Here is a 72,089-nt window from a genome sequence, read left to right on the forward strand (position 1 = left end):
TTTTTAGTGTTCAGTTAAAGTAACCCACATTATCATGTTTGCAGGGGTTCGATAAATCACTGATTTTTTTTTTTTCGGCTGTCATGTTTTTCTCAGAAGGACGTGAACTTTGAGACATTATTTTGTCGTGATTCATCATTTTCTTTTTTCAGCTACCGTCCGTCCGTCTCGCGAGCTCGCAAACCTGCTTCGCAAACCTTCTCGCTATTGTGTGTGTGTGTGTGTATGAAGCTAGCTGACCATGCACAGCCTTCGCTTCGTACAAACGACTTCATTCAATCATTGTGTTGTGTTGAAGCCATTGGATCATTATAGTTAGAAGATGATACTGTGAACCGACACGTACATGTAAGTTGTCAAACCCGCCGTCATAAATCTGCAATTCTTCTGAGATTTTTGGCAAGTTTACATTATAGGACTTAATTAATTGAAGTAATGAGAAGTCTTTGGTTAATGTCGTACGGTCGGTAAGTGTAACTTGGCTGGAATATAGGGTGTATTTTGCATTCATCTTCGAACCAACATGGCGATTTCGGGGTATTAGTCTTGGGCGGCTGCACCGTTTCCGTGCTGGCCATAGCCCATCATAGGGGAGAGGCGCGGGGCCGGGGCAAGGCACACGTACGTACCGCATACGGCTTTTAGGCGAAAGACCCGGGTGTCTCATCACCATCAGGAAAGTTTGAGGAACCAGCAGACCCTTTCTTATGCTCTATCTCTCTATCTGCGTCAACAAGGAGTAAACTAAAAGTCTGTCACATGCCTGTAGAAAGATTCACACGTTGCACAATGTTGTTTTGTCTTTCTACTTTAGTTTTAGATTCAGCAGGAGCTACCGGTATGTGTATTTATCATGTTTTATTGTGGCTCATCAGTCACCTCACTCAGTTTAAAAGTCATGTAGATAACTAGGGTTCTAGATGTCTAACACAATGTTAAGCTAGTTTACATGTACAAATGGTAAAAAAAAAAGAAAAAATGTTTGTTATTTGTGTTTGAAATTATTTGTCTATGAGTAGTAATTTATAGCAAAGTTAAATAGTATCGTAAATTATAATCTTCTTTTCTGTCTTGTTGAAACAAGTTATGAAATGTATTATGAGCTGTCCAGTGCAGTGTGTACCTGAGTCAGAAGATGTTAATATCTTTGCAAGTATTTCCACTGTAGCAAATGTTTAGAGGAAACTCAAAGCAGCGCATTGAGTTACAGAATGTACAGAATTGTGATTATATTTAGGTGGGTTTAGGGTTAGTGTTAGAGTTTAGGTTTAGGGTTGGGGTTAGAGTTTGGGTAGCATTGATCTCGGTGTCCTAGGGTCATGTGGACCTGGGAGTCCTGTAGCACTGTACAGTGTACACTGTAGGTTAGTGTGGGGTACATACTCATCGCAATATGAATCGGTAACTTGCCATCCACTTGGAAAACCTCTTTTATATGTGCTGATGATACAACACAATCTGAATTTAAATTTAACATGCTTGACCTGTACTGTAGTGTGTATTTCTACAGTCTTTGTTGTTTACCTTTCAGGTCAACCTGACTTTAAAAATGGCCAGGGAACAGTGATTTAAACATTTTGCAGCCTGCTTATGGTGGATGACTCTTTACGATGCAGCGGACAGTTTTGTTTCCGGAAAAATCGCAGTTTATGAGAACACAACCCTCGAATGGGGAGACTCTCCAGTGCTGATACATGCACGATGATGTTGGACTGCTGAACCTTGTCCAGGAAAGATGGACGAGCAGTCCATATTCGACATCTTGGAGTGCTCTGTGTGCCTGGAGCGGCTTGATGCCAGCAGTCGTGTGCTCCCCTGCCAGCACACCTTCTGCATGAGATGTCTCCAGCAGATCCTCCACACGCGCGGCGAGCTCCGGTGCCCGGAGTGCCGGGAGCTGGTGCCACGCCAGAAGGTCACCGACCTGCCCACCAACATCCTGCTCGTTCGGCTGCTGGATGGGATGAAGAGGCCCCTGGGTATGTCTTCTTCATCCTCGTCCTCCCCGTCATCAGGCAAGGGGAGCGGGTCATCGCCGGGCGGGTCCGGAGGTGGCAGCAAGACCAACGGTGTGGGAGACTCCATGGGAGGAGGCAGGATCGGTGTCTCTAAGGTAATCTTTTAGAAAAAAAAAGAAAAAAGATGAGTTATGATGCTACTCTCACAAACATGGCAACTTTAAGATATACAGTTCGACCTCGATTATCCGGCCATGTCGGGACCGGTGCTCATCCGGATAAGCGAATTGGCCAGATATGGGAGACACAATGTTAATGTATATAGCTGCCGTCCAAGCTGCCGTCCCAGTGTACTGGCAGCTAGGCAGGTAGCGTACCCCGCAACGGTGGTGTAATCTATGCTAGCCTGCGGAAAATTGTAGTCCCTTACTTTTATGACGATAATGTGGTGTGAATTTATGTTAGTTCTGTCGGGAATATTGGAGGTAAATCGTGTGAGTTTTGTAGAAATTTTAATTGAGTTTAAAGTCACTGTTTTTCTCAATTTTCGGATAAAAAAAAAGTCCTTCACTGCGTGAACGCGTCCGGATAATAGAGATTTCCGGATAAAAGGAGGCCGGATAATCGAGGTCGAACTGTAACGATATAATGCCATAAAGATGGCTAAAAGCTTCTTTCGAGATTTTGCCTGGAGAATTTGTAATAATCCATGTATTTCAAATCATATTTCCTCAAATTGATATCACTCTCCAGGCCAAATGCATGCATGTTCTGTGAAGACAGTCTGAAATGTCAATATTATTCACTTGGCCATACAATTGGAATGTGTGTAAGATGTAGGGGGGTGACACATGGGCCAGGGCTAGTTTTTTGCATTTTCTTATTGAGAACTTCTGGGGCAAAGAAAAACAATAGAAAATCAGGATTGCTAAATTTTGCATCTAATGCGAGAGAGAGTGCACAAAACTATTGGAAACTCAAAATTTACTCTGTGAAAAAATGCTTTGATTAAATTAAACTTCCAATATGTGTGCGGTGCTTGTACACTGTACATTTTCATGCATATTCATGTATGACTTTGTGTGGGTATATACGTGTAGTCTTGCTATAAAATGTCCACGATTGACGATCTGTTTGCTAGCGGAATCGCATATTGTGAAACTGTAAGAGTGGATTTTTAACACGCTCTACATCAGTATGCTTTAATGGAAGGAAACCAAAGAATGAATATAAATGTGGATTGAGTGAAAGCAGCAGTATTTCTGTAGTAGAACACATTAATTAGTGAAAGTACTATGTATGAGGGAACGGCGAACAATCTATTCAAAAGTTATGATATTTTCAAAGTTTTGGTGCCGTCATTGCTAGAAGAGGAGACTACTAGACTTCATGATGTCAATATGGATAAAAGAAACTTCAGCATATTTTTATTTTTCTAGCATAATGAAAGAGTACCTGACTTACATGATGTAACCTCTTTCAGAAAGCAGAGGGAATGATATTGGCCTTCACATAAAACTGTATGTCAGTTACAAGTCCATGGAATGTGTACTTTTCATGAAAAATTTAACTTTGTAGAATTCTGCTTATCTTATTTTTTTTGTCCAAAATGATGGCATGTGTGTCTGAACTGTAGTAATTATATAGCAATAACAGCACTGAAATTTAAGAAATTCATAACTTTTGAATCGATTATTTCTACATTTTCCTCAAACTTTCACTGATGTGTTCTACTAACAATGCTGCTTTCCTCGATTCCACATTTTTACACTGTATTTAGGCTTTGGTTTCCTTTAACAGTTTGTGGTCAGCTCTTCTAACAAGAATTACAGAAGAGTTGCAGATATTGTGAATATGGTACAGACTGTACTTTTCCTTCGTACATTGTATGCGAGCCACATAAAATTTGTACATGGACTTAGTATTGGTACCTTCTGTACTCCAGCTACAGCTGTACAATGTATGTTTGGATGGAGTGACATGTTGACTGGTGAAATCACTCAAGAGCAGGTCTGTTCTGACCAAGCTCCTTGGTTCAGACCATATTCAAAGAAGCTATTGCCCTCTGTGAACGTTTGACATGCAAAGTAGTGTCTGTAGCCAAGAGGTGCGTTAAGGCAAAACCACTGATGTTTCTTTCTTTGTGCGTGTGTGTGCGAGTTAACAATCTGTGAAGGTGACTTGCGAAATGCATTGTGCTTTCTTAGACCCCGTGTCGGGGCTTCCAGGTAAATTGCGAAGGGATTAGGGTGAAACCCGAGTTGGGCAGAGTCAATATAATAATACATGGGGGAGAAACAAAGACTTCTTTCGTTTTCAATATTATGATGGATCAACAACCGCAGGGCACAGATTTGTCTTTGTTGGTGTTAATACTTTCTTTTTATGTTAATACTTTCTCTTTCATTGTTGATACTTTCTTTTTCTTGAGTTGGGGGGGGGGGGGATGGGGATCAAGATGTTGAATGCATTAACAGGCCTTTGCAGAATTACTGTTTCAGTTGAACCAAGGGTTATGCCCAGGACACGGGACTACTGTAAGAGGCTGCAAGTGTCAAACTATTCAGTCAATCTTGGATTCATCAGTCTTCAGAATTTAGATAAGAGAACATAACAAGAACAACAAGAACAACAAGAAAAAAACCCAAGCAAAACAACAAGACAAACTTTTGTGCTGCAGTTGCATTGTTCATCTTGAAAGGAGTTTTTATTTTTATCATTACATTGTACCTCGTAGTTAGCAGTTAAAGGATGTAAGACACTTCAGAATCATTACACCGGTCTTAAGAGGTCATAGAGATTGTAATGCTAAACTGTTGGCAGTTGAATGGTTACTACTATTTGATGGTCAAGCTTGTTCTTATTGGGCACCTGACAGGAATATGCTGTATACATGTATGCGTGTGTTCATCAATAGTGTCATTTGTGATCTTCTCTACTGTACGTACACAGTATAGGTGTTTCTCATGTATGAAACAAACATTCTTTACACTTGTCAGTGCCATGCTGTGGGTGTTGATTAATACTTTAAGTACATCTTGTATGTATGTAACATTAACCGTGGATAGTTTGTGATGTACATTTGTAGGCACTGGTGCTGCTAGAGCCAGTCTGACCTTTCTGGGACTTTATGTGAAGAGAGGTGAATTGCAGTAGGCAAGAGCAATCAACATTTTTTGAATGTCCGTGGCGTTGACTGACAAGTTGACCCACTCCAAGAATTAAGAATTGAGTATCGTGGGCTGTGTGTGAGACAAGAATGTAAGGATGACTGGAAGGAGGTACAGTCTTAAAGGGGAAATCCATTCCAAAAATAAGTTAGTCTGATAAAAAACGAGTATAATCTTACAAGTTCAACGGTGAAGAATTGACTGAAATCGGATGAAAAATAAGGAAGTTATGAAATTTTGAAGTTTTGTGATTTTCTGCAAAACAGTTCTTGTACAGTGGATATGACAGGGAATAATTTTCCTGGTATCGCATAGCAATTTGCTGTGCATTTTGGTATGACTGCTATACAAAATGTAATTTGCATAGCAGTTTCATTACATAGACTTGTATACCATTTTGTTGAAAATGTATGTCCATCGACAAAAATTGCTATTCAATTACGAGAAGGAAAATTATTCCCTGTATGAATATGAAAATGAGTGAGTTGACCATGTCATAACTTCACAATTTTCCATTGATCGTGTACAAGAAATGATGAAAATTCAATGTTTCTGTCACTGAAATCTGAAACATGTTATACCTGGTTGACTAATTTCAGAATACTGTAGTGATCAGTTAGATATACAGTTGTACACTGTATATGAGGATTTGAGTCTCGGGCATAGTTCTATTTGAATGAAAAACTGGAAATTTCAAAATTTTACATATATATATGTACACTGTACAAACTATGATGGCAAGTTGTGAGGGGATGACGTGCTCACTTTGCTGTTTATTGACTGTTCAAGAACTATTTCCCCAAAAATTAGCAAAACTTCAAAATGTCATAACTGCCTTATTTTTCATCTAATTTCTATCAAAATTATACCATTGAACTGGTAATACAACTGTATTTTACTCTATCTTATCAGAATAACTTATATTTGGACTGGATTTCCCCTTTAAAAGCATGAATGTAATTACAAACTTGAGAAAGTCCATCCTCCCAATGCAATACATACACTGTGTATGTAACCTACATTTGTACATGTATAAAAACTGAAAAATCAGTAAAATGTAAAAATCAGTGAGAAATTTGCCCCCCCCCCAAAAAAAAAAGAATTTCAATTTGCTGTTCTTTTTAAGCCTTCTGTTAAAATTCCTGACAACATTTAACGTTTTTATGTGAAGATTTTTTTTTGTGTATGTGACTAACCACTGTATTCCTTACAGAAACTGATGAATAGTACAAATGTACATGTATAAATACAGAAAGTTTGCCTTATGATATCTCAGATGTGCAAAGTTCATAGAGAGGTACTGAAAATATTAAAGCGGATAGTCATCTGAGATTTAGCCTAAATAGTCCATGGCCACAGACTGATAAACAAGTGATTTGTATTACTTTTTTTCTTTAATGTTTGCAAAGGAGGAATACAAGTGATTTGTATTACTTTTTTTTTAATGTTTGCAAAGGAGGAATTTGCTTGTACACGTGTAAACCACAGTTTTGCGTGTGAAAACTCCAGTATATTGTTGTGAGTGGAAATTCCTGTTCTTACCGCAGAAAAACAAGTAATTATCAGTCAACAATGTGCGCGACACATGAAGTGAAACACGTTCTTTGTGTTCTTCAGACATCGGGGAGACCTTGTAATGGGTGCATTTTGAGGGATTTTGGTCACACTTCAGAAAGCAGCTTCCAACTGCTCTGTGCGTGTGTGTGTGTGTGTGTGTGTGTGTGTGCTTGTGTTGCATGCACTTACTGTAGGCTTCCCTCTTTGTCCTCCGTCCAAACAGATAGACACACACTAAGGCCACTCCCTTCCCCCTGCGCCTCCTCCTCCCGTTCCGCTAATTGAGCTGACCCTAGCCTTCCTTCCTCGAAGTCCAATTAGGGAGGTGCGCAGAGTTCTTATCACTCGCCCGATGTCCATGTGCATCTTCACCCAGTCACCCATAATAAACATTCCTGCAGATAACATCCATGTAATTATTTATGTGGAGATGGATGTGCGGTGGTGTGAGAGTGAGCATGACCTATTTGTTTGGTGTCACCTAGTCTTTCTTTTCAGACCTTCTTTTGAAGGCTTCCAAGTATCTGAGTACGGACTGTTGTGAATTTGATGAATTGTGCAACAAACTCTTTTTTCCTTGTGGCAACTTATAGTATTGCAAATTATCATTACACTGAGTCTCTTAAATCCATTTCATCATAGAAAATTCACAAAAGTTACATGACCTACAGCGTAGTGTAGTCAGTGAAAATGGTACAAGCTGTTTAGTGTATAAAATTAAGTTTATGCAGGGGTTGTTACACTTGTACGCTGTAGTTAAAGTTTGCTGTTCAATAGGTCTTATGAGGTTGCCACCTACGCTGTTGGGTTGTACGTGTGAATACATTCAACCTGCTCCCAGTGGCTACAAATCCTAGTCTAATGTCAGGTACAATGTCTATTACATTTAGAAAGATAAGTCATATTTAAAACACATTTCAATTTAATACCATGTAGGTCTATAGCCACATTCTATATGAAAGCATCTTGCAGATGTTGCAGATGTTTTTGTTTGTCCATTCACTTACTGGTACATACACACAAGTAATAACAATTATGTTGACAAGGCATGAATGGGTTTACACAATCAAAGATTTATGAATGCAATAGAATAGTCTTATATAGTCTTACATTGTAATAGCTGTTATGTCAATGATTTAGTCATACATAGAGTGGGGCAACAAAAATAAGCCAGTTTCACGCAGAGGATTTGGGTGATGTATGGCACGCAAGGTTTCACAATGTACATTATGTATGTTTATGTAGCTTTTATTGTAAGAGTGCCACAGAATATTTTCCATGATTGACATCTGTCTAGAGAGTGTAACCTCGAGTACCATGTGAACCCCAAACTATGATTTTTGTACAATTTCACACCCTGTTCAAGCTAGCTTAAACAAATCGAATAAAGTCAGATGAATGAAATGATAGTAGTTTCATTCAAATTAAACCTAAAGTACACATTAAAGAAAGTTTGAGAATTTTAAAGTTTCACAGCCACCGACAGCCCTGTATGCATTATGTATGCACATTAGATGAGATGTCATTGCTTATTTTTAAACATGTCCATATCATTGACCTTTTTGTAAAGCATGTATTCAAGTAACTAAATTCTATTTTTGATTAGAAATCCAAAAGAAAGAGTTGTATTCTTGCTGTTTTGCTGTTCTTCCGTGGCCACAGTAAACATGACCAGAAGTGTACATTCTACCTTTATTATGATATACTAGCAATGAATACTAAAAAAGTATTGTGTGAACGTGTATACAGTGTACGTAATATACAATGTAATTATGGCATCGAACGACGTGTGTGTGTGTGTGTGTGTGTGTGGGGGTGGGTGGGTGTGTGTGTTTAACCTGATAAAGAGGCAGAAGTACGGTGGATATAAACAGATTGCAGAAACCCCCAGTCAGCACTGACTCATCAAAACAGATTGATATTAAACTGCTGCCATCAAATAGTAAAATATGTTATCTATAAAGGACTTGACTCAGGGGTTATTCTTTGATCCGAAGTTCAACATTGCCAAGAAGTGGTATGCACAACTGCACGTATCCGTAAAGTGCTGATTTGCCCCGTAATGTTAGAAAGCATGGCATCAACTGGTGCCAAACGGCAAAATGATCTGAGTGTTTTATGACTAATATTACACACATTTGACATGTATTTTATCATGAGAATGATCGTGCTGGGCTGTGTGTCCTCTTGTTGAAAACAGGTTTTGATATAAAATGCATAAACGATTATGACATCATTGTTGCTATGGTAACCCTCAAGCATCAACTAGAAAAGTTTGCGGAATGAGACATGTTGACCCCTTTGAGCAATTTACTGTACAATGTATGACGTATGCAAGACTGAAGTGGATCACCGTAATAGAATGTGTTCTGTAGACCATTATTCCCTATGTCTTGAATAATGTGACTTGCACAAAAGTGTTTACTTTCTCGCATTTTACACACGTACATTTGTACAGGGCAAATAGTACAGATATGGTACAACTGTATAAGAATGATATGATTTACAAGTGAAAACTAACCCAACCCTAACCAAACTACAATGTATTTTAAAACCACCCCTCCCCCCCCCCCCAAAAAAAAGTAATTCAAGTGATCAAATACTTGCTACATTGAGTATTTTCAATGACTCTGCATTTGTTTGTCAATGAATAGTATCATCAGCCACAAAGTATTTGTGACATTTTATCTTCCTTGCTGAGTTTAAACTTTATGTTTATTTTTGACATTTTATCCACTTTGCTAGGTTTAAACTGTATAAAACATTGTAAAGAATAAAATCTGACAGTTTTGACAGTAATCATCTTTAGGGAGGTACATGTACTGTACATGTACACAATTGTACATAATGGATATTGGATGTGATGTGTTAAACACTTCGACCTCCAGTGACAAGTGATTTTTTTCTCCCTTGTATAACACATGTCTTCAAGGTTGAGAATTAAAATTGTGTGGAAAATACTGTATCTCAAATTGATTGACATGTTTTATGACCCGATAGTCGTATTGTTAGTATAGCTGTAGGATTCGATTTTGTTTTGTTTTCATTTTAACTGAATGAGGTCATAGAAATGACCTCTCTGTGAATTCAGTTGTATGAATTTCTCTGAAAAAGTCAGATGTTCACAATTTCTACTGCTTGGGGAGGGGGAGGGGTTCTATTTAGTACAGTCTGTGGTAAGACGGTACATTGCTAAGTACATACATTGTACAGTGTACATTGCAATTCTTCTAAGTAAAACTAGTACCCGATGACAAATATACATTTGTACAGAAATGTACATGTAGTTATTGTAAGACATTGCACTTTTTGTCAGGGTGTGTTTGTGTGTACAATATACACATGTACATTTGTATGTGTATGTGTGTGTTTCAGTGTGTGTGTATGTGTATGTGTGTGTATGGGGGGGGGGGGGTGGTGCTTGCATGCATTTGCGTGGGAGAAGCATGAATGCAACATACAGGAAACTCCTACCAAAAGCCAAACATGTCGTGATGTACATAATGCACTCTCTTCCCAGTCAGTGCCACGTGGGTAGGAGTGTCAATATTGCAGCCTGGTAACAATGGCATTGAAAAGTTACGTCAAAGCAGCCAGGCTTTGCATTCTTTTAGAACCTTTTATTGTTGAGTTCCTGTTCTTGGTGGCTGTTTGCTCAGCAAAATGCACACACTGCACCTGCTTGTCAGTATGAGCCTGACTAGCAGCAAACTCAAGATTGTCGAACTCACAGAAGTCAAAACACTATATCTGTATGTGCCATACTTGGCAACAAGATGAGAGGATGAGAAGTGGTTTGAAGTCACAGAATGTGTATAACTTCCTCTTTAGTTGAGAATACAAAACAGCCCATACCCCACCCCGTACTTCCTCTTACAGTAATTATATGTATGGGATTGTAAATAGCAATTTACAAGTTAGGAATTTATCAGATACATACAAAAACACAGAACAACAAATTTACACTTCTAAAAATAAAGTCACCTGTACACTGTAAACATTGTGTCTGGTACATTGTACATGTACCATTTGAAAATTAAAGGGACTACAGTTCTGGTTGAGGTGAGGATTAGCTTTTAACGTTTTGCGAGATATTCAGAAACCATTCTATAAGATGTCAAAAAGCATGCAATTCTAAGGGGTATCAAAAGTTTATTTGATGAAAATCGGTTTTGAAATAGCTGAGATATCAAACACAAGGTGAAACAAAGAGATCCTAATGAAAGGCATGGCCTGTCGCCTTTTATACTTGTATGTTATAAACCTGAATCTCTACCTCAACCAGTACTGTACAGTCCCTTTAACATCTTTGTGGGTTTTGAACTCTTTCTGTCTTTAGATGAAAACCTGTGCATTGTCTGATCCAAGTGTTACAAATCATTAACTTGGTTCTTACATACAGCCTGTAATCTTGTTCATTTGGCCCATAATTCTGAAAATCAGGAGAGTGTATGTTTGTATTTGTCACATAAACTTGAGAGTAATGGATTATATTACAATGAAATCATGTTATGTTTGGAGCTGTAAAATTATGATATTACTTCAGTAACAGAAACCACAAAAATTTAACAAAAAGTTGTGTTTTTTATGCCTCCGCCAACGAAGTGGCCGGAGGCATTATGTTTTCGGGTCGTCCGTCCGTCCGTACGTCCGTACTTCCGTATGTCCGTACTTCCGTACGTCCGTACTTCCGTACGTCCGTACGTCCGTACGTCCGTCCGTCCCGTTTTGTTTTTGTCGATATCTCAAGAACCGTGTGGTGGTTTTGCATCAAACTTGGTATGAGGGTATATCCTTGGGGGATGATACTTTGTGTGGATTTTAGGGTCACAGGGTCAAAGGTCAAAGGTCACAGGTTATTTTGTGAAAAAAAATTGAAATTTCATGTTTTTCTCCATATCTCGCAAATGGTTCAAGGTATCTTCATGGAACTTAGTATATATGCTTGTACCGATGGGCAGTGATTATCTAGGGAAGTTGGGGGTCATGGGTCAAAGGTCAGGGGTCAAAGGTCAAGGTCAACTCCTCAAAATATAACTACTTTCCTTATATTTATGCAGTGCCTGAAGGATTTTTTTAAAACTTGATGTATGCATGTATAACCCAATATATATTCTGTGGGAAGTTTCTTGCCAAAAGGTCAAAGGTCAAAAGGTCAAAGGTCAAGTGAAAGTGCTAAATTGCACTTTTTCCTCCATATCTCAAAAATAACTCAAGGTATTGTCATGAAACTTACATATTTATGTATGTTCTACCTAACAGTGATTCTCTTTGGAACTGTGGGGTCAAAGGTCAAAGGCCAGGTTTCGATAATACTATTTTACCATTTGATACTGAAATTATACTTTTTCTCAATACCTTGAAAATTACTCAATGCATAAACTTGTAAAAGGGTCAAAAGTCAAGTGAAAATCATCAGTTCCCCCAAATACCTGCACTCTTGATGTTTTAATCATTCATCCAATTGAACCTAGTTCTAGGAAAGTGAACATTCAGCACATTTGTGGCAAACCTGTCATTTTAATATTTTGCCAATTGTGTGAAACTGTCATCACACATTGTCAAGACATTGTACTATAGACCTATTAGGAGAACCATGTATTATGGCGGAGGCATACACCAGTCGCCGTAGCGACATTTCTAGTTTTTTTTTATTTCAAAAATTCATATTGTATCATAAGGGTAGTGCTTCTCATCCAGTATGTCAAATCTATGCTGAAAGTATCACAAGCATAATACGCAAGTCATAGATAGTAGAAATAATTACATGTACAATTGGCGACTTCTATGGAGCTTGCCATGGATTTTTTTTTTTTCATTTTTCAGCCCAATTCTCAACCTTACAGCCTCAGAAATGTCACAGCCTGAATGAGAATAACAGGAAGATTTTTGATTTCTTCTCTTGATTTTAAAATGCAGATTTCTGGCCAGAGCCAGGCTTGTGCAAGAGCTCTGTACAACTATGATGCACAGGAACCAAGGTGAGTGTCAGCCTGCCACTTTATGCATGCATTCTGCGTCATATGTAATGTGTCAACCATTAAGGAATTACGTGTGAGTCATGCAAAGTCATGTCCATGTATAGACCCCCTTTCACATTTGTGAAACGAGAGTGCGTAAGAATAATCCTGAAGACACTTTTAAAAAGCGTGCTGTGCACCTCAGTGACATCAAGTAGTTCATCATTTTTGTGTGTTGTTTTTATCAGTAATGTTACAGTGTAGTTCACATCAATGTCCCCCTGTTCAGACACAAACCAGTTTGTACCAAAACTTGATTTCTAAAGAAATTACATAAATAATTATCTGCATAGCTGACAGACTGTTCAGATGCATAATCTTAACCATTCTGGAAAACACGGTATAGATGCACAGTTTCCCACTGCACATGTCTTGGGGGCCCTCTGTTGTGCAATCTTGCTATTAAAAGATTGCTTTATATGAATCTGAATTGGGCCAAATGTACGTCATGCATAATGTGTAAAAGCACATCGCTGCCGGCTCAAATCTCCCCTTCCTTCTTTTCCATGTCTGTCTTAGACCGCTGCTGTAAATTTTAGACACTTTCCCCATCAAGTTTGCCTGTATTTGTTAGCAGTTCCCGTCCTTGGTGTCATGCAGTAAAACTTGAATTACTGCAAAACTGGAGACACGGTGGCAAGCCAAGGGCAGACACGGGAGATCTTTCAGGTCTACTAGATATATGAATTGCCATTGAGTCTGGACAAACATACATGGTGTAAATGTCCCGTTTTTCCCACCCATAAGAGGGCTTTACGACTCTAGCCTGATGGACATGCGTGACCTTTCAGACAGAAGACTTCACTCGCCATTGGGTGGGTGTGTTAGTCTTGTGTGGTGCTCTTGGGCTGTGGGTTACAGTATGATTCACAGAGTGCATGCATTGTTAAGTATGCACAATGTGACTCAAGGTGTTTTCACTTTTCAGCTGTCAAAAGCTTATGTGTTATCTCAATTTTGAGCGTAGGACGTGTGATTTCATTTTTTTTTTTAAGCTATCCATTGAGTGAAAAAAGTTCAAAAAAAAAGAAAAGAAAAAAAAGATTTGGCTAGTCTGAGTTCAATGTTGAAAATAAAACATGCTTGCACACTATCAGATGTCAAATGAAAAGTGACTTTTCCTCACCATGGTAACAGTAGTGAACTCAGTCCCCATAGAGAATTGTACTAGAATAGAAAGGGGTTTGTCAACTCGCAGCACACTCCCATACAAATACTTTGTGTGGAACATGGTCCACCATTATTTAAAAACAAGACTCCTGTGCTGTTCCTTTTTGAGTCCATATAATTTGTGCAATATAGACATAAGTGTTTTATCAAATACATGTATATAATGGTAGTATAACCATATAAAAAATTATTTTGTTTGAAGGAAGCTTTTTGCCTAAACGTGTCATGAATGTGCATTCCTTTATCACATTTTGGGTACAAAATCTTCTTAATGAGGTTTTGCTGTTGTCTCTCTGACATTGTTGAAATGATATCTGGCATGAATTGATGCTACATGTACAATGATTTCACAAAATCTGCCCTCTATAGATGATGAGGATAACACATCTCTGTGGTCAATCCATGACCAGACAGGTGTGTATCAAGGCTCATATGATGTGTCCATGAGGGAACATCATCCAATCTCCATAGATCATCTAATTAACACATGGAAGGTCAGCCTATCAAGAACGTTGAAGCCTTTCTGGGTGCCCTCAAATGGATAATGCAATTGAAAAACAGCTCTTCTTGATTGTATTAAATATGAATTCATACAAATTCAGCCACGTCATGCAACTTTTGGTTGGGATGGGATACTACAAGCATACCAGAAGAAGATATACACTGTGTACAGAGAAGACAGTGTAATCATAGAGCTCTATTACTCCAAATAAACCTTGCCATGGAGCTGCCTCCATGATCATACACGTGTACACAGCTGCTATGTCTATTGAAGGCCTACACAACAATCACGGATTGTATATAAAGTGTGTGTGAAAACATTAATGATTGGCATGTGTCATATGTTATCTAGGATATGACATGGGTGTTTCAAGTGTATATCATCTGCTGCTCACCTTCATTATTTATCCACTTTCACTCTACTCTTACTGCATTATACCTCCCTTTCCCTCCAGTCTTCACTCACGTGTAGTGATTTCCTCTACCTGTCAATCAAGATGCTATCACATCCCTGCTCACAAGATTGTTTTAAGCTCGTCTGGGAGTTGCCCTTCATGTATACCATATTGACAGTGGCTTGTGAAAACAGCCATTTCCGTACCTCTGCGTGTTTTTCCATGCAAGACACGATTCGTATTCGTTGGATTTACAAATCTTTACGGTTACGTCACGCATTTCACAAGGGATTTAATGTTCTCTTTCCCTCCCCTTTTTCTCCTCCTCCTCCTCCTCCTCCTCCTCTCCCGGCATCTAGTGATTTGTCTTTCAGTAAAGGTGCTATCGTGACGCTGCTCAAGAGGATCGACGACAACTGGTACCACGGCGAGCTGGACGGCGGCCGGGGGTTCTTTCCCGCCAGCTACGTGGAGGTCCTGACGCCCCTCCCACCGGACCCGCCCCAGTGTAAAGCCCTCTACGACTTTGACGTCAACGAGCAGGAGGAGAAGGACTGCCTCACGTTTTTGAAGGTGGGCACGTTTCGCCAGTTGGCAGCGATGTTGTTATTGGTTATGCAATCAAGTAATCATCACATGTTCTCATGATTGTTAAGAGTATGGAAAGTATTTCTTTTCGTGGTAGGAATTATCTATGTTTTGCTGTGATCCTATTGAGCAGAGACTTGTCAAAATTTGCTTTTCAGATATCTTAAAGGGACTGTACATTACTGGTTGAGGTGGGGATTCATGTTTTGAACATTTCTAAGTGAGATAATGAGAAACCTCTTACGAAATATGAAAGAGCATGTGATTTTAAGAAGGATTCAACGTTTATTTGATGAAAATTGGTTTTCAAATGGCTGAGATATCAAAAAAAGTGATAATAATAAAAGGCGACAGGCCACACCTTTTATTAGGATCTCTTTGTTTCACCCTGTTTTTGGATATCTCAGCCATTTAAAAAATGGATTTTCATCAAATAAACTTTTGATACCCTTTGAATTGCATGCTCTTTGACATCTCATAGAGTGGTTTCTGAATATCTCGCAAAACGTTAAAAGCTAAATCCTCACCCTGACCAGAACTGTACACACTCTTTAAGAACACAAAATGTTTGTTAAAAGGGTTAAAGTGTTGGCTCTGTGTTACTAGGGTAAACATTGTTTTTGATATTGGTATGTCCTACAAATAAGGAAAATTTGATTCCAGGTAGAATCATACAATGTATATTCTCGTCACTTGGCTGTTGCAGCTTCATTCCATTTATGTTCACCTTAAAAAGGTGGAGACATACTTCACAAGATTTAATTCATCATTTGATTGGATGTTCTGTTCTGTCAGGAATCTCCTGTGTGATACAAGAAATGTTACCGAGGCATCATTGTTGATATATTTAAAATGTCATTGATCACGCAAATCATATGCATGCCATTCAATGTGTCTATTCCCTCCCACTGTCTCCCTGACCTGACACAGGATGAGGTGCTGAACGTGATACGAAGAGTGGATGAGAACTGGATCGAAGGGCAGAAGGGCGACAAGATTGGGATCTTCCCTCTCTCATTTGTTGAGGTACGGTTGTGCCGCAATGGGTGCTCAGCTGTGAAAATGACTTCCATGAGATGATGTGTATGATGTGTACCACACCAAAAGTGTAGGAAGGAGTTTTTAACAATTATGATCGCATTTGTTCTTTTTTTTTTTCTTACATATGAATGCTAGTGAATCATTAAATATGCTGTAATGTGCACATCTAGCATGGAATGAATACTGCCATGTTAAGAAATTATGGTGTGCCTTAGTCCTTCATAGAATTCTGATCTGAATATTTATTTGGTGAAATGCACCAGTGCCAATCCTGTTACGTTACGTGTAGTTATGTTCAGACGGTGATCCTTAACATAAAGTTAAGGTAACTTCAAGGATTTGCTCTTGCCCCCTTTACTGCATTGTAAGACTCGAGTCCACACGATGAGGCTTATCCTTGAAAAAAGCATATCATGAATGATAAACTTCTTGCCCTTATAACTACGGGCAAGTCCCACTTGATGATAAAACTACAGAACCGGAAGTTTGTTGATGACCCCAGTACAAGACGAACTGTATTTATATTTGGGAGGTTGACCTTGAAGCTAAAGGGAATGGGGGGTTCACATAGAGGTCACGCCAAGCCTTCGAGTTGTGTTCACAAGATGCTTAACTACAAGTGAAGACCCCCACAGCTCCTGGATAGAGCGTTCACCCTGAGGAAATCTCGTGGTGCTTATCATCAAGTTAACTAAATAAGTTAGCTTAACTTTGAGTACATCTACATGATACTTAACTATGAGCTTATTCTGGAAGTTAGCTTATCTTCAAACTTGGGGATCACCATCTGAATGTAACTTCTGAAATGCCAAATTCCACCCAAGTTTTACAAAGTTTCACTTATGTTGTTGATGACTAATGGTTTCTAGTGAAATGGTATCAATCCAGCATATCTTGTCATCCGAAGGAATTAATGAATTTATTATCACCATTGTGATAGCAGGATTACGGCAGCTATTGCTTGTTCTGCTCCTCCTGCTGCAATAATTGTTCAACTTTCATCATTCTTTGCAGCTGAATGAGACGGCAAAGAGCCTAGTGGAGGCCCATGCGGGTGCCTCGGGGGACAGCTCCAGGTCAGCAGGGGGCGAGGGAGCCAGCGGCAGCGGGGGAGATGCCTCCCAGGGGACCAGCTCTGGGCATGAATCCAGCAGCAGGTGAGAGAGAATCAGGGGAATGTGGGGGGGGGGGGGGGATGAGAGAGAACAAACAATGAGCATAGGTGGCCAAACTGGGGCTTATTTTCATGTGAACCCTTGATTACATAATTACATTTCTGACATGAAGTCAAATTAGATGTTAGATGTCAGATTCCTATCAGATACCATACTCGAGAACTGAATCGCATCGCCATTCATTCTTTCCAAGAACAGTACGGAGCTGGATTTCCCTGTCGTCAGAAATTGTTGCAGTGCCATCTGTGGGAGCATTCCGTAACTGATTAATAGTTGATCACAGTGGATAGTCGTGTTCTTCAAATTTGTTATGTGCTTGTAAATATCTGTAAATAAACTGTATTATAATGCAAATAACACAGTCTGCAAGAATCTTCAGATTATTGAAGGAGACAGAAGAAGATATTACTCAAGCAGTCCTGTGACAGTGATTTTGGAGGTCCAGGCACCTCTTGCTTTGGTGTGCACCTCTCCCCTTTTCTCTCTCTCTCTTTTTTTTTTTTTTTTTTTTTTTTGTGTGTGTGTGTAGTATTGGCAACAGTCTTGGTTGGGTTCAAGTGGTTAGTGATGTATGTCGGCCTTTCTATCTGCCTGAAATTCATGACATTTAACTTAAGATAATATGTGTAAAGTTTGCATGGACTTTGGATATAGACATTCTGATTTTTGGCAAACGTGGTTAAGAGTATAGTAATTCATAGAAAAATTATTTAAAAAAAGTTGTGCCAGAGTTATATGAACAGAAATGTGATTTTACCTTCTGTCTTTTCAATCAAAATATATTTACACAATCTCACTTTTGTGAGATTCTGACGTGCCAGTGTCTTTGATAGGCAAACAGAGTCTGGGCCGCAAGAGAATATTGACAATAATTTACCTTCCTTTAAAGTGTCTCTTTGTTTGCCTTTGTGACAAAGCAGTGCGACATCTTTATACCCTATATATTACCAGCAGTTTCTTGTAATCCATTTTAGCAGCAGTTTGCTGCTGTATCTTCTTGGCACAAGCATTCATAATTCATATGATTGATTGTTTTAATAGTGAAGTCTTGCCCTTTCTGTTTGCTTTCACTACAGCAGAAACAAGTCCTCCACAAAGAGACACTCGTTTACATCGATGCTTGGAGTGCAGCTGCGATCCAAGGACTCCCAGGAGAAAGGGAATTCTGGGAGCGGCGGAGGAGGCGGGAGTAGCCCCGGCAACCGCCACTCCATGGAGATCTCTTCCCCGATCCTCGTCCGGTCCAGCAACCCCGCAGCCGCCACCCTGATCGACGCCATGGCGTCGGCCGCGAGCGCCATGGCGACGGCCGGGCAGTCTCCGGCCTCCTCCCCATCTCCATCTGCATCTCCGTCTCCCGTTGCCGGGGCAGGCCTGAATCCTCAGGCTGGGTCAGCTGGTGGTGGTGGCAGGAAGAAGCCGGCTCCTCTCACGCTACTCAACCAGGTGCGCTCATCTCTCAGAAGTATGGCCTTGCCATGACCTGACTGTGGTCTTATCTCTTTCCAAAAGGCATTTGACCAAGCAGAAGTCGATACACTTTAACAGAACATTTCCACACCAGCTGGTAGTAAAACTTTTCACAAGATGTAACCAAGGCCTGTGAATATCTCTGGATTGATATCTCTAGTTGAAGTATATCCTGTATTGTCTGTTGTACCATTTGCGTAATCATTCAACTTCTAAAGGTGCTAAATGAAAGAAAATATTTGAATTGAATTATAAGTTTAATGGGGTCAGAAGAAATTTTTCCGCACAATATCATGAGCTGCTATTAGATTTATGCCTTTTACTTGCTAATGCAAGTAACTCGCTTCACCGATGGCAAAGTAAGGTATCTACATATTCATTTTGCAAGATTTATCATTGTTTCAGAGACAGAAAGGTGCTGATACTAAAAATGAAATTTGCAGCAGTGCCCTTCTGTTTCTGACCTAGTGCTTGAGATATACATAAGATAACAATCCAAGTTAGATGTGTCGATAAAAAAAGAATGAAAATACTGGTGTTTGAATGCTTAATGGTATGATGTTCAATGACTCTTCTCCCTGGCAGACTGGTCCTGGAGTCTTACCACCCCACTCTCCCACAGTGGTGGGCTCAGGGGGCCCCGCCACGCCCAATATGATCCTTACGCAGGACCCACCCTCATCTCCCAAGCCCAAGGTGGAAGTGTAAGTTGCAGTTGTGTGGCAAGCTAAACTAATTCACATCCCTACCTTCAATGAATATGTGAAAAGTAATGCCGTGTTTGTTCATTTCTGTTTTCTGATTGTTATTAGATAATATAACAGCATGATTATTTGATTATTGTTGATAATCAAACCATCAGTTTTTGCTGCCTTATTGAAGCGGAAATGAATAAGTAGTGACAACAAGTTAAAGGGATGGTACAGTATTGGTGGAGATGAGAATTGGGCTTTAAACTTTTTGCAAGATACCAAGAAAACACTTATGATATAGTACAGAGCATACCATTTGAAGAGGAATTCAAAGTTTATTTGATGAAAATCGGGTTTGGAATGACTGAAACAGCCAAAAACAAAGTGAAACAAAGCGATCGTAATAAAGGGTGGGTCCCACACTTTATTAGAATCTCTCTTTTTTGGATATCTCAGCTATTTCAAAACCAATTTTCATCAAATAAACGTTGAATTCCTCATAGAATTACATGCTCTTTCATATTTCATAAGAGGTTTCTCATTATCTCACCAAAAAATGTCGAAACCTGAAATTAGGTCTGAACCAAAACTGTACGATCCCTTTAAGAAGAAAAATTAGGAGATGAGCCCTGTGAAAGTTTCTGAAATGGAGCATATCTTTTACTTCATGTCAGATGGTAACTTGTTTGATGAGGAAACAACATCAATGTTACGAGTGTACCAGTGATGGTTTTGTGAGGAGGGACATATCTAGTTCTTCTTCCAGTTCAATCTCAAAAAGAATTGGACCACTGCACGGTGAATACCTGTGAGTTTTGTATGATAGCATGTAGTTGATGTGTAGAAACTATTGTTCATGCCAACTCTGTTGGGATATATTTGATAACCTGTCTGACTGCCATTCTCTTTCCTCAGACATCAGTGGTGGTCTAGTGGCCCAATGGCCCAGGGCTGCTAAAAACTGATGTCTGTTATCACAGCCCAGTCGAGCAGCTAAAATTCAAAATGTATTTTTGCATTTTCTCTTATTTCGGGCCACTGCATTTCTTTTTTAGGGCCACCAAAATTTGATGGCCGGTATGGGCCACCAGATAAAGAATCAAGCGTCCAGCCCTGATATACCTATGCCATTTCCTCATGTGTTGAATCTCTGTGACAATACTCATGTACCTGTCCCTCCTTACCTATCACACTGCAGCTTCATGGCCATGTACAACTTCAGCCCCGCCCACCCTGACGAGGTGGAGCTGCGCAAGGGTGAGTTCTACACGGTGACGGAGAAGTGCAAGGACGGCTGGTTCAAGGGCATGTCCATCCTCACTGGTCAGATCGGTGTCTTCCCTGGGAACTACATGCAGCCATACAGGTGGGTTTTACGTCACAAATTAGCAAAGTCCAATTCAGAAAAGAACTGCAGTTATTTATCACTGGGGGATTTTTTTTTTTTTAATTCAGGGGGTAATTTGTCTAGTTTGCACAGACTAAAGTTTTGCTCATGTGATGTGAGTCTGTGAATAATGAATCAGTGGTTGTCCTTTGGGCCAAACTTAGGCCCAAATGTCTGTTCACACAATACAATAACAATATCTTTCCTTGTAGCAAACCTGTGTAGCAATGTTTTAGATAATATGTCATTGAGTTTCATTCAGATAACTATGGTACAGTGTATCTGTACTGGACTTCCATCCTTAATGCATACATGTAGATTTACAGGCATAAACCTTTTTTTTTCCATTGTTGAAAGCAATCTTCTGAAAGTCTTAGAAATGAGCTATGATTTCATTTTCTTTTACTCTCTATGATTGTAAATGTCTTGTTCTGCAGGTCAGAAAAACAGAAGAAGACATCGGCATCATCAACAACTTCAACATCATCTGCATCATCGTCGAGGCAGACGACAACAACATCAAATTTAGTTGCAGCTTCTACGGCAGCAGCCGGACAAGGCAATGAAAGGAAACCCACCATTGGTATGCCCGATGGACAAAAGACCGTTGCACAGCTGCAGAGTGAGCGGGCCCAGCAGCAGATGCAATACCGGGCACTCCAGACCGCCGGTCAGGTTGCAGCGAGCAGGCCCATCCAGACGCCCGCAGCGAGACTCAGTGAGAGACACCCGAGGGGAAGCCCGCCCAGCGCTGTGCTTCAGGGAGGGAGTGCATCAGGCAGCAGCTGGCCAGGAAACGCTGCCCCCATCCAGATGGCGAATCCCAACAGGGCGGGCCAGGTGCACACCGCCGTCCAAACATCAAATGCCGGTCAAGTAGGGCAGACAGTGCGTCCACGGACTTCAAATGTCCCTGCTTCTTTCCATCCTGTCGGAGCCCAGCTGGTGCCAGGCTCACCCCCGATGGTGGGCAATGTCAGGACTCAAGGGGTCATCACAGCGGCGGACGGAACCATCCAACCCGGGGTGCCCGTCAGGCAAGCCTGCAGCCAGATGGTTCCCCATCAGGTAGTCTGGCACCTCAGCCATCCAGCTGATCCGTTGCACAGTGTCAATGCTGCACCTTCTAAAAGCAAACGTCAGCCCAACTCGGGCCTGTCGGGCGGGGCCATGCTGGCCACCCGGCAGCCCGTCGACAAGCCCCGCCGGTTCAGCGAGAGCGACCAGCCCGCGGCCGGCAGGGCGGGCCCGAGTGGCAGACAAGTCACTAACCATGCCGCACCGCAGAACGCACACGTCTCAAAGTCTGGTTTGCATGCACAGTCACCGCTCTCACCGCTCCTGCACAGCACCTTCTCTTTCTCCAAGCATGCCACCCTCATGTCCAGTGACAGTGTGCATGCTCAGGTAGGGGCCGACACTGGCTGTCGGACGCCACCACCCACCCTCCACCACAGCCCTCCCCAGGTCAGGGGTCATCGTAGGCGCAGTGGCAGTATGCCGTCACAATTCACTCTAGCACACAAGGCAGATAAGGTAGAGTGCTAACCAAGTGCATGAACACAAATGTTAAAATACTTTGACCTAGAATTGTAACAATATGACACAAAGTCATTTTACTCTCAACTTCCAAAAACCAGTATGACTTTGAAATAGGAATGTCCCACAGTGATCTATCAAAACTCTGTGAATACATGCCCATTTTCTTTTAAATCTCCTAAATCTTTGCCAAGGGTGTTCCAAGTTTCTGAAATTATAGAACCTGTTTCAGGCAATGTTGCATGTAAACCAGAAGCATTCCAACTTGACCAGGAGGTAAAAGGGAACAAATTGAAGGACAAACAAAAACTTAATGCTTGCTCCAGCTGCATAGAATAGTAACACCTCTTAATAACTTCTAACTGTTGTAGATGAAATCTAGGTAGCAAAAAAAAATAAAAAATAAAAACAAAATAACAATGCAACAACAACAACAAAAAAGCTAATCTTCATATTTCCTGAGCAACAAGCAATAAACATAATAATGAAAAAAAAACTACAATTGGCGTAGCATCAGTTTTTATTTTCCTTTGTTCATATTCTTTAGTTTAGTGCCTTGATATTCTAACCCTATCAAGGTTGCCAAGTTCTAGCAGGTCCTACCTCTTTGGTAGTTAGACAAAAAAAAAAAAATAAATAAATAAATAAATAAAGTTAACTGCATGCATAGGGGATTGCAATTACAGCATAACTGTTGACAGTCTGCAGAAACAGACTCTAAAATCTGAAATCTCACAACTTTTTTGTACACTGCCCTCTGCCTTCTCATATGCACAATTTCATGTTCTGTTTTGTTTTCTCAACACTTTACCCTCTATCATTTGGAATGATCTTTGTGATAAACTTTCACTGCACCCATTTATTTTAAAGTGTGTATTTCATTTTGGAAAATGCTTCTTCAAAAGTCAGATAGTGGTATTTGTTCATTTCAAAGTCCCTCAAAAGTCATGAAATCATCTTGTATGAAATTCATATATTTATGCGTTATGTTTGTCTTTTTGTCTTTTTTTTTTGTTTTTTTTTTCTGGTCATTTTGACCTGTGAAGAAATTGATTTGCAGTGCTGTGTTATGTGTTGTTTGTAGTGTCTTGCACTTGTAGTGTTACCACAATTTTGCATGTTCTAGCTTAATGTTAACAGTCTCCATGTGGTTGCATTCATTGCTTATAATTAGCCAATAAAACAACACAGATTCATGTTTTGATTGTGGTAAGTATGAATACATGACTAAAGTATCAATACAGCGTGTTTATAATGTCTTCATAAAGAAACCAAAAATTTTTTTCTGAATCATTACAAACTAGTTCCAAATTTTGTGCTGATAATATCGATATATTCTATATCTTATGAATGCCTTTCAAGGATCTGACAATGTTTTGAAGGTCAGATAATGTTCAAAGTGAACGAGTAAGGATATTTTTGTTTGCATGTTTTCGAATGAATGATTCTGCAGATTCATGTGTGATAATCAGCACTGATTCTTGAGATCAGGAGACATCATGCTCCCCAGCATATAATTGAGACGAATTACCCAATAAGATTCGTTTTACAGATTGATATCCAATTGAATCATTTTTAGGTGGTTTTAATCACTTTTCCATTAGTCTTAATTGGCATTACATGTTTCATTTTCTGACTTGTGTAGAAAGAGAAGAAGGAGAGGAAATCCAAGAAACCCTCCACGAAGCACATATCCAACGAAGCACCCGAGCTCAGCACACGCTCTAGCCAGTTTCAGGCGTCGAACGTGCGGACGTCGGTCTCCGCGTCACAGTCGCCGAGCTCTTCCAAGTCATCGTCGCCAGAAACCCAGCAGCAGGGGCCTCTCGGGGAGGCGTCTCTTACCAACGTGACGGGAGGGGAAGCCAGGGCAGCCGGGGGCAGCGAAAGGCCCGATGCAAGTAGTGCCGAACAGCTCCCACCGCAAACAACTCCATTATTGCGTGAAAGGTAGGTCTGTCAGTTTAGCCAATGACTAGTAAAGTCGTGATGTTGTCTGACATCAAATTTGTTGTATTTTAGTGTATTAAACCAATGCACGTATGCCCATGTTGAATGCGCTCTATGTAGAGCAGTGTGTTTTTGTTGTAATCATTTATCAAGTTACGAAGGATTGTTAAAGCATCCCAGTCAACCAATAATGATCTCTGAACTGAACAAGCTTTCCAGTATGCTAGATTAACTTTCGAATTCTCAAAACTTCTTGTTGTTAGCAATTCACGTGTGTCCGAAACATCCCATCCTTTGCAGATATCGCGTGATAGTCCCTTACCCACCGACGACTGACGCCGAACTTGAGCTCAAAGTTGGAGACACGGTGTTTGTCCACAAGAAGAGGGAAGACGGCTGGTTCAAGGGCACGCTACAGAGGACGGGAAAGACGGGACTGTTCCCAGGCAGCTTTGCTGAGAAATACTGAGTGGGCCTCGCAGGCTCTCGACAGTGCTGAGTGCAAAGAATCTAGCGTGCCAAGTGCAAAAAGAGAATTGCTAGTGCTGTGTGCAAAGCACTGCCAGAGGAGAGGATAGACAGGATGAACCCCTCTTGCTTCTTTGCTATTAAAGAGGAGTATTTAATGCTCACTGCAGAAACGGAAGCTGTGCCGAGTGCAAAGGAACTCAAGTGCCGAGTGCAAAATTGTTGTTAAGGTCTTGTGTGCTGTCTGCAAATGCTTGGCTGCCACATGCATGCAGACTGTCTGCTTGCCGATTCTGGAGCATCAGCTCCTGTCTGTGACCATGGCAACAGCGCTACCTGAGAGTTTTTTTTTTTTTTTCTTGTCCAAAGAAATATTGGTACATCATGTGATGTGCTCCGTGAACTTTTCCGAAGTCTCTTATATTAGAGACAAGCCATTATTTATAATACTCATTGTTGATATGTCACATTCAAGTCTTCATATGTGTATTTTTTGTCTTCGTACTCTGACCGATTCAACTGCAACCTTGGAAAAAGAGTGTAATTCAGTGGTATATGCTCTGTATGTATTTCTGTGGCATCGACAATTTATGGATGCTCGTTTCATTTTTTGAATGAAGCGTTTAGGTCAATTTTATTTGTAAAGTGACAATTCTTGAGCATGGCAGTGAGTGGTATGAATGAAAGTGAAAATGCGCAGGGGAAAAGTTCTCCACAGTTTTTGTTGTTGTTTTTTTTTCCAACAAAATCATGAGAAATTATGTAATTTTTTATTTCATGGAAAACATCAAGGTGATAATGGTTATGTATCATGTAAGTTTTCATACATCTCAAAAGAAAGAAGGAAATTGAGAAATATGCTGTGGCAGGAAAAATGCAGCACATTTTTGCATGCTAGCCGATATAAACTGGTTGATGGTTTCTATTGCCATTGTGTGTAGGGGATAGTGAGGATTAAAAAGCCTTGCCATCTCAGAACAATGTCACAGGATCACAACGTAGCATGTGAGAATAAGTGTGCATTTTAGATGAGAGGCAAGGGAGAAATGTTCAACACACACGCACACACAAAACAAATGCCTCCAAAAAGGAATAACCAAAATTGAACAATTTCTAGGTTCCTGTTTATTGTCATCACGATCAATGCCTTAGCAAATAGAGAAACGCTGATTTGATGCTATTTTACCAGGAAGAATCAAAAGATTATATCAAAGATTGATGTTTGGTAGTAGAGCGAGCGTAGTTGCTGATTTAGAGATGGAGGCTACCTCCGTCAAGGCAGTGCAGAGTTATTTTTTTGGAAAGCAACTGCGACGCGATTTTGATATGCAATGGTAAGACCTGTGCCTGAAAGATGTTAGACCAAAGAACAGGATATCCTGATACTGCTTCTCAAGTCTTTGTGCTGCAAGAGGCTCGCTAGAATGTGCGGTGTTTGTGGAAAAGGGGCAATTTATTTGAGAGTTGAAATTCGTCCCCCTGTAGCCAAAGTGCGATGATGCAAAACAACACAGTGAAAAGAGAAAAAAGCTGTGGAAATACACGAGGCATCATGATTGAAGTATCTTGACGAGACAATGAGGGAATATTGGCCAATTTGCCAATCATGGGAATTGCGACTAGTGACATTATTGCATTGATGTGACAGGTATGACGTTCTGCATTGCAGATTAACAACTTCAATTTTTTTTTTTCCCGTTTGTTTGTCGTTATGTTTTGCCATGATAATCAGAAAAGATTGACCGCAATCTTCATTTTCAGGGTGTCGAAATGTTCAGCATGTGAGGTGTTGGCAGTATATGCACTGGACTGTATATGCTGTGCTGATGAAAGTGCCAAAGTAATGGTGTGGGTACCGGACTAGATAAATACCAATCTGTGTTACTCCTCGCAAGTAGATATGAGAATACTGTCAGTTCCTGTTTATGTGTTCAAATCAACAGGAAAAACGAATCTTCTGAATGCACGATATCCAATGATGTAATTTTTAGAAATAGAGAAAGATCATAATTGTGTCATTTCATTGGGGGAAGTAATTGTTTGGATATACGTACAAGTTGTTTGTAAAGAGGTGAACTTTGAAATGATTATACTGTAGATAGGAAATGCGAATATACCATGGAGCCAGAATATTTAAAGTGGGAGATAGGACGAACATGGAATTATGTAATCAGACTTGCAGCCGTATGACACTTCAAGGACTGTGGGTTGTATGCCACACTTTATATCTCCCTGTTCATTTACTATAGTACTAGCATAGATTTTTTTTTATCATCCAAAGAAAAGAAAAGAAGGATCCCCCTGGAAAATAGAGAAGAGAGAAAAAGGCAAAAAGATTAAAAGTAAGCAAGTGATTTTGTCCCACTTTGCCATATTGAATCAGGAAGGCAGAAGATGAATTATAATGTTTACAGGAGAGAACCGAGGTAAGACCAAAACTCAGACAATCTTACCCTTTTAGGGTGTTCTGTATCCGAAAATGATTTTCCCCTTGTAAATAAAATGTACCACAGAGCCGTTTCCATTAGTGTCATTTGTATGTCTGCAACATTGCTTTGTAATTTCCTTTCTCCAGTGACATAGATGTATCTTCAGCTTAGCAGCTTTCTGGTGATACAAGGCTGGCTGTTACTCAAATTATCTTATCAAAAGGAGGGGCAGGGGTCTTTGAATGTGTATTAGTCATTACAACGTGCAAGACTACCAAAGGACTGTTATACCCCCTTGCAAATCTACCATTTTACCAATATGTCTGTGTCAGCATTTTTTTTTTTTCAATAGAATTTGCCAACAGCAAATCAGATGGAAATAGGAAAGTAGTTTATCCTTCTTGTGTCTTCCTATCATTTTTTTCTTTCTTTCTTTCTTTTTTTTTTTTTTTTTACAATCAGCAGAATCTATTGTGTCACTCAAGACGTCAGCGAAATGATACGAACTCAAGTACTAAAACTGCCATCAATCCTTTGGAGGTCAGACAGCCTGGATGTTGTGAACAATCATAGAAAACAAATACAATATGTCTGTTCAAGTAGTTCTGAAATGATGCAAGGAATACTGTCACTTTGCTTGAGATGAGTGACATTTGTAATGTGTAGGTACGAACAAGTTCAATGCTGCCGTAGCGACTACTTAACGTGAATATACACGAAGGTTGACTTATGTGTGCAGTGACCATGTGTTTACGACACCAAAGATGCATGTTTTTGTTTTTGTTGTTTTCTTTTTAATGTTGTATATATATATACATGTATATGTGAACCAGTTTCATACATGTGAAAGTCGTGCAGTCCCCCAGGTAGTGGCTGTTCTCCCCGTCTTCTATGGGGCAGTGCAAATCAACTTTCGATCAAGCAGAGACGGGATGAACAAGGGGAGTTTTGTTTCCGTGGGGAAATTATGGGAGGGTACTGTAGAACCCAAAATGGTATGGAACAGAAGGGCAATCTCACAATGGCAGGAATAACACAAAAGTAAATAAACAATTACATAGCTCTACATAACTTGAAGAAGAATTTGCCGACTCGCGCAAGTGAATTTTAATTGATGTAAACCATCTGTCGGCTCGAGCAAAATAGGAAATGAAAGATGTCCTGTGAGACTTGCCATTTAGATAGTATTTCTAAATGCTATCAAGTCGTTAAAAATTGGTTTAATACTAATGCTGTCGAGTTGTAATAACTGGTCTTTATTCTAATATGAAGCTCTATTTATTTGTTTCTTTCTTGGAGTTTAATAGTTGGCGGGCTGTCGTCAGCCCAGCAAGTTTTGAGGTCTCCTCAAATGACCTGAACCAAACTGAACCTGCCTGAACCAAAATTCACTTGCCCGGGGTAATCTGAAGAGTGCTTATGTAGAGCTATGGAATATTTTCTGTAAAGTGTATCCAGATAAAAAGTTGGTTGCATTACTTGGGCATTGTAATCCCATCTATTGTTGTCCATGTGTTTGATGTTCACATGTACAATGTATGTGATAGTTTTTGTTATTGAATCCATATTTGTCATTGAGTCATGAAAACAAGTGGGCTATGTAGTATTGAGTGATATTACAGGAAAGTTGATGGTTCTGCTTAGAAGATTTTGCAAAGGCTACTATGAATCAATATTATTATCAGTGATAATAAAGATTTTGCAAAGACTACTATGAATCAATATCATTATTATCAATGATAATAATATGCTTTTTCTGTTTTATAGGAAAGAGAATAATTTATAAACTGGTCTAGGTCAATTGACAGTACGTTCTTATTTTACAGTTGGGATGTTCTGTCTGATCATGTACCTGGTATGGATATCCTCTGTGTTTCTTTTTTGTTATCTCTCTCTCTCACACATGCACACACCTTTCATAGGACATAATGATATTCTGTTGTCGGGCGATGTGAGAGCAGTGGCTCAATGTGTTCATGAAATGAATTGTTCATGATAACAACACCTTGCCCATAGCGTGTTCATCAATATTTATTGGTAGGGAGGGTTTGTATTCAAATGAATGTCACCTCATTCAGATAATGGCACCTTGTCAATCATCATACACTTTTCTTACGTGTGTATGTTCAGGATAAAATGTGAATACATGTATCAGTAAAGATGGTATGTGCATTTTGATTATTTACCATTGGTCTCGTATCTGCAACATCATGCCAGTTATTCGTCGATGTCAGTTTTTTTTTTTGTGCTGCAAGTACCTTTAAAAATGATTGAAACCTTCTTATCACTTGATATATTTTTCAGTCATCCAAATTACCAGATACAATGATTTGTGATACTATGTTTGTAATGTGTGATTGCTCTGTCTGCATTGTGGTCAGTCCATGGTATGTTCATGAAACATCGTTAATGTTCGATTCTTTGTGTTTTTCGCACCTGAGACGCATTGATTGTGACGTATTCGTATTTTGAGTTTCATGCTTTTTCGGTGCTTTGTTAGTTCTGTATTCACATTCAATATTATATTGCTGTCATCCAGAAAGAAAGATGTTGAAATTTCGCAGACTTAGGACGGTGTCATGAACACGTCGAATACATTTGTGTACTTGTATGCCTTTCTGTTGATCAGAACGTAAGTCACTGTGCTTGGGCAAAAGCAGCCTGAAGTTCATGCCGATATAAGTGTGTTATAGCTTTCAAACCATCAAAGAAATTTTATGTCACTAGTTGTAGTAGTGTAAATATAGTTCATTTTGTAATATTTATAGTAAAGGGTATATTTTCTTTTTGTAGTATTCAGCAGCGTGGTATTCAGGTCTAGGTGTGATAACAGATACTAATATATTTGTGACTGCCCATGTACATGGCTAAAATATAGTGAATATTTATGGAACCTCTTCTTTTTAACTGAACTGCCCTGTCATTTCATTCTAAATCCAGATCACAAATGAAACACTAAAGTTAAATCAAGAAATGAGAGAAAAAAAAAATCAAGAAACATGGTATTTGGAGGAAAGATGTCAAAACATTCATTTTTGAAGAAATTTAAAAGATTTCACTCTATATTGTTGCAACTAAATCCCCCTATTTAGCAGTTTTTTCTGCGATTTTATCAGAACAGTGCAGTGACAGGTCACATAATTGTAATACACTTTTTTCCACTGAGGCGTTACCATTCCAAATACTTTGTGAAAGGTCATCCCGACATTGCATGCTGTCATCACGTGATCATACCCAGTGGCGGATCCAGAGGGGGGCACACCGGGCGTGCAGCCCCTCTTTATTTGTTGTTAATACAAAAGAAATAAGAATGAAATGAAACCCGGAAGTAGCACAGAAATATTGTTTGCACCCCCCCCCCTTCCCTTCACGGAATTCCTGGATCCGCCCCTGGTACCCTTATCCTGATGTTGCTAGGAGGAGATATGTCCAATATATTTGAAGTGTCAAACGAACATGGAGGACAGTTTTGTGGAAGGGTATAATTTCTTTAGAGCTGAACCTGTCAGAAGTTTGAGCTTATGTTTCACTTGTCGTTTGACCAAAAATGCATTGTTGAAATCAAGAAGGTGTGAAAGGGAACTGTCTCATAGAGAGATATCACCTATGCCGGAAGTAAAAAGCAACTACATATTAATTGTGAAATATTGCATACAGGGATAGATTTGTGGACATTGTTCTTTGATAATATATACGCCGATTTGGCGAGACGTTGAACGGCATTGTGATTTTTCATTCACTGCATTGTGATGCCTCCTTAGTCCAAACATGATGATTGGCAAGTTAGATCCACTACCTCTAAGAAAAAAAAACAACAAATAAAACAAAAACGCTTTAATAGTCTGTGGGATTTCCACACCCACTGCATGCAGCTACAGTGTGTACCTGTATGGGGCAGTGGCTGTGGAACCAGACGTCAGCAGTAGCAGTAAAAATGTTTTCAGGAATGATGCAAACACGCCGTGATATGCATTTCTTGCCACTTGTTTAGCATCTTTCTCTCATGTTTTTTTTTTTTTCCTTTTTTTTTAATGTCCCCCAATTTGTCCTGCTTTTCGTATGACTGTGTAATGTTTTTTTTAAATCAATATTTTGAACTGCCATTCACGTGTATGTGTAATAGGGTAGACTTTTGTTTGAGGGTAGTCAAGATTTGTTGGTGTGTGTAGGCTAAATCCAACCACATTCAAAGATAAAGCAGAGCAGTAGAAGTGAAAAATTAAGCAGAGTGCCATACAATGTAGCTAAAGGGAAAGACATTCACAAACAGTTACTTCAGAAGGGATAGTTAAAAAAGAAAAAAAAAGTTTATTGTGATAACAGTTTTGAGACCTTTTCATTAGAGGATAACTTGTCAGCATGTAGGAATGTTTTAAAGAGGAGATTGTGTTTGTGTGGAGCATATGCCATTCAGAACAGTCGTGAATGCAGGCTCCTTTGGACTGCAGCCGATACTGTCCATTTTTCTGTGTAACAAGATGTGATTATGAACACCCCCTGTCAGTGTTGTGATGGCTGAAGCAGTAATGGTATTGTATTTTGTGACGAAAATCAGTCTAGTTGGGTAGAGTAGTGTGATAACTTCTGTGGTTTATAAGTGGTTACTGTTGTAACTGTCCTGGTAACTGTATCTGGTGGTGGGTTTTTACATCGGTGGAGTATTTTGTAAGTGTTAATTTCTTTTAGGTGATTGGATTTAATGGTCACATTTGGCAAGTCTGGCTTCAAATACAATACAGTGCTTATTGGTAAATTTGGCATCATCCGCGCTCCCCACTCATACACCAAGTTAAAATTTGCAGGATCTTTAATACTCCAAATTCACTTCAGACCAATTGTTGATTATGTCATTGTACTTGTTTTGTTTTGTTTTATATTTTTGAAAGTAAAATGCCCATCTTGGAATGAAGTGAAGAGGTTAGATCAAGAGATGGGGGGGGGGGGGGGGACCTGAAAACTTGTCTGCTTAAAAGATGAAGCACTTGGCACACTTGTTTGTGTTTCATTTGAGGAAAAAACAATGTGTAGGGATGCTGTATGTACATGTACAACTCACATAAAATGTGTCCGAAAGTCTCTCTTAGAGATGCTATTGAATTGAACATGAATTGATACTGTATAATGTACCTCATTGTAAGCAAACTCTCAGAAGGGGTTTTAATATTAAAAGGGAAGTTTGAACTCTAGGCAGTAAACAATAAATTGAAGAAATTTGAGAAAAGGGAGACTTGTATTATTATATCGAAAGTTTTTCATACCAGTCTTCTTTTAAACAAGAGGCTGGTGTATACTAGAAGCTTTTAATAATAGGTTCCATATCTGAGAGACAGTACAACTTGTACGCTGTTAGCTTGTACTCTTAAAATTGTCAAGTAATTTTGTTCTTGTTTTATTCTTTGCTAGAATCATTTTTTTTTTTTACATGGAAATTATATTGTACTGATGTTGTTGTTTTTTTCAAAATCAGCGAGTGCCAAATCCCCTGGGAATCAAACAATTTTTTTTCTTTTATATATTCTCTTGGGACTTGTGATGGTGTACTGTTACATGGAATTTGTGACACATGGTATCTATCTTAATATTTCGCTTATTTCCATTTTGTAAAATTTCTGTAGGTTTCTACTGAATTCCTGCAGATTCCACTGTAATAATTGTTTTCATCTACAGTCTTTCCAGTTATGTGTTAAGCTTAATTTTTTTTTTTTACATACATGTAGTTATCTCTAACCTGCACGCATACTATCCATGTAAAACCCTCCATATGTCTTAGGACTGTAAATGGAGGATCGTGTATAACTGCATGTTGATTGTTTGTGAAATGTTCCAATGAGCTTGCATGCTCACGTGAACATGATTTTTGTCCTCGTCCTGGCGTATCCGTGGTAACTAACTCGCTGCATATTGTGACCGTTGCATGTGACTGTGAATGTTGCATGCCTTTTCGACGATTAATTTCTATTTGATCCATTCAGAAAGGGACGGTCAGTTGAGAAGGGAAAGCTAACTTGCAGTCAACCTCGCCCAAGTCAAATCAAAAGGGACCACAGAAAATCCTTTGATTCATAGGAATTTCAACTTACACAACATGAGCAATAGGTGTTTATGTTCATCTTGGATTGAATTCTCTTAGACTCGGCCAAGTTTTTGACATGTACGAGGTTGACCGTACTTGTTAGGAAGAACGAACGTACATATTAAACTATAATGACAGACATTGATGAGCTTAACGGTGAACTGATGGAAAATATGAATGGAGTTTATATTCAGGGGTGATGTAACAAGAGCAAGGAGACGATTTTCAATCATTTCTTTTTTTTTATCATGATGTATTCAAATATTTGTAAGTCTAATTTTGTATTTTTGTGCGTGAATGGATTTTTAAATTTTATTTGTGTACAAACGATATCATCATGTGTCTAACATGAAAAAATTATGCTTGTGTATTCTCTCATTTATCAGTGTACTAACTGATTTCTGGATTGTATGCAAAGGGCATCAATTAAACAGAAATTATTCATGAAAATCAACACTTGAATCTCATGAGTTCATTTGTACTTTCTTCAGTGTACAGAATTTGGACAGTGCCCCTGTTGAGTAGTATTACCAGAGTGGAGGTATAAGCACATCCTTCAACACTACATCAACACAGCATTTTGTTTTGCATTTCTGGATATAGGACTTGACGTCAATCACAGTCATATGCACGTACTGACACACATACATTTGTAGCACCATGATTAGAGACAACAACAGCAACAACAAACAAACTATTGTACACTTTTATTATGGACCTCACACCATATCATTTTTAACATAATGAAACACATGTAATATGAATCTATCAGAGGGAATTTTATTTTGATGCAGTACATGGTGTCCAGAGAATCTGTCCTGAATATACCATGGACGTAAATAACATGAGTTGACATTAAAAACAAACACAGCCAGACTAATCTTGCCGTGCCTGCTGTTTACTTCTCACACTTGCCCCGTTGAGGACGGTTATTTCCCATAGACGCTTGCCCGAGTATACTCGAGACTTGTGTTCAACAGGTTAATGCAAATAGGAACATGAGCACAAATAAACAACCTACACAGTTTATCAAAGAGGAAGTTTTGCTCATATGCACCAAAAAGATCTCAACCTTCAGCAAAATTGCACAGGGCATTCAACTTATGTAGAAACAAGGTTCTATGACATCAAAAAAGTGCATAGCTCTCGCACATGGTACGCAAACTGTCTACCCTGTCTGCCTACCTGGCCTGATCAAATCGCATGTGATGATGGGGCATGGGATGTAACGCTGACGTTGAAATGTGCATTAAATGCGGATGGAGAGGACAATCACCACAGAGACTGAATGCTGTCGGGCTGATTGGTAGATGTCGACTTGTTGCCATGGTAGCTAACAAATGATTAAAACTTGCACTCGTAAACCCTCCATGGGACAGGGCCATGAGACAAAACAGCACCAGATATAAAACCATAATACCATGTAGAAGTGTACGAGAGAAGCATGAGAAATACATTCTGCCCCAGGTAATACACAGGCCAACAAGAGATGGGTTTTATATGTTGAAAACACCACGCACTGGTTCTCATATGATGACTCAGTAAGGTCAGACACAATTTCCAGACAAAGTCATTGTCCATTCTGGCAGGGTGTCAATTGCAAGAAATCTGAGTGAAAATCTGTGGCCTGAATGTAATAAGTTAAGGCCCGGTCCCACTGGCCGACGGACACAAAGCGTATGCAGAAAGGACACAGCGGACGAGCAAAATTTCGGGGATGGCTTCATCCGCTTTCATCCGCTCCAGAAATTGACAAAATTGGCGAAAATTGGCGGTAACAGAACGGAAATAGAACGGACGTGGGTAGTATGTAGCGGGGATGTTAAACGGATGTTCATCGGAAGCCTAGCGGATGAAAGCGGATGGAAGGGGATGACAGCTCCGAAGGGGTTACCGGAGATAATTGCGAAACGGACGCATAGCAGAAAAAGCGGATGCAGAGTGGATGCAGAGCGGATGCAGAGCGGATGCAGAGGGGATGCTTTCGAAATGCTTTATATACGAGATGCATACGCTTACATCCTTTCTATTAACGTGCTATTAACGCTGTAAAGACGTTCCACGTACCATATCTTTCCTCCCTCTTTCCGTTTTTAGCTGCAGCGGATGTGAGTTGCGAGGATGCCCAGAGGATGCAGAGAGGATGCAGCGGACGTTTAAGGGATGCCGCACGGACATACAACGTTTGTTGCTCGTATGTCGCGGATTTACATCGTACACAGCGGAAAGTTCATCCGTTCTAAAAGTTTTAAGCAGCTTAAAACTTTTTGCGCGGATGAAATCACAGTGGACGGATGCTCGATGGATAGAGCGGATGAAACACGTATGCGATGGGTACACAGCGGATTCGTAGCGTTTTCCAACGGATGGCAGGATTTTTTGTACGCTTTACATCCTCTTTGCATCCGTAAGTGCAGTGGGACCGGGCCTTTAAATTGGATTGCAGATATAATTGTAATTTGAGAAGGGCTATGTCATCCCATACCAATTTCATCTTTCTTTCTTTTTCTCACATTGTGCCTGTCATGGGGAGGACGCAATATTCTTCAAAAACTAATGCCACCGGATGCATTTTGTCAATATTCTGCCTTTTAGAAGAAAAATGTACACCTAAATGTACAGTTCACCTCTTCTTTGATTCTGTCAGATGCCCGTGTTTGCATCACGTAAAAACATGCTACATCAATGTCTCAAATTTCAGATTGTTTTTTTTTTCACTTGCACAAAAAAAGACAAAATTCATCTGATGAAAGGAGTAAAAATCCTATACACTGCAGTACGTCAATGCGTGACCATACAGTGTTCATTGCAATTGCAAAATATATACAATTCACATAAAATAAGCTATATCATTTGCTCAAATTATCTATATGTTCCTCTGAATCTGGCTTGTGTGTGGTCTTGGCAAGAGTTCCAGTGACGATACCGGCCAGGATGATCAGTCCAAGACGCTTGTTTGACCGGAACTTGTTCCAGCAGTCCTCTGGGTTGTTGATGTCGACGGTCCAGATCTGGTGCAACAAAGGTCAGAGTTCAAAGTTCAGGGGAGGATCTTAAAGGGATGAGGCATTGGTTGTTTTATGGTACAGTCAAACCTGTCTATAGTGGTCACCCAGGGAAGATGAAAAAGTGGTTGTTATAGACAGGTGGCCGCTATACGTGTAGACAGGGTCTTTAGCATTGCTCTCTTTCAGGGGAAATGTTTTTAGTGGCCATATACAAAAGGTGGCCACTACAGACAGGTGGTCGCTAAGGCAGGTTTGACTGTATAAACCAGTACTACTAGGATATCATGCTAGATGGAGATATTACTGTGAGATCTATGAAAAACCTGATCACAAAGATGTCACAAGTGGGGCCAGTTGCATGACACTATGGTAACTTTACAATCATGGGTAACTTTGCAATCAGTGGTATGGTAACCATCAGTGATTTCTTGGCTTTGATTAGCTATGGAATGATGTTGCCGTTAGTTACCATTGATTGCATTTTTTTTTTTCTTTCTCACAGTGTCTCTCTTATAAATGCATCTTATATTTTGTATCTCTCTTATAAATTATCTTATATTTTGTATGACTACTGCTTTCAGGTATTGATCATCTAGGAAACGGAGGCGTTACTTGATGATGGGGCCAGATCCAACAATTACAATTAAAAATAATTTCTGTTAAAATACATTACCTCATTCTCTAATGCAAAAAAAAAAAAAAAAAAAAGAAGTCTGTTGTCATTTTAGTCTTTCTCATAATTGTTGCAATCATGACAATCCTGCAGTGGTTCAAATTAACCGCGCAGATCACAATAAGAAGAAACGGAGCAGAACAGACCTGACTGCCAAGCTGCGCCGCTACCAGAGATACGGCCAGGTAGTAGGGGAGAGTCTGGTCTGCATTGAGCCCGGCCGTCACCAATCCACAGATCATCGCCACTCCGAATCCGGTCAGCCATGGCTTGGTCTTCTCTCCCATGTAGATGGACGTCGACTTCAAGCCCAGGATCATGTCATCTTTTTTATCCTGATCATACAAATTTTGAACGTAACACTTCCTCATACTACTATTCAATCAACAACAAAAGTCAGTCTAGACAAGCAACTGTATAAAATCATTTGTAAATCACAAGACAATCAGATAGCATGCACATTGATCATTTTGTCGATTTTCACAAATCAGAATAGCAATAAACGGCAGACACAGTACTAGTATCCTGTTTTTCCTGATGTTGGTATTAAAGTTATGACTATTTACTGCAATTTCTTAATTCACAAAGCCAGGACAAGCATTTAGCCAATGCAAGGTTTGCTGTTATCTGGGACAGGCTGGTAATGACTGAAGAAGTCAACATTTGATACACACAATGATAACTATCATTAGAGGTAGAAATGAGTCCAAATAATATTATGTTTACAAGTCAGATACCAATTACCATTACCACTTGAAACTGTGATCATATAACAATGGTGAACAGTCACTATGAAGATTGCTTTATGAGCTATTGAATGCAAATGAAAGTTGAATGTATTACAAAGCAAAATTTTCAAATGAGTTCAGTCGGGGGAAAAAAAACCCACTGCAGCAGCAACAACTAAGCAACAAGGGAAAATTCTTAATTTCTGTTTTTTTTTTTTTAAATTAACATCAATGGGTATAAACTTGAAAGTTTTCTGACAAGGGGAAATGTGGGAAGATGGGTAAAAAAATGTACACAAATATTGCACCGTGTTCAGTGACAGAGAAAATTAACATACACTGTATATACATCAAATTTTGAGTAAACACAGCAGTTTTGGGGGAGAAGGCAGATATGGTACGTCTCACAAAAACTTATCAAAGCATTGTGAAGAGTTCACTTCAAGAGGAAAATCACCTGATGTCCATAGATGGTGTCGTAGACCAGCGTCCAGGAGATGCCCGCCAGGTAGAGGGGCAAGACCACGCTCCAGTCGCAGGAACCCTGGACTGCTGACCACCCTAGCATGGCTCCCCAGTTGAACGTCAGTCCTGTGCACCAGGAAAAAAAAAAAAGACGACACAATGCAGTGACAGTCTGACAGGACAGATGCCATGGGGCTCATACAGTCTGGAATAGCCTTGCATGCTGACTATTATCATATTCCAACATCAATTACGATTTGCATCATATCGTAAAAAGTCACTACCGCTAGCAACTGTACTGCAAATAAATGAGTTGTTGATGGCAATCTGTGGTGATGGCTTTGAAGGGTTAAAAAGAAAAAGCTTCACCTCCTGCACATAGGGAAATTAGTATTGGTTTATTTTCAGCAATGAGAATCAATGTAATCATGAAATTATAACAAAACACTATGAAATCATTACTTCTGATTGCCACAGACTTAGATATAAATATTTGGTCTCTGTGTACTCGCACACTTACACAAAATTTCCAAAGAGGTATTATTATCATTTTGTTTTCTAGCAAAATTCAATATCAACTTTGACAAACATGAAAAAACCTCACTTTCCAAGAGTTTAAAGTCTGTCACCGAAATACAAGTATGCAAACTGCACTTTTTCCTCACCAATCTATTTTACCAGTCACACTTCTCGCAATTTTATGATGAAAGTATAGATTTTGATGATACCGTAATAGTGCTCCTACACTTTCATGACTACTTTATAGTAGGGCAACAGGATTTTTCTCACCGAGGACTGCCTGAGGCCAGTATGTGATTCTCTTCATGAGGGGATATGAGATCACCAGGAACATGGAGGATGCTCCCAGTGCAACGCTGTTCACCAGCAAAAGGAGAGAAATGCAGGAGAAAAATTATATGATTTGATTTGATTCAATTTGAATTTGATTTCCAGACAAGAGGATACTAAAAGGGAAAAGCAAAATCATGAAAGATGCGAGGTATGACCACTGTAACACTGCCAGCAAGGAAGGAAAGAAACTGATTTGATCTGATTCAAGGTGATTTGATACGACTTGACTTGATCGTTACTTTCTGTGGCGATCGAGAGTGAAGAAAAGAAAGATCAGAATACTCCCAATACAGAAATGAAGTGAATGTTATGTTAAATGATTCGAGAGACAACAAATACATTAACACTCATCAAGAATATGATTTCAATAAATATATTCTAAATGTGATTACGAGCTCTTGTATCATATAGAATAGTTTGCTACATCAAAAAATATGATTGAAGTTGCAATTGTACATAAGGGCATGGAATGACGAAATTCAAAGATAGATATGTTAAATAAAGCAGCAAGGGCGATGTTTAGAATGAGAAGAAAAAGATTGTTCATGTTTAGAAGTTTTTGCATGTGGGACAATCATTGCAGTACGAGACATGGCTATTTCTTTCTTGCATTAGAATTAATGCAATCTCCTCTTGAATTGAAGTAAATATCAGAAAATCCAAAGAATTGTTAAAGTTTCTTCTCACAAAAGAAGATGGCATTTTTAAAGCTGGCAATTAGCTGGTCGACCATTCCCTTCTTCAGATAGATAAAATGTAAATAGTATTGGGGGGGGGGGGGCACACTAAACCAGACGTCTTCTACCTCCAGGGGAATTATTTGATCCACATTTCACACATGCAACTACCAAAGCTGTGGGGATGATAGTGTCAGCCATGTAGCAGAAGAAATTAAATTGTGTACTTTTTTAGTGCCTTTCAAAGACTTTGGAGTCTCCATGCATTTGTACCCGCCTCTCTCTCAAGATAATGCAGTAGATTGGAAGTAGTTTCTCACCTGTACCAGTTGAAGGAGAGGAGGATGGCTAGAGCTGCAGAGAGCTGGCATCCCAAGAACACCAATGCCTGGAAACGAGTGATTTCACCTGCTGCTATAGGGCGCACTTTGGTCCTTTCAACCTAGATGGCAACAGAAAATTATGAATTGGCAGCTTTGTTTGTTTTGCTTTGGTTTTTGTATTGTTTTGTTTTGTTTTCCTCTATGCTGGAAAACATTGGTGTACAATTGGTTAGCATCCAGCCAGAGTCATAAATGTGCAGGTGATATTGTGAGATGTAACAATGTAATCTATCGATACTATCAAGTTTTCACGTGGAGGAGAGTACTATAAAAGTAAAAAAAAAAAAAAAAAAAAAAAATGAGGAAAATATGAGATATACAGGTATAGGAGGAAAAGTCAGTTATTGTCTAGTTATCTGTTCCATTTTGCTACCTTTCCAGATTTCCAGCAAGTGACGAAAATGCAGCACTACAAACCAATATTACAATATACAGAGTACATACCTTCTCAGAAATGATCTCAGGTATATATAAATCTTAAGAAATATCTCTGATGGTCTATACAAACAAGTTTTTAATCAGGCAAACAAAGCTAGAATAGAGATCACCGAATCTGCACAATTGGGCAGCTTGAAGAAAAAAAAAGAAAGAAATGCTTTTCAAATTGGTGTGTATGTATCACATTCTAATCAGTTATCATATCACGGCAAATTACCCCCCAAGGACAATCACCCCCCAGCTAAATACTGGTTAGTGATAAGGTTATAGTAAAGATTAGGGTTAGGTTTAGGATTAGAGTTTGGGTTAGGGTTAGGGTTAGGATTAGGTTCAGGATTAGCATGAGGGTCAGGGGAAGGGGAAGGGGAAGGGTCTGGGGTAATTGCCCTAGAACCGATATCACCATGAAGGGCAATCTTACGTACAGACTTGTCAAAGTCTTTGTCCCACATGTCATTGATTGTGCACCCCGCCCCTCTCATCAGAAGAGCTCCAAGGCCGAAGATGCCCAGCATGTAGAAATCGGGGAACTGACCCGGGCTGGCAGCCATGGCGATGCTCCATGTACACGGGAGGTAGAGCAGCCAAGTCCCTGTATGGGGTACATGTACATGTACAACCGTATGTATCATGACACATGACGGGTGATGGTGCATTATTGTTTAAAGTAGCGCCAAGCAAGCCTATTCCTGTGTATGAGAAATTTTTGGACACACAATAATATCATGAGACATGAAGATTGAAAGACTGCTAAAAAACAACACTTCCTTGTTTGCAGTCTTAAGAGGAGGGTAAAATGCTGATATTTTCCATTCACATGATGACCTCATATCTTAAGTCAACCTTGCATTGGTGTTGAGATCATAATAATGAAGTACCTTGACTGGTATAGAATATTTCTCATGTGATTTCATAAATTTTAATGGTCATTCATATGAAAGGTAAAATCTACACTTTGTATAGTGTTGACTCAGGAAAGTTGCAACTTATAAGATGGCAGGTATAGAAGCAGCTTTTAGACTGGATTGGCATATACATGTAATTCTCTGATTTCCTAGTTCATATGAATCTGATATTTCTTTTTTTGTTTCCTCTAATATCGATAAGTCCTTGTTTACACATAATGTTGGATGTGTCTGTACTGTCTGTAGTTATGACTCCTTAGAATGTGTCAATAGGAAGTTGATACCTTCATTATCAAAATGGTATTCTGGCCATTCTTTGGAAGAATAATGTACCATTTCCTTTGACTTAAAAGAAAGCACACACATCTTATAGCTCTGCAATAGTGAACGCATTCAAGTTACCTATAGGCTTGTCCAGCCTGATCAGACGAAGGTAAGGTTGGATTTTGGAGGGGGCTGCCTCCACAATAGCAGCTGGTCGCAGACTGATGTCCCTTCTTGGTACATGCCCTGTATATGTCCTGGGTGCTCTCTTCCCAGAGACTGGGTACCATGCACCATGTGATGCCACTGATGTTTGGAAACACCTTTGCATTAAAAAGTCTCTTCCGTGGAAAGTATCTGAATATTTGTGTCTGCACACTGAACTGGTAATAGTCTCACTTCCAGGCTTTCTGGCATATTGCAAGTTATGAGGCACTCTCCTGTGAGGTGGAATTCTTTGGGTATGGTGACAATGTGATCCCACTGTTGCAAATGAGCACACAGGCCCTCGAGAAAGGTTAGTCCAGCTTGGTGCAGAATTGGCCAGAAGACGTCCACAAAGCCTCAGTCCATGGTCCCACATACACATCATGTTGATGTTGCTGTTACTTGTGAGTTCTGTGAAAATTTGTCGGTGAAGGTCCAGCAAGGGTGTGATCTCGCAGACGATGGCAGCTCACATCATCTTTCACCTTGGTACAAGAGAACAAGATTTTGCCATCATGAACAAGAGAACATTTTCACTTTTATCCAATTGAGGATGGGCTGATTTTGCTACAAAATAGACACTAGCTTGCCCGAGTATACTCAGGACTCGTCCTCAATGGGTTAAAAATCATACAGCAGAGAGTCACGGCAAGTTCTATAAGTTCACAACAAATGAAATATCAAAATTTAGATCCATATAAAATCTATAATGAATATTCACTTCAACAGATGAAGAAGACAATCATTTCAATCCCTTCATATATATAAAGCAAAAATGCCAAGGTTCGACCTCCCCGTGTTAAAATTCAACCGCACACAAACCCACAGGTTTTACATGTAGCAGGTGGTCGAATTTTGGACGGTGGTGTTATGGTCGAATCATGGGCAGCTTGCTTTACTTTGAACCATAACAGGGCTGGGTGAACTGGGGGGGGGGGGGGGGCACTTTTTTGCACAATACATGGGAATACATAGGGTGTAACCACTCCAATTGAAAGTTGTACCAGAACAATGTTTTTATTTTATCTTATTTTATTCTATTCTATTTCATTTTATTTATTCTGTTTTGTTTTGTTTTGTTTTGTTTTGCCAATGAAACCTGAAGTTGAAGTGAGGAGCGTGGGTAAGGCTTTTTTTCTTTTTCTATTCTTTTTTTTTTTTTTTTCCGCTTGTCAGCTGATGAAACCCAAAAGTGGCAGCAGAAACATAAACTACCATTTGTAGGCCCCCGGCTTGTGGCGCCAGCCGTGCGTACCTAACACTGGTATACAAAGTTTGTATGATGTAGTCTGCATAAAACTGTAAACTTTACTGCATATCACAGCTACAGGATATAAGAAATTAGTTTACATCCAGTAGTAGAATCTAGGACAACATTTAAGGGTAACTATAGGGCGTACCTATACTACATGTATAGTACAGCAATTAGTTTCTATGATTTATTTACGAGTATCACGGCGTCAGTGGAACGAACAGCTACAGCCGACCAACGCCACAGCGGAAACGAGTTTCTTTTCGTCGGGAGACTGCTGGCGCAGAAATCAGCACACATGAGTATCGACCGACACACACCCAGCTGCCAGACAAGCTCGTGTAAAGGCGAATCGTACACGTCGAATGAACCGGGAGGTAATAAAAAACTTGCCGATTCTTTATTACCATGATCTTCTAGTGCTTACCTCTGATCTTTAGTTCATCAGACGTGACCTCTGTGAACCATGATTTGACTAACGTTAGCGGTAGTTGCCAGCTCTCTCCTTGACTTGTTCGACGATAAATGTGGGCAGTGCATGCAGTGCACCACCAACAACACAAGTGCGAACGACACATGCGCGGCAGGGTATTGCGTAACCAGTAAAAGCCTTTGTGAGGAAAGCTCCGCCAAGTTTCGTTCATCTTTGATGCCACACTTGAGGCTAGATTTTGTTGTAGGATGACGGCCACTGTAAGAAGGTGACAAATTTATTTCTGATTGATGTACACGGTTTCGTTAACTAAGTTATGGTTTGTTCGCAGTCATTATTAAATATGTTACACTGCAGTGTAGTGATAACAGTCCCACGTACGTATTTTAGTGGGAGTGGAGATGGATCATGTATGCACATAGGTCTACTTACAAGAATATCATGTAGATTTTTTCTAGGCCTACTATTACTAGCCTACTCGTTGAAACCGGACACATTAATACAAGCAACCTCCATATAGTTTCTTATACCAATAAGTCCGGCATATGGCCTACTTGACTGAAAGATTGGTTTATATTGGCCGGAACATGGGCGGATCCAGGAATTCCGTAAATGGGGGGGGGGGGGGGGGGGGGGGGTGGGGGGGGGGTGGGGGGGGGGGGGTGCCTTTCCAAAATTGAAGGGATAAAGCAAACCATCCAAGGGGGTGCACATGCACCCTTTTTTGTTTTTTGTTTTTTTTAACAAAAAGATGGGGGGGGGGGGGGCACACCCGGTGCGCCCTCGCCTGGATCCGCCACTGTGGAATATGTTATGCAAAGACTATGTCTTACTTCACAGAACATCCCTTTCATATATGGTAACCTACTTTGCTGTTGGTCATCGTCATTGGTCGATTGAATATCAAATGAGGTACCTTGTCTCAATTGAAATAGTCATGATTAACACCGATTTTTCCGATAGTGCTAGAAGTATGATGAACACAAATATATTCAAGAAAGTACATTATGTAACAGTAAAATCACTACTCTAGGTGATTTTTTTTTTTATTTGAAGACTCACAGCTGAAATTGAAGTTACACACAATCTAGTGTATTTGTGAAAAACATTTCTGTTTATGTACATGACAATTTGTTGATGATTGTGTGGTACTATTGACTTTTAATTGTACGTTCTGTGAGATGAACTAGTTTTCTGTGAAACTCTTTCAGCCTTGTCCAAGGGCTTGTTCAAGCCAATCGAATCATGGTCTTCTCCAAGTCGTACTGCCCATTCTGCCTCAAGGCCAAGGAAGTCCTCCAAGAAGTTGGAGTCAAGAATGCAGAAGTCTTGGAGATTGAAGAACGGTCTGATGAACAAGAGATCCAGGTTATTTCAAGGGTTTTGTCAAAATGTCCTACATATTGATTAACATTATTACATAGTGATTATTTGTCCTTCTGTTCTGCATCTGCTCACTTTAAAACATTATGAGCACACTTTCTAATGCTGACACAAATAATATGCATGTACAGTTCAGCCAGCGATCAAGTTCCCCCTAGATCGCAATCACGGGCGATCAGTGATCGCATACGCGATCATTGATTGTATGCAATTCGGCATACAATCAATTGATTGCGACATATCGCATCACTGATCGCCCGTGATCGCGATCTAGGGGAAACTTGATCGCTGGCTGAACTGTAGGGTTCTATGCTGAAATGTAAACATATGCCAAATGAAAGTTCTTGCAGAGAGTTTCAATGTTTGGCAAGTCAGGTGCTAGGTACAGTACTTTAAAAGAACATATGCTCTGTTTAGAATATTGGTGATTATAATACAAGTTCTCATATTTTTAAAGTAATATGTACTCTGTGGTTCTTCTTCCATTACCTGCGATGAAGTACTACAAATACTTACTTTTGACCCTGTAGGCCCGAACTGTATCTGAGAAAATTATTCTTGTCAATATTAGATGGTCAAATTCTTGAATCAGGACTTTTTCTGACGAAAGCTTTTTTTTTTTTTTTACTTGAATTCATTAAACACTTCATGAAATAATAATAATGATTAAAACAAAATATCATTGCTCTGCAGCTATTCTTGGGCTTTGATAAAAGTTTCAGATCAGCATCTTTATCATTTCAAAGGATCATTGCAAATTTTCGGGCTCTGTTTAGACTGAGTTAACCTTGTAACAAAGATTAGAATGCATGTCTGAAAGAGAGAGAGAGAAGGGGGAGAAATAAAATAAAACAACAACATTTTTTTTGTCCTCCCAATCTCACCTCTATTTCAAGGATGTGCTGAAAGACATGACTGGTGTGAGGACAGTGCCAAGCGTGTTCGTTGACCAGGAGTACCTCGGTGGGGGGACGGACCTTGAGAGGATGAAGGATGGGGGACAGTTGCAGACCCTACTCAGAGAAAAAGGGCTCATCAACGGAAACGGACAGAATCAAACCACAGGGAAATTATGATGATGTCCAGTATTGATGTGAAGTCCGTTTTGGGGTGCTGCTACAGGTAGAACATGTCAGGGTTTTGTTCATTGCCACTTCAGGGATAATTATTACGGTGTGATGTTGGTGCAGTGTGAAACTTTTTATCTGTGTGATTGTAACTTTTAGATTGCGGGTGTGTCAGAAAGCAAAAGAGGGCTTTTGATGATTATGTCCTGCCATCAGATGCATTGTTTGATGAAGGCAGTTTTTCATGATTTTCAAAAGTGATTCTGCTAGAGCTGGAAATTAATTTCTTGCCTGCTTTTTGTCCCTCCAATGAAATGGGTGCTCCATAAGGTGTTGGGTGATCATGGTTCAGGAAATCTTGGGGATGTAAACCATTGTGCAGGACATCATCAAACCAGTTTGTTTGTATTTTGGTTCTGTTATTTTATTTTGTTTTGGTTTTGCTTTTTGGTTGAGTATTAAGGGAAGAAACTGATATGTTACTGCAGGCAGGTTGCACCTCTATAAACTTGCTGTAAGCGACTTCTGTGAAATCAAACATGCATGCTTTTAAGCTGGCTTCCTTTTAAAGTTCTGACTGCACTCTGACTCAATAGTTTGATGCTGTATTTACAATAGCCAACTACAACTGTATCTCTGAGTTAGGTGCCCTTACTTTTTTTCCTCGGCAGGTTAGACTTTACATGTGAATTTGACAAAACTTTCATTGAAAGTTTCAAAATTTCTGCTCTTATTCAAACTGATATTTATTGGTGTATATGTGTGTGTATGAAACAGACATGTGCCATATTGGTGCAATATATAGTTCGCACAAACACTGCATTGGGTCAAGACCAAATAAATGTGTATACGCTGTATATAAGATATTGTTACACACAGCTGCATGGTGCACTCTTGTGGGTAAATTTCAGATTCATGCAAACATCATTATGGTACATTATTACAAAGCAGCAGAGATTCAACAAGAAGAAAAAAAGGCCCAGAAACATTGTTATTGTATTTTGTTTCATTCGTTATGCCCATGCAGTCTTGTGTCATCTTCTGAGTGTCCAAAGTTTATTCTTGCAAAAAGCAATGAATGTACCATTTGTCTTTAACTTGTTGCTCCTCTGAGCCCCCAAATGATCATTGACTCCTTAACTTACAACTGAAATTATATTACAGATACAGTATGACTTTCTTTTCCGGGATGGAACTGGCTGCAGAAGAGACATATATTCACAAGAGAGATACACAAATGAATGTGTGATGTCCCCAAGTACGCTATGATGATATACATGTAGTTTTGAATTCGCCTTTGTGCTAATTGTGAGATCCAACCTTGTCAGTGTCAGTCCCATTCTCTGCAGTCCGTCCAAATTTCTGAGGCAATTGTTTTTTCCTGTAAGAGAAGAGAATTATCCTGCTTTAAATGCATTGAAGCTATGAATGAACTGAAGAAATAAATCTAGTTTTAAATGCAATAATAATCAGCATCTGACTTGTAATAGCCATGCAGCATTCTATTTTCATCTTTACTTTGGATGAAAATCATGGGTTATAAGGCATGTTTTTTAGGAAATGGTCGATGCATTGTATACAAGGTACCATAACATCATTATGTATCTATTCAGTTCAGGTAGATGGAGAGTTCAGGAAAACTGGAAATTTCATCCATCAAATCTGTTTATTGATCTCATTGGTGTAGAGATATATTGTTATACGTGTATCTACTTTACTCATTATGCAAATACGTGCACTACAGTAGTATTTTATCAATCTTGGAAAGAACATATGACAGTAAGTCACAAAATTATTTTCAAGTTGAAATTGAAGCTCCAACATTATCAGAAATGTATAAAGATTCAGGACACATGGAACTTTCATCGGCGTAAGTGATGAGTGGTGGTAACTTTGAAATTTGCTGGTAATTTTGTGACAGCAGAAAACAAGTACAGTGTACATTATATATGTTATGGATATACATCGATTGGGCAAATTAATATTTGTGTAAGTCAGGGTATGACATGAATGACTTAGAGCGTGGTTTTCATGTATGTGTGCATTGCAAAAGACACACATCTGTATGTAACAGTAATTATCTTCTCTCAACCACAACGTCTAGAAGCAGAAGCCATTTTTTTAATTGATCTTCACGCCTCGGGGCATTTCATGAAGCATTTTCGTCGGATATTTTTTCTGACAAACTGTTAAAAGCTACTGAAATCCTTACATCTGATTGGCGAGAGCAACTTTGTCCCAACAACTTTGTCGGACAAAATGCTTCATGAAATGCCCCCTGGATGCAAAGATGTAGGCTCAGACTTCTAGGCCCGAATTCATGAAGGTGGTACAAATGAAACCATGGTTTAAACCATGGACAAAAACCATGGAGCGCCAAGTGTCGCATGGAATATTTCGTTACGAAATTGGTCATTTTGTCGACAAAATGACTGTTTTCGTTAACAAAATTATCATTTCGTGGACGAACTGTTCATTTAGTTATAAAATGTTGTCATTTCGTTACAAAATAATCATTTCATCGATGAAATGACTGATTTTGTAACGAAATAATTCATGCGACACTTGGCGCTCCATGGTTTTTGTCCATGGTTTAAACCATGGTTTCATTTGTACCACCTTCGTGAATTCGGGCCCTAGTGTCCAGCAATGCAACAGGGTTATTCCATGCTGTAGATGTAATGCTGTAGATTTAATAATTGTGCGGTATATTGTCTCGAGAGGGCGGCACATCAATTTTGTTCAGGGTACAGCCAGTTCGTGTATGCCTTATACATTGTACGTACAGTGTACACTTGTACGTCTGCGATAGTAATCAACCTCTAATACACTGCATTAACCCGTTGGCTTAATTTAATCCACCATATTTATAATGGCCAACATGATTATATTCACATCTTCGCCGCTGATATTATGAAAGCCGTGTGATCTCGAATATGATGTGTCTACCATGAGGTAGCTTTTTACAACATCACATCAATTAACTGTGTGTATTGCAGATGAGTGTATCTTTACATTCTTACACATGTATTCGTATGCAATAATTATGTGCTCGTACACAAATCGAAAACAAGTCATCATTACTTCTTTGTTGTTGTTGTTGTAGTTGTGGTTGTTGTTTAATCTTTGGCAACTCGCTTCGAAGACGCGCAATTCGAGAGTTATGTCCAGTGCGATTTCGGAAACGTTTTCACGGCTGACATTTGAGCCGAAACAACAACAACAACAACAAACAAAAAAAAAAAAGAGAAAGAAAGAAAAGGAAGAAAGGTGACAGTGCAATTGAATTTCACAATTTCGTCGAGATATCGATCATTATGGATGAACGCAATAAAAGGGAGGTTCCATCATGTCGTCTGTATTCGCTTGAGTAAATCCATCGCGACGGAATCGATTTCCACGTGTAAAACGGGAGTGAAAATGCCTCGATGCGGCGGCGGGAGAGCAATCGACGAGGCAGCCCCAAACGGTGGGGGGAAACATTTGATTAGCTCACAGTCGTGAGTTTTCGCCGGATTCTACCCTCCATAATTATTCCTTCTTCCGCAATTTGTATAATAGGTGACCTGCGACATAGAGCTCGAGGTGGGATGGAGGTCGGGGGGGGGGGGGGGTTCTTCCGCGGTTAGGAGAGAAAGACTGATTTTCTCAACGATTTTATGCTACACAGCATCGAATGATTGGCCGGATTTGAAGCCGAGGATAAAATAATTAGATGAGTGCCACTCCTTGCGCCCCCTTGTTGTGATGTCGAGAGAAAAGATTTATTTCAGTGGAAAGAATTGATTAAAAAAGAAAAAGAAAACAGGAATAATAAATGAGAGCCAATTGTACTCGATGTCTGCAGCCGTAGTATTGAATGATGCTATATCTTTGAAGAATGAACGTTGGCCAGAAGAAGTTTAAAAAGGGCACCGAATAGATGTACATGGCAAATTCGTTCAAATTTTAATACACCCCCTATACAGGTGAATGCTCACGAAGTTATAACCATTTGGAATAAGGACAAACTATATCTGGGGTCATCCCACTAGACCGACACCCATGAGTCATACAGCCCACGAGTTCGACATTGAAAACAGGTCCATGAGTCATTTAGCTCACGAGTCATACAGCCCATGAGTTCGACACTAGGCAAATAAAGCCCATGAGTTCGACACTAGGCAAAAACAGCCCACAAGTTCGACAGATACAACACGGCGCGTAATGTGACGGTCTCGTGGGCCTTGTTGGCTTAGTGTCGAACTCATGGGCTGTATGACTCGTTGGCTGTATGACTTGTGAGCTGTATGACTTGTGGGCTGTATGACTCGTGGGTGTCGGTCTCGTGATGTGCACCCCTATATCTTTGAAAGCGTGGTGTTGTGTCTTACAATGTAATATTAATCTCCTTTAAACGTGTTTGAGGTTTGATAGTGTTATGCTTATTAATGTGTAGTATGCAGAGAGGACTGCCCATAATATCCAAAAATCTACATAACAATGGATTGCTCCACTGACTTACTGTTCTTCTTGTTTTTTTTAATAGTACAATGACAAACCTGAATGAAAACACTAATATTCACCATCTAAGGATGTGCGCCTTTTGCCGCTTCTCTGGGTACTTTTGTACAATAATGTGAGTTATTTTAATTCTTCCTTCGTGTTAACGACTGTAGCCCTTTCCGCTTTTACTGAAATAATTATAATTCAATTCAATTCAATTCAATTCAATTCAATTCAATTCAATTCAAAGCAATTTTCACAAACGTTAATATAATCATCGCTTACACTTAAACGTCTTTGGAACATGTACATAATGTATATAACAATGAAGCATGTTTATATATACATGGAATGTTGTGTGGGATAAAAGCACAGATTATTGAACAACGTATATCCCCCAAAATATACAGAATACTAAATGCAAATACAAATGTAAGTGAAAATGATATATTTCAGAAGGAAGGAAGGAATGAAATGAGAAACTGAGAGGAAGGTGGGGGAGGAAGAAAAACGGAGACGGATGTGACTTGTTAATCGGGATGTAGAATATTCGGAGGACAGTGCAACCTTGGCATATTAAATAGAAATGATACACAATTGGCTATAGAAGAAATAACTGCAATTGTAAATACAAAATACATGTACAGTGTACACATATTGACCATTAAAGGGTGTGTACAGTTCTGGTTGAGGTGAGGATTTAGCTTTTAACGTTTTGCGAGATATTCAGAAACCACTCTATGAGATGTCAAAGAGTACGCAATTCTAAGGGGATCAAAAATTTATTTGATGAAAATTGGTTTTGAAATGACCGAGATATCCAAAAACAAGGTGAAACAAAGAGATCCTAATAAAAGGCGTGGCCTGTCGCCTTTTATTATTATTACTTTTTGGATATCTCGGCCATTTGAAAACCAATTTTCATCAAATAAACGTTGAATCCTTAAAATTACATGCTCTTTCATATTTCAATAGAGGTTTCTCATTATCTCACTTAGGAATGTTAAAAACATGAATCCCCACCTCAACCAGTATACTGTACAGTCCCTTTAAGTGAGGTCACTATCATCAATCAACATAGGATGCAAGGAGGTATTCTTTTAGTCTCTGCTTTAATACAGACAAAATGCATGGAGGCAGATTTAACATCGATTGGAATACAGTGTACTTCGATGCCCCTTTCCGTGATCCTCCCAACGTTCACAATAATTTCAGCCGTAGATGGCGTGTTGCACCGTCTTAGCTTTTACACGCCATGAGTCGGCGTTTTGAACTTCACATTATGTACGGCTGTATTATGACACGTACTTTGGTTTGGGGGAGCGAATAAGGCCTGCATGAATGGATATTTGTCTGAGTAGCGCCAGTGCTTACAAAGTGAGCATATGGGTAAAAGATGCACGAAATATTGTCATATCCCACAATACTCTTCTCTGTGTATTGTCTATTGCAACGATAAACAAAACCCTTGTAAAGTTACTTTGGTTTAAAAAAAATGGAGATACAGCTGTAACAACGTCAACGACAAAAAAAAAAGACTTAATAGAAGCATAAGAGTGTCAATAAACTAGTGCAATGTATTCCTATTTAATGCATACTTCCCATCTTCGAGATAATATATCCATGGCGACTCTCAAGCGTCCCCGAGGCACATGCCTGAAGAATGTCGGGACATAAATAACAAGATTCCGGCGACTGAAGTAGAGTTGAAATAAGTAGGTGAGCAGTGAAAAGTTCACTTTTGTCCACCAATATCCCGTCTTGAATAATATGATGTAATCGCGCATAGGTTTCGTAACATTCTGATGGCTGTATCGTGCATGGTATTCTTTACAAAATATGCAACATAGATTCCGTGAAATGGATTGTGGACGCAATAAATGCAAACAAAGTTTTCGACGGGAATGCAATGTGCAGTTTCGTCTCATATTGATCTTTGCAATTTCGCTTCCGCCAGTCTTTTCCATGATCGCACAAGTTTCGTTCTTTCGATTTTCGTCCTTCGTAATGTAATTTTAGTGTTAAAACCTTTGTTCTTTCGCCGACCTCTACTACAACAATGAACACTCCCTTACCTGACCATAACATCAGATCAAGATCTCGTATAGGTGTGAGGCAATTTTATATCAGCTTAAATGTTTTGCCTGAGCTTTCTATCAACACTTTTTGACCAAAGCTCACCAAAGTATTGCATCAACAACTAAATATTGCATGAACCATGACTAGTCACATGTATACATACATACTATGTACATACACATACATACTATGTACATACACACACATACACAAATACATACATACATACATACATACATACATACATATAGTAGTCAAACTGCCGCAATGCATGTATGTGCTATGATTATGAATGCACAAGACAAGTCGTTTGCTATCCACCACAGTCAGTGTAGGCCTGCTTTTTCCGTTTACTTTTGCTTGCCTATGTGTATTTTTTGTTCTCGTTGAATGGGCGAGTCAGCAGTACATACCTCGAGCACTGCAATACATACGAAAACAATAATGATTTCTGTATGAAAATGACTTTTTTTTTGTCTGTTCAGTGATTGACTGCTGGGGGCGTTATTAATGTACTGTATGTACACTAGAGATACATCGGGTGTGTTACACGAGTTTTTATTTGGAAGAAGGAGGCAATCAGTGAGCCTTTGTAATAAAGAATTGGGTCGGGCATGTCACGATGGGACAATCCATTACTAGATTAACATGAACCACAGATCGGTCTCCAAAGGTAATGAAAAGATTTCCGCGCTCTCCCGACTTTACCTGAGCTGAATAACCAGAACAAACAGACGTAATGTCCTTAACGCACAAAATGAGCAATAAGTCAATCCCGCTGCCCCCTCTTAAATTAATTAATGGCTTCGAATCCGAGTAATCAGACTCCCCAGAGTAAACGGAGCTTGGTCCGACGTCGTCTTTCGAGGCCAAGCGGATGGATATTGGAACTCTGGCGGACTTCCCTTATCTCATTTCTCCTAATGAAGCAATAAGACTTGCCTTGAAGAAAGACACTATGTCGTGACATTATGAAGGGGTTCTCCGTGAAGATACGGCCTAATGGCGATTAATGTTCGCGGTCGTTTTGTACCCGCCATATCGCATGAAATGACTCTCTGTTTCTTTGTTTGTTTTTTATCCCATTCGTAGAAAGCAATTATGACCATAAATCCATACACAGGTATACACACAGAACACACAGGTAGGCCTACTTTCTTTACCTGCGGAGTCATAATGTGTGTTCGCGTTAACATCCTCGCACACACTCGCAAGATCTTTGCTCAGTATCATGCAAAGTCCCAACTTGAGGGTGATTGAGTGATACATACTGAAGAGCACCACTACGAAGATGACTAAGAATGGATGTGGTAAAGGAGAACAGGGCTTGTGGCCCATTCTCAGTAAAAGCGTTCAAATACGGAATTTTGGTGTCGCCGACATTCCATGACAGTTTGCGGTTCCCTGAAACCTATTAGATACTATTTAAATGTTTATAATATATCACGAGGAATTTATTTGTTAAAAATAAACACGATCAAATGCGGTTGTCTGCCTTTTTGTATAAAATTTTGCTGTTAAACTTCGTTAAGACCCCCAAAACGCAGTGTCGCCGGCTATTTCAGAATTATGTTTTATTGCTCCTCTCCGTCCACAAACACACTTTCCAAATATTATTTTCATGGACGATGAGCATACCATATGTGCTAATCACAATACTCAAAAAGTTCCAAAATTTTTATTGACTTCTTTTTTTATAGCCTTTTGAAACCTGTCGCCAAATTCACCGCCAGATACGTTACCGGTTTCTTTAGTGTTACAGCATTGGGAAAATAACAAGACTATGCAATGACCCTGTGTATATGAAACCCTGAGGATATACTTCATACACTGCAAGTACTTAGATTTTTTGTGCAACAGCTCTTTATTGAGAATACGGTATAATGTTTGAAATATCGGTTTTCTACACTTTTATTTGGACAGATACGTTACATACTTTTCACGCCACCCACTGCGACAGATATTGCAATGTCAGACAAATTGTATATTTTACATTACTCCTCGGAATGACGCATCGATTCAACATTAAAGTTTAGTACAAGTGAGAAATATTTGGTAGATATCGCTCTCATAATAATATGATCGACCATATACGTTACCACAGATACGTTACCCCAGATACGTGACCGAATTTGCTCATTGGTCTTGTGCTGTCTGGGGATCAAATCTGGTCAAAATTCATCCCTACACATTACATGCTTCGTTTTGTCGGACCTCAGGATTATATTCTTACACCAAAAGGACAGAGAGGTGAAAAAGAGCAACACTTCCACATGATTTTTCTTTGTGCGTCAGTGTCTCACAACTTAATGCCAAGTTTTCCGACAGATACGTTACCACATAATCAAAATGCTGAAAAGAAATTGTAAATGTTTTTACAAACAAATCGTTGTGTGCTCATAAACTCCAAAGTTCTATTCTATAAAACCCAGCCACTTTCATATTCTATTCAACAACTTTGAACGTTAATTTTACAAGACGAAGCTAAGATTCAGCATATCAGTTTTTTGCTTTTCAGATTTAGCAGATACGTTACGTATAATTCAGGACACCCACGGTGACAAATAATGTTATGTAAAACAAAGTGTTCATAAAACAATTCTGCATAGAATGACGCTTCCATAAAAAATTAAAGTTATGTTCAAATGAAGAATATTCAGTAGAAATCGCATTGTAACTTCACCGACATATTCATTTACGGTACGCCAGATACGTTACCAAACTTTGAAAGAGTAAAAAGTAGTTTATGAAACGCTTCCGAGAAAAGTTTCAGTGTTCTGTTGCATATTTATTCTAGTGTTATTCAACATATGAAGAACTACTCAAGATTCATTGATAAGTTGAACAATTATTTATTCATTTTCATTAAAAGGGATAAGCCAAATACGTTACCATAGGTCAAACAACTGTTTAGCATATCGAGTTCATAGAAACTGTACCTACTTCCTTCTAAGTGCCTTCAAAAATATATTTTTCAAACCTTGTTTGCATTATCCATCAAAACTTAATGAATATTTACAGTCAGATGGATAAATACATTCAGACGTAAGATGAGAATATTCTGTGAATGAAGAACTCAGCTTTCACATTTAGGGCTCTTTTCCACTACATTTCATAGTTTAAATATTACGTACAATGTTTAAAATGGTTAATTTGGGCTTACATCATTCATTTTTACATCAATTCATGAGGTAAATGATTAAACAGGTGATATCTATTAATTCATACACAACTAAAATTATTACTTATATTTTACCAGATACGTTACCAAAGGTGATTCGATGTTTTTCAATAGTTATTTCCCCAGGACAGCAATTCATATTTGTTTCCTGTGGAAATTCCAGATCGGATCGTTCCCTTTGCATGATTTGTGGGATTCGAAACTTTATTTGTAAGCGAAATTTGCTAAAAATACAAAGCGAATCTTAAGGTTATATTTCATTTCAGCAAAAAGCATATTTCAACCTACCACACAGAAATAATTTCTACCAATTAGCAAGGGATGACAACATCTTTACCTCTTGAAAAACCCCAATATCTTTAGGGGGGACGGATGTCTTTTCCTGAACAGAAATTGGATCAAAACAATAAATTTAATTCAGAGTTAGGAGTCCATTACAACATGTAAATTTGCGGTAACGTATCTGATTGGTGATCAAAAATCATATATGATGCTCTATTTCAATTAATTTTTACTCAATGAATGGCCATCATTTAGAATCTTCCACTTTTTGTTTCGTATTTGACCGGTTTTGAAGTTTCCGAAAACACATCTTTGAATGTATTACTTTGTGGTTGATTTTTCGGTTTTACTCACATGGAATTGAACACTTAATCTGAGAATGGCCCTTGTAAGCTTTTAGTTACTGACACAGGCTCGCTGTCTCTTTATGCATCACGCATGGCTGAAAAGTCACCATCTTGGATAAAAAGTAGCGGCATAGGTCTCGACATGCGGAGGACTAATTACCAGCAGCGCAGACTATCCCTGACAAAGATGAGTATTTTACTTGCACGGAAATGTCGTCTACACCAATCGAGCAGTCATCTGTTCGTGTGATTGGAGGAAGTTGAGGAAGTTGCGGTGGTTTCTGTTTCACCGGATCTCGCGTCTGTTGGCAACAGAAGTGGGCGCCGATGTCGCCACGAAGAGTTTCGCTTTAAAGCTACGATAGACATTATTTTCGACGAGGGCTCTTCAAATGGAGATGAACTGCAATTGTATCTTAACCACATTGTATACAGACGTGTATTATAACTATTATACTCTAAGATCATAACTATCTAAATCACGAGTCTCTGCAAAGTAATACACGTAGTTGTATCAGATGCAATAAAAAATAATGAATTTTCGATAAATTTTCATGCTGTCAATGCTGGAGGGGGGAAAAATACAATAATCATCTAATAACCAACGAGAGTGGACGACGGCTTAGAGGCACAAGCAACATTGTGACTAACCACACAGGTATCAAACTTGCTATTACATGCTTTTGTCTTTTCAAGAAGAAACAGATTGATTTAATTTTGTCACATGTCATCTCTGTATAGAAAATGTCTCTTTTAGTTTACTCCGTTGATTAACGTTAGCTCCACACATGGAGTGGAGATGCGCTTTAAGATTGTTCGAGAGGAGGAGGAGAGGCGCGGACGATTCGAGACGCATCAGTCCGTGGAGCACAGTGAGCACTGACACTGAAAGTTTGACGATAATGACGGGTTCGTAGTATTGAAACCAGACTGAATCCGCGAAATGAGTGGACGATGAAAGCTGAAAGGTGTGTGGGAGGGAGAAGGTAATGTCGAAGAATTATGTCTCAGGGGAGTACAGGTCACAGAGTAACGACTTCTTCGGAACTTTTTGTTAATGCTGAAATCCCCGCAGCTGTAAGAGCTGAGGGCGAAGACTTAAAGTCTTTTAGGTATAATAGGAAAGTACAGCCGGTAGGAGCGGTCGTGAAATGGTCAGCTTCTTCAGGTGTAAGAGTAACAGTGAGAGTGACTCTCGTCCTGGCGGTGGAGATTGGAAGAACGGGAAACTTGAGGATATGATAGAAAATAGAAATGGCGAAAGATCAGTCTTGGTATATATGCCATAGTGTAAGAGGCGTTCAGTACATGTGTATTGCCCTGTGAAGTGAACGTCCTATAGTTTCCTGATTTTACCTTGTTATGCAGAAGTAGCAGAAACCTATTTTCGGAAAATTCCCCTTTTTCATCTCTTTGCAACATACGTTTCAATCGGCAACCACAAAATAGAGTAGTTTACTTTGTTAGATATCTCACAACCCCAATCTCTGTGACATTGAGCGTGTAGATTGAGTCATAATGTATTCTCTTTTTCCTCTTTTCTTGCCTTTTCCTTTGATATATCGATGAAGGAGTGGGGATACCAAGAGAATATGCGTTTAAAGGGACTGTACAGTACTGGTTGAGGTGGGGATTCATGTTTTGAAAATTCTTAAGTGAGGCATTGAGAAACCTCTTATGAAATATGAAAGAGCATGTACTTTTAAGAAGGATTCAACACTTATTTGATGAAAATTGTTTTTCAAATGGCTGAGATATCAAGAAAGTGATAATAATAAAAGACGACAGGCCACGTTTTTGTTTTACCTTGTTTTGGATATCTCAGCCATTTCAAAGCCGATTTTCATCAAATAAACTTTTGATACCCCTTAGAATTGCATGCTCTTTGACATCTTATAGAGTAGTTTCTGAATATCTCGCAAAATGTTAAAAGCTAAATCCTTACCTCAACCAGAACTGTATGATACACACCCTTTAAAGTCAGCATTATCCTACAGGGTAATTTCCAAATAATCATTAAAAAGCAAATCGACGTAACTAACGAACCAAAAACCAGGGACTGTTCTAATTCCCTCTTCGTGTCTGTTCACACAAAGATGAAAATTGAAGGACATTTTTTTTTTTCTCCTCAGCTGCTGTTGCTTTACTGTGCATGAATTTCACACCAAGCTGCCGAAAATAGTGATTCAGAATTGCTCTATTTACTCGCTCGACGTCGAACAATTTAGAACCCTTCATGGCTGGAAAAAAAAAAAGAAAGACATGAAATAAACTGATGCATGTTTCATGAGAGTTTCGAGTTGCCCTCCTCAAGTCGCGACGACTGCTGCAGCAGCCCATTTTCAATTAGACGTGCCACTCGTGTGGCAATAAAGATTTCTACCTCTGACGATGAGGGAGGTAGATAGATGAAATTCATCTCCCACTTGATACAAATTAGGAGATTGTTCACTTGTGTCACGACCTAAGGACGGATCGAGGAGGGAAAGAGACCAAGGTGAAGCACGTGCACTTGAGGTGAGTCGAAACGCGATACGTGGAAAGTGAAGTACACTTTTTTTTTGTGTCGACGACGATCATTAACGCGGAAGGGAAATCGATGACCATTGGGCGCGTTTCACATCGAAGAAACATCACTGTAGTCCAGAGAGTTGTAGTGATGATAGTTAGATCTTCCCGTAGTAGGATTACAGGATTGCTTTCTCTGGAACCACCTTCATACTTTCATGTTTTAGAATGTCTGCATCTGATTGATCGATCAACAAAATATATAAGGGCGTCTGAGAAAGACACTGACAGAGACCGACATCCACGAATCATACAGCCCACGAGTTCGACATTGAAAAAAGGTCCATGAGTCATGCAGCCCATGAGTTCGACACCAGGCAAATAAGGCCCATGAGTTCGACCCCATAAGTAAAACCAGCCCACGAGTTCGATATTACAACACGGGACTTAATGTGTCGGTCTCGTGAGCCTTGTTAGCTTAGTGTCGAAATCATGGGCTGTATGACTCGTGGGCTGTTTGTTTCAAGGGCCGTATGACTCGTGGGCTGCATGATTCGTGGGTGTCGAACTCGTGACGCGTACCCGATAGATCGCAGCTTCGCAGCTTACGCAGTTAAAGCTGTGCACTTTACATGACTTTTAACAGTGTTGTGGTGCGTGTACCGCTTTCCTTATCAGGCGAGCACCGCGACATCTATAGTTCCTGTCTTCTCTTGATAACGGCGGAGTTAGTTTATGAGTGTGAATGGTGTTTCCGTGCCTTTCAACTATTACACCATCCATGAAGGGAGACCCCAACAGGCCTCTCATTTTGCCGGAGGGGTACTTCATGGGAGGAGGTCCGCACTTTGAAGACAGGATTGAATAGATGACGTCATTGCTGTCCCATTCGAGTTCAAACTGGTCTTCTTCTTCTTCTTCTGGTTAAGTCTGCCTCCTTCAATAGACTGAAGATTCTTGCAGACTGGTGCTATTTACATTATAATACAATTTATTTACAGATATTTACAAGCACATAGAAAATTTGACGAAAACAACTAGCCACTGTGATCAACCGTTAGACGGTTTCGAAATGATCCCACAGATGGCGCAGATGGTCAGTTATCTTTAAAGGACATTATGCTCATGATCAGCCAGCAACTTAAAAAGACTTTTAATGTATACTGGCTGCCAATCAAGAGATATATTTTTCGGGTTTCGCCGTCTCTCTTTTTTTTTTTGGGGGGGGGGGGGGTGGGGGTCGTTTCGGGATTTGACGGCTTGAGAACAACGGTTACTATGACATTTGCTCCTCCGACAGTTGCTCTCATTTGTCATGTGTGCATGCTAAAGGAAACAAAACCTACCCACAGGCATAATCCTAAACCTAATCCTAATCCTCACATCAAACTAAACCTAAAACCCTATCGCAATTCCAACCCTAATCCTTGGAGAAAATAAGACCGGAACAATTTTCGCAGGAGCAAATGTCGTATCGCGGACGACAACAAACAAACAAACAAACAAACAAACAAAAAAACAAATACACAAACAATCAGACATGATAATATATAAACAAAACAAAATATATTTATGCAAGGAAACAAGTCAAGCCCAAGATACGATATAGTCCATCGAAAAGACAATGAGTTGGGAATCAAATAGAAATCACATAGAGGGTATAAAGCGGGTGAGTTTCAGACGTGTTCATTATATTCCTTTTTGGGTCTCCTACAAGCCCCGCTGGACAGTATCGTTCCCTTTCAATCCTTATTTGTCAGTGTCAACATCGGTTCATCCTCGCTGCAGCCAAAATTTGCTGCGAGGTGTGTTTTCCGAGAAAGAAAGAGAGAAAGAAAGAAACATCCGTAATGAAAGAAAGAAAGACAGAAAAAAGGAGGGAGTCCACATTAATTCAAGACTGCGAGTTCGTCGATGTCAGGCCATCCATCATCGAACTGGGATACCAGGTTAGGGCTGCCATGTTTTACAGCGCTTGTCCGATCAATCACAGCCCGACGGTAAGTATGTCTCAGAGCTGGCTCTTCCAGTATTATTAGGTGTACCATAACCTCGCAGAAGCTTTCAGATCTGTTGACCAATATCAATATATGACAGATACACTCAGTCACAGGTCTCTGTATGGGTGACTGAGTATTTGAAAACAGGCATTTAGATAACCGTTGACGGTTTAATCTAAAGTTTGAAACCTTTTTTCTCAATATTCCAGTATAGTCTGAGAGAGAGAGAGAGAGAGAGGGAGGGGGTGGAGAGAAGGAAAGCGAGTGAAAAGAAAAATTGTTCTCCAACTGTTGATATATCATACGCCACCACTCATACTTTCAGCACTTCGTCCGCTGAGACTGAAAATTCATCCTCTGTGTACTTGCCTACAGCGCAAACCCTTCATCATCATCTCTTCATCATCCTTAATTGATGATGATCATCAAATGATAACTGGATAGTTTTCATCATCACCATTGCCATTGTTACTTTTATTTTAACTAGTTTTCCCCAAACAGTATATTTAGAGATAAAGTATGTTTTACTTCTCATAGCCTTCATAAAAACAAGCATTTTATATCTTACAATGATTCTAAAACATATAAATTTACTATTCATATGACATGAAAGACAATGAGCGATGATGACACGGTCTCATCACCCAGGATACCCCCTCCATGCTGTGCCATAGCGTTGCACTTCCAGAGTGCCCTGCCGTTCATTATTACCCAATGTTCTCCATAAACACCCCCTAAATGAGGAGGGACGTCGTAAACAGTATAGATAACGTGAACAGTCGGTAGCGTATCTGCATTTCAGTCTAATGGCTCGGGTTCCCTTTCAACAACAACAACAACAACAACAACAACAACAACAACAACAATCAAAAACAGTTGTCCAAGAGTGCACGCACTTGCCTGGACTCGAACTGAGGACCTCCTGTTTGAAAGTCCAATGTCTTGTCCACAATAATGTGCCGCAAAGTTTCCACTGAACATAATTTGATATAAATCTGCCGTCTACTGACGGGCTTTCGAGAAGTACAACATGCCCTCCGTGGATCATTTTGGAACACCGTTGAGAGGGAGCATAGGTGATACGTGATCAAAGAAGATAAAGATGGGCTTCCATTTCTGGCAAATAACAGGAAGTGAAACCTTTACATCACTAGACTGCAGGTCACGTTGGGACACATTAGCCTGTAAAGCGCTTACAATTCTTCTTATTTCCTCGCTCCTGACTGAAATTAATACGTCGAAGTGTCGAAGCTGTATGGTATCACCGCGACGATTACGTGCATGACTACAGATCTGACATAAAAAAAAATGGAAAGTGTCTTTTTCCACCAAATATGCAAATATTTCAGCGAAGAACACCAAAAGATCCGCCATGCCCGATTTGCACATCACTTGTTAACATTTTAAGCGGAGCATCAAACTTACTACCAAGAATAATTGTACTTTGTGAAACGAGGCTTTTTTATTAAGTGAAATTATTGAAAGAGAATCTATTGTAAAAATAAGCATGTAAGATATCATGTTTGCTGTAGGTCTAAGTGCAAAACATCGCCGACTAAGATTGTCCTTAGTTGATATTAAATCAAATGCTGTAATTTGATTGTACATATTGATTTGACTTAACAAAACGTGAACATGGTGAAGCACTGTTTAGAAATAATATGACTCACCCATTTGATAATTAAATTTTTTGCAGTTTACAATCACGCCCACAGACACGTGACAACTTCAGCTCCGGTTTATGACGTACATAGGAATCAACTACTGATACCCTCGAACGTTTTTTCTGTAATGTTTCATGAGTTCGATATTATTCATTGTTCGTAAACTTTTAGATATTTCAGTGCACCATTTATATGCGTTACATATTGTATAAGAAGCAAAAACAACAAACGATTTAGAATGTTCAGTTGACGGTCTTTACCTCCCAAGGGATGATAAATGAACCAATGATCATTACTAAATGAGACACCGAAGCACAGACTTAGAAGAGTCTTGTCGTGTCGAAAGGTTAAACATTAACCTGATGGGGTTCGCGGCACTGATTGATCCCCTATCCTCCCGGTAGTCTTAGACGTCGCCCCCCCCCCCCCCCCCGCCCAGCTTTCTAGCTCCCTCTATAGCTCCCCTCCCTCCTTCTCTCTCTCTCTCTTTCTCACTCGCTCTATCTATCTCTTCATATATTCCACCCTTTCTCTATCTATCTTCTTATATCTCTCTCCCTCTATTTATCTCTTTATGATCTCCCGTTCTCTATCTATCTCCTTTTATCTCTCTCCCTCTCTTTATCTCTTTATGTATCTCTCCCTTTCTCTATCTATCTCTTTATATCTCTCTCCCTCTATTCATCTCTTTATATGATATATCTCCCTTTCTCTTATATCTCTTTATATCTCTCCCTCTATTCATCTCTCTATATATCTCTCCTTTTCTCTATCTATCTCCTTATATCTCTCTCCCTTTATCTATTAAGTATCTCTTCATATCTCCCTTTATCGCCAGTGGGTGTCTGATGTATTCTGCCAGTCTTTGATGACAGTCTACCCGTGTGGGTAGACTATGACCGAGAACCGTACCTCCGGGAGGTGAAAACACTGTCTTCTCGTCCTCCGACGAAATACAAAATATCACATATCACGTGATCGAGAACATTTTGGTGCTGGAGGGGGGAGAGGAAGATCGAACTGTATCCTCTCTCAAAATTCCCCTTTCCCGTTATAGATTATAGTACATCCGTTGCTGATTATTTCTTGTCCTTTTGAAGGTGTCTGAAGAGATGGTATGGGTAAAATGCGCGGGAAAATGATACATACCTCGAGTGTTCACATCCCAGCAACAAAAGGGAACATACTCATGAAAAAATGAAACTAGACGGAAAATGGGAAATCGAGATAGATGGGTAGGTAGAGAAGGATACAAAATGACAGAGAGAGAGAGGGGGGGGGGGGGGAGTCAACTAAAGTTAGATCGAAAGTGAGAGAAGATAGAACAGTCGTCTTTTACTGTCGGATTTCAATAGAAACAGATTTTAAATTTCCTTCAAATTTTTTTTTTCATACATAATGATTTCAAGCAAATAGGTTTAAAGGGTCAGTATAAGGATGTTCACCCTGATCTGTTACTATGTGTATGCAGAAGTTTTGTGTTGTTTGAAATGAATACTTATGAAATAGAATGAAAATGATATGATTATGGTAATTTTACAATGTTATTGGTCAGGACAGATGCTGCCTTTGTTGGTGAAATGTGGCAGATGGAGAGGGAGATCGGGAGATCAAAGGAGGGAGAGAGTAATGGAGGTAGGGACACATATAGAGCAATTATAGACGAAGCTAGATATATTTGTAGATTGATAGACATAAAGAGAGATAATGAAAGAAATAAGCAACAAGAGAAAATACAAGAAATCGAAGATTATGATTAATAACACATGTACATAGGCATAAGGGAGAAAGAGAAGAGAGAGAAAAAAAATGCTAACGTAAATTATGCTTTAAAGGGATGGTACAGTATTGGTGGAGATGAGAATTGGGCTTTTAACTTTTTGCGAGATACCAAAAAAACACTTATGATATAGTACAGAACATACCATTTTAAGAGGAATTCAAAGTTTATTTGATGAAAATCGGGTTTGGAATGACTGAAATATCCAAAAACAAAGTAAAACAAAGCGATCGTGCGGGTCCCACACTTTATTATAATCGCTCTTTTTTGGATATCTCAGCCATTTCAAAACCAATTTTCATCAAATAAACGTTGAATTCCTCATAGAATTTACATGCTCTTTCATATGATTTTCATAAGAGGTTTTTCATTATCTCACCAAAAAAATGTTAGAAACTTGAAATTAGGTCTCAACCAAAACTAAACGATCCCTTTCAAGGTAGAGTTGAACGCGAAATCAGCACATGATACTGTCATCCAAAGGTGCCTACACTTCGTTTTTATGATAAGCGACTACATGATTACATCGAGTTATAGATAACAATCTCTACCCATCTTTGTATACTGTAACTCGTGCCACGAAGTTCAGGTAAAGGGACAAAGTCATTTTTGTAGTTGTTGCTGTTGTTGTTTTTTATTCTTCTCTGCCCCACCCCTCCCACCACTCGTGACTCCGAATCAGCATGTCTAAATCTACAGCTGACTTGAGCAGCATGACCACAGCGGCGCAGGTTCGGGTTGAGGTCGAGTGCGCGCGAGAGAGATACCCTCTTGACTGGGGAAGAATATCCGATCCTCGTTGACGAGCTCCGCTCTTTCGCGGATTTAACTCATGCGGAACGAGTGTGATATCTAATTCTCACCCGATGAATAGTCAAGAGGAAGATCAAAAACTCGGGGCACGCCTATAGACATGGCACATGCATGAGAGTTTCTGTAAGAATAAAGAAAGTTTCCATTTCAGTTGTTGTTGTTGTTTGATCTTATCCTACTTTTTTCCGTCTTGGCCCTATAGTGATATAATGTGGGTTTCGCAAAGTATCATCGCTACGCTTTTCAGATGGTGGGCGCTAGCTGGCGTTGGTGGCGCACTGCGCATCGTAAACTGAAATGTGAAGTACTTAGTAGACTGTATCAGTTTCATGTACCTATACAGTCTGAACGGAGGGAAGTAGCCAGGGAGTGCCAAAGCTTAGACCAATCACCTTTCAGACGATGCTGTTTCCATGGTAGATGCGTGACATCATCAGTTTTCTCTGCTCCTTCACTTGCACAGCTGTTGCTAGAATAACAAACGAGTATCAACCTATGTGCTGCATAATTTTATACAGTGTGTCAATGATCATGTTATTCTGACTCAGTGGTGTTGAAGATAAGAGCTCAAGAAGTAAATTCCACGGTATTACACGAAGTCTGTGGTTCGCTGTTGATCTCACACAGTAAATGTGAACTCGGTTTAAATCAAACAGCGCCTTCAAAATTCGTAGGTAATATCCTTGCTTGTACCCTTCGGGTAAAGGAATTACGTTGAATCAAAACAGTAATATCAGATATCTTGGTCCTTTTCTTCGATTTGTGTGTCTCTATTTTTCGTGATGCGTTAGAGTTCGTCCTATTCCAACGGAACTTCTGTTTGATAGAGGTATACTACGCATCACCTTCGCGTGGGGCCATGGATTAAGAGGGCCCGTTCAAACAGATAGCCAGTATATTTCGATAAAATCAAGGGGGTGAGGGGATGGCTATTGTGATCAATCGAAAAACACACACATGTCATATCACACACACACACACACACATACACACGGTGACACACACACACATATACATTGAATGAAAACAGATAGTAAGCATTCCTCATGAGAACTACAACGTCTTTGGAATCCTGTGTTTGGAATATTTCCACAATCCTTGAGAAAGTTTCGGAAAAGCAACGAATATCAGGAAACTTGTATACCTTTTGTCATAATACTAGGAGAAAGTATAACACAAAAAGGTGACACCGTTTAATCTAGAAGCGATGAAATGTAGGAAAAACTAAATGAGATCTGTGAAGGCTGTTGGGAGGGGAATGGAACTTTAAAAAGATACGGATACGGCCTTTAAAATGGTGCTGGTTGAGATGTATGCAACTGATAGCTGTCAACGAGAGCGACAAGCTTGAGAATAGGTGGAGCGAAAAATGCGATGGGTTGCCTGCCATCCAGGCAGCTAGTCAATCGGGACGACCAGTCGTGTCGTGCTCGCTGAGGGGTGACCGTCAGCGGACCAAGTGGGGTGCTATCAGGTGAACAGAAACAGGTGAATTGGAGACGGTCGGGGGGTCTCTAGTAGTGATGGGATTGGGGCCTCAACCGGAGAAATAGGTCCACTAGTATATTGTGAGGGGCTGGAGGAGCGCAGCCTCTAACGAGGTATCTTAAAGCTGCATTGCACCTATTGTCCAAAACGATAAAAGTGTTACATCAAGAGACATAACATTATACCTTCATGTAACAATCATTTTTACAAAACCTACAAAAAATGTGAGTGGTCAACATTTCAACGTATCAATGTGAGTGGTCAACATTTCAACGTATCAAGATTGTCCATTCTAATCTTTGTATTATGTATATGTATATACCTTAGAAAGGAATTTCTGTTGTTACTCGTGACCACTTGTACGTTTTCTTTGAAATTGTTACAAATATGTTCAGTAAATGTATTGTATATGATTTTTCCTGTTTATTCAATGGAAATGGAAATAAAATTGAAATTGAAAATTGATAAGAGATCTTGAAAGAAAGCATAATGACGATGTGTTTGTAAAGACAGGTGACAAGTTGTCAGTATGTTTTAGCACTGCATTACACACACACATACACACACAAACACGCACACACAAGCAAACATACACAAACATGTAATGTGCATGTGCTTTGTGTGTGTGTGTGTGCGCGCGCGCGCGCGTGTGTGTGTGTGTGCGTGTGTGTGTGTGTGTGTGTGGGTGGGTGGGTGTGCGTGGGCGGGTGATTGAGTACAAACGTACACGAGCGTTTCATCTCTTGCGTGTGCTAATACTGTATCCGAAAGGTATGCATCAGATGTCTCGGATGTGTTGAAATAATGGTCGCATTATCTCCTTGTCATTCAAACGGTACCCATACCCTTTGTTTGTGTCAAATACCAAGTAATCCCTCAATAGTCCTCAGCGCATGTGTGTGCATGCTTTGTGTTTCAAGTATTTAGGTTTGATCTGCATTATATCTTCGGTGACAAAACTCCTATTCTTTACCTTTCACAAATGGGTATTATGAGTAAAGGGCTTGTTGCGTATAGCTGAAAAGAAAATAGTAATTTACTATATATGCATATTTTATCATTCTGTGTAGGATTGTAGCATGCAATCGAAGTGATATGATATATCATCATACAGATAATTCATGAAAATGGATTCCAAGGAATTTAACACGAATATACATTTCAGATTCTGGTAGTGTTTGATCCATTTGCTATCTTGCCTGCATTAAGAGTTAAAATCTAAGTTAGATGTGGATCTAGTTACATAAGGACTTTGAAATTCTGTGTTTTATCAAACCACGGTTTCTGCTTGATCGTTTTTTATTATAAACAAACAATGCATGTCATTTTGTTCGGACATTAGTATAATTACCCACACTTGATACCCACGGAGTAGGCCTAATCTAAATATCCTCGACCATTGAATCAGGCGTGTTATACTAATTACTTAATATAAAGGTATAATATAAAGGTTGGAAATTGTGTGGGTAATTCTAATGAATGCCCTAAATGACATGTATCATTGAATGCTATGGTTCATTTCCATGTACCAGGTAAAGGTATAGTGTTAAAAACAAACAACAATTTTTATCATCACTTTTTTATTGTGTTGTCTTTTCTAACTGCATGTTCATCCTTGCTTCCATTCAGGCAGTGCACGTTAAGCATCGTATGCGAAAGGATCCAAATGTACCACTTAACCTCTATTTAGCATCCTTCTGCTGAGGACATTGTGAATTGTGACGTAATGATTCGAAAACGAAAACCAGAAGGAAAGGCATTTGCACAGTGGAAAATGCTTCATGCGTCATCCGGTTAGACGAAAACATGATTTTAAGATGTCTGCAAAAAGCTGAGAGGAGATGGGAAAGCAGATCAAGATTACTTTCCCAGCTCAAAACATTTCCTCTGTAAATTTAGAAATTAGACGTGCTCCTATCCTGGTTGGAATACGCTAGGTCCCTCTCACGCAGTCGTGAAAATTTTATCAGAAGTTATGTTTAATTTTGCACCTGTGGTGTCGGCAGCCGGGATATCTCATCGCGCAGAACCTGTTCGCGTTTCCCAAGTGGGAGTTTGGCGGAGTAATTCGGCGGCATCCAAGCTATCTCGTGTCAAATTTTTATTTGGAGGGATTTCAGACTTTCGAAAAAAAAAAAAAAACGATCCCACAAAACAACACCTTCTTTGTCATTGCGCTTCGTGATTTATTGTGCGAAATCGTGTTCGAGTTATGCCGTACTCAGACACTAAATTGAGATTCCTCGCCCACTGCGAACTGCAAACGACATTTCACATTAGAGTTACCAAACAAACCCCATATTCTGTCAACCAAACTTTCAGATTTTGCCAGCTGGAATGCAAAACTATACGTGTAAATCCCTTTATCACGACGGAAGCTGATACCTTTTACCCCAGAGCTCTGTCTCCCTTATTATACTCGTTATGATTCGAGGTCAAAATGACTTGACAGACAAGAAAAAGGAAAGAAAAAACAAAGAAAGCAAGGAATAAAACTATTGAGAAAATCATCTCTTATTGCAAGTCATGGAGGACGATTGGTAAACGTAATTAGAAGATCTCGATTTGGAATCGCGTGACACTATAGTTTCTTATGATTCTTACTTTTATCATGAAACGTGTTTCTATTCAAGTTTACCAACGAGCTCACCTGTGCGTGTGAAACTCCTCATATTAGTGACGTACTACGCGTGGCTCTGATCATTTCAACACTCGGTCTCAATTACGCACAAACTCTTCACGGCAAAGCCCATACTCTTCGAGAAAAATCAAATGAAAATCAATTCCATTATAAGGAGCGAGGTGATGCATAACCGGTCAAGTGCATCTCGACAACCCAGAAAAGGGCTTCTTGATGACATTGAAGATGGTGTCATTTCGAAGAAGTGGGTGCAGGCTCGATAACTATGCGACCATAACAATCTGGCTTGGGGACCGGTGCAAGACTTTTGATTCCTTGATGGCGGGGAAAGTGTTCCATTTCCTCTGACCAGTTCCAGTATTTGACCACAACATATTCGAACTGTGATTGTTATAACCCCCACCGCTTGATCCTGACACAGTTTCTCACATACACACCGAGAAAACTGCAAAATGTGTTGATTTAGTCGACAGAATAACAAATGTCACTCTTGTTCCAAAATAGAAAGTTTGGTAAATGAATTATAAACTCCGGGTTGTTTAACTTCACATTATCATATCATTTGGAAATTTGAACGTTTTGCGATTATGACGTAGACTGTTAGGTCCCTACCATTGTGTTTTGAAACGAACTCTTGTGTTAGATTGTCGAATCTGTAGTGCAGGGTTTAATCACATGTAAATGTTTAAGAATATCTTACTGTCCGCCTTTTTTTTAAATAAAGTGGACCGAGTTTATTACAATAATATTTTGAAAGATTATGTAATTTACACGCTATTAGGGAAATGGATGCAAAACAATATTATTATTATTATTATTATTATTATTATTATTATTATTATTATTATCATTATTATTATTATTATTGTTATTATTATTATCATCATTATTATTGTTATTATTGTTATCATTATTATCATTATTATAATTATTACAATTATTATCATTATCATCATCATCATCATCATCATCAGTCATCAGGCTTTTTTTTTTTCTGGTGACGAGTAACAGCGTGTGTTTATAATTGGAACAAAGATAGATTTAATGTATTTGTGCTTATACTTTTTCACGTGAAGTGCACGGGTACTGCACCAGCTACTGTAGTACGTTTGAAAAAAAAAATGCTTCTTTCGATATGGAAAATCACGTGCAGTTTGGCTATGAATCAATCAAATGCCTCCTTTATGGATGAAGTGAGTAATTCAAGTGTAACAGCCACGTGTATAACGCTTTAGGCAACAGTGCTTCAGTTTTCAGTCACGTCGTGGTCCGAATTATTTTTTACACCATACATTGAGGATTATCACAAGCCTTCCTTGAAGGGATTCAGTGAATTAAATAAAATCGCGTAAATCCTCGTTGCCTTTTAGGCAAACCCGTGAAGAGTTTATCAAATATGTGACAATTTGAAGTGAATAAAGGTGTTTTTGTTCTATATTCGAATTCAATTCCAGTGATTATGAAAAGAAGCTGAATATTACAAGGTGCCTACAAAGAAATAAATACAATTCATCATTACACACACATGTAACACGCATGCACAGACGTAGTTACAGTGAAAATGCGCATACTGAACATTTTCTTGATTTCGCAAATTGTCTCTCGTCTGTTGACAAGAAGTATCTAGGATATAGTAATAGAATTGTAACCGAAGGGGAGGCGGTGGAGGGGAGACAGACGTTAGACGATGGGCGTGGAAGCCGATACGTATATAGTGTGAGTCGTTAACTTTTTTTTCAAGCAGACGACATGGTCGTGAACAAAAGCAATCAGAGCAATGTTCAGTTTCGGTCGTGTCTAGCTGATTTCCCTTCGGCCGGTTAGTGCGTCCCCGGTGTGGGACCACGTGACACCTGGCGGCAATAAGGTATGTATCACGTTTGTCAGGTTGTCTGTCATTGAGTGTGGAGGTTTGCATACAGGGAGCAAACGTCACCTCGCCCTTCTTACCGAATGACATGCACGCTTGAGTCCCATCGTGGGTCGAGCTTTACATTTCTATTCATTCCTGCTCTCCTTTCTTTCTTTCTTTCTTTCTTTCTTTTTGTCTGTTTGTCTGTCTATATATCTACCTGTCTGTCTGTCTGTCTCTCTGTCTGTCTGTCTCTCTCTCTCTCTGTCTATCCCTCTATCTTTATTTCTTTCTTCTCGCCGGGCAGTCTGTCACTGCGTGTAACGGTAGGAAACGTCATCTTACTTTTGTGTCGATGTCATCTTGGGACTAAATTTACATCTATTTTCCTCTTCCTCCAATTTCTCCTACCCTTTCTAGTCATCATCCTCACTCTGGCTCTGTATTTCTCCTTACTTTGTGACTTGTCATTCACACTCGCCTCCCCATCTTTATTCATGACACATTCTTCATAGAACCCACAAACGTATCAACCTATACATACTAAGCGCCGTTGTGATTCTCGAGCGCATATTAAGAATTAGATGAAAAAGCATAGCTAAGCACAGAATTCTGCCTTTCCTATTTTTTCTTGCTTTCTTTCATTTATAT

General features: G+C 39.5%; 3 protein-coding genes across 3 annotated transcripts; 2 read left to right on the forward strand and 1 right to left on the reverse strand.

Moving 5' to 3' along the window:
- Positions 1–1,575: 1,575 nt before the first annotated feature.
- LOC140234864 (E3 ubiquitin-protein ligase SH3RF1-like) lies at positions 1,576–25,082 on the forward strand. The gene is made up of 11 exons (XM_072314911.1): positions 1,576–2,113; positions 12,605–12,666; positions 15,131–15,344; positions 16,290–16,385; positions 17,415–17,557; positions 18,652–19,021; positions 19,631–19,749; positions 20,936–21,103; positions 21,562–22,660; positions 24,309–24,613; positions 24,914–25,082. Exons 1-11 carry the CDS (start codon positions 1,736–1,738, stop codon positions 25,080–25,082), a joined length of 3,123 nt encoding a protein of 1,040 aa, XP_072171012.1. The 5' UTR covers positions 1,576–1,735.
- Positions 25,083–35,893: 10,811 nt separating this feature from the next.
- LOC140234808 (4-hydroxybenzoate polyprenyltransferase, mitochondrial-like) lies at positions 35,894–43,959 on the reverse strand. Its single transcript, XM_072314846.1, has 8 exons — positions 43,863–43,959; positions 42,115–42,668; positions 41,233–41,399; positions 40,307–40,428; positions 39,247–39,332; positions 38,450–38,583; positions 37,411–37,599; positions 35,894–36,594 (listed from the first exon to the last, which is right to left on the reverse strand). Exons 2-8 carry the CDS (start codon positions 42,566–42,568, stop codon positions 36,433–36,435), a joined length of 1,314 nt encoding a protein of 437 aa, XP_072170947.1. The 5' UTR covers positions 42,569–42,668; positions 43,863–43,959; the 3' UTR covers positions 35,894–36,432.
- A 45-nt stretch (positions 43,960–44,004) lies between these two features.
- LOC140235011 (uncharacterized) lies at positions 44,005–47,296 on the forward strand. The gene is made up of 3 exons (XM_072315048.1): positions 44,005–44,136; positions 45,080–45,236; positions 46,148–47,296. Exons 1-3 carry the CDS (start codon positions 44,117–44,119, stop codon positions 46,325–46,327), a joined length of 357 nt encoding a protein of 118 aa, XP_072171149.1. The 5' UTR covers positions 44,005–44,116; the 3' UTR covers positions 46,328–47,296.
- Positions 47,297–72,089: the final 24,793 nt, after the last annotated feature.

The sequence above is a fragment of the Diadema setosum genome, chromosome 11 (assembly GCF_964275005.1).
Source record: "Diadema setosum chromosome 11, eeDiaSeto1, whole genome shotgun sequence".
In the NCBI taxonomy this organism is placed as follows: domain Eukaryota; kingdom Metazoa; phylum Echinodermata; class Echinoidea; order Diadematoida; family Diadematidae; genus Diadema; species Diadema setosum.

Coding starts and splice junctions, on each gene's coding strand:
- LOC140234864 (XM_072314911.1), top strand. CDS start 1,736: ATGGACGAGCAGTCCATATTCGACATCTTGGAGTGCTCTGTGTGCCTG. Junction 17,558..18,651: donor GGGCATGAATCCAGCAGCAG/GTGAGAGAGAAT, acceptor CTTTCACTACAG/CAGAAACAAGTCCTCCACAA. Junction 24,614..24,913: donor ACTCCATTATTGCGTGAAAG/GTAGGTCTGTCA, acceptor CATCCTTTGCAG/ATATCGCGTGATAGTCCCTT.
- LOC140235011 (XM_072315048.1), top strand. CDS start 44,117: ATGACGGCCACTGTAAGAAG. Junction 44,137..45,079: donor ATGACGGCCACTGTAAGAAG/GTGACAAATTTA, acceptor AAACTCTTTCAG/CCTTGTCCAAGGGCTTGTTC. Junction 45,237..46,147: donor CTGATGAACAAGAGATCCAG/GTTATTTCAAGG, acceptor CTCTATTTCAAG/GATGTGCTGAAAGACATGAC.
- LOC140234808 (XM_072314846.1), bottom strand. CDS start 42,568: ATGATGTGTATGTGGGACCATGGACTGAGGCTTTGTGGACGTCTTCTG. Junction 41,400..42,114: donor CAGGCTGGACAAGCCTATAG/GTAACTTGAATG, acceptor TACCCCATACAG/GGACTTGGCTGCTCTACCTC. Junction 36,595..37,410: donor CGGCGCAGCTTGGCAGTCAG/GTCTGTTCTGCT, acceptor TTGTTGCACCAG/ATCTGGACCGTCGACATCAA.